Genomic DNA, 70,994 nt, shown 5'->3' on the forward strand with positions numbered 1-70,994 from the left:
CTCACTTAGTTTTATTAAAAAATCCAAATCTTTCAATATGACAATACTTTGGCTGACAGATTTTTGCAGAAAATTCAATTTCATGAGAATGTATTGCAGAATACATAGAGGTTTTGCATGAATAATCCAGGCTTTGATGTGATTACCTCCTAAAATTCTACCCTAAGTATTTTTCTTTGTGAAGGACAATGATTAACTCAGTTATTATAGGTAGGAAAGCAATCTTGTCATACATTGTCCTAAATCATAAAATGCTTCATCATAGTTTTCTCCTTAGTCATTAGTTGACACTTGGGACACTTTGATTCAAGGCTGAGTTGACATTAGTAACACTTGCATAGAGCCCATTCATTTTACGAAGTTCTCCTGTGGCATCTCTAAGATATTCCATCACCCTAAATTTACAACACACACAGGTGTGGCCAAAGCACTGTAAGGAATCCCCATGTTCTCCACACCTCATTTCAATGCTTATGAATTCAGAGCAAATCTGCTTCAGCTATAGCAGGGCATCTCCAGGGCAGTCCTATGGACAGTATTGCTGGATAATTCTCTAATATATGGACAGTCCTGTGCCTTATAGGATGTGTGACAGCTTGCCTGGACTCTCCCTGCTTAATGTCACCAGCACTTCCCTCACCAGCCAGCTTGGACCTCAGCCAATGGCTCAATACATTACCCAGTGTCCTCTGGGGTAATAACACCCCTGGCTGGGAACCAGCCATCTATTCCTCTTCCACACCACAGGCTTGAGATGTGCTATGTCAGTTTCCCTAAGCCTTGGACCCACCCTCTTGAATACTGTCATTTTATATCAAGGCCCAGGATCAAGCTCTTGATGAGCAGGAGAGGGATCATTGCCTTGTGACAATGTCATGCAGGTGAGAGCTCTGTGAATTCTGGTTGAATTTAATTTGTTCCCATTTCCCAATTATCTTTTTCCTACTTGGCTTGTGCAGGTCCTGCTTCCCCTGAGACCTTCTACCTGATTAGGAAGGAGAAAGGGTACAGATCCCTGGAGACCTCGGCTCACCTGATCATGCCTTCCCCCCAGGTGTCCCATAAGCAGCTGACTTAGGGCTGAGCTGCCAGGGTTCTTAGTTCTCTGTGGAGCACCTGGAGGCAAGTCTACTTGGTTTTTAAGTTCAGGTGGATCTGGGACCCTGGTGACTCAGCCTCTCACTTTCACAAGTCTAAAGCTGCAAGGGGAGCACATCACCCTGTCTTAAGATTCGTGGCGAGCAGGTGTTCTGGTCCTAGATTGGCCTAAGGCTTCTCCACTGGCTAACTGGCAGCTTCCAAGAGCTCAGAGCTGTTCCCAGAGAGAAATTTGCATCTCTGACTTCAGAACAGAAAAGGTCACTGTGGTGAGCTCAGCAAAGGATAGAAACACTGTATCAGTTATGTTGTGTGAACATGGGCTTCTTCAGTATGTGATGGTTGATTTCCCCCTTAAAGCACAGGAATGGGGTCCCTGAGGCATATGATGTTTTACAAAGTTTTCTTGTGTGAGTGTTGAAGGTAGCTTCGGGAACGGAGAAGATATGGTCTTGGTCCTCGGAGCCCTTTGTTCTTTCAAGATCTACTGGAAAACTATGATATAGCAAATACTGTGCTTAGAAGGCCATGCAGGACACCCATCCACGGTCACTCAACCCCTGGCACTCACTGAGTGCTATCAGTTAGTGGTCACAGAAGTAAGCACCTGGTGGAGATGGCATGGTGAGAAGATGCAGTCTCTCCCTTAGGAGGCCCGCACTGCAGTAGGTAGGTGGCCTCGCAAACAATATAATCCAGTGTGAAGCCCTTTGATCCAAGGCAGCACAGAGGAAGGGAAAATAACTTAACTGGGATGGACCAGGGAGAGGGAGTCATGATGTCTCTCTCTGAAGTAGGTAAGATCTGCATGTTAGTTGAGCCTTGAGCAGGGAAGAGGTTAAATAACTCTCTAGGTGGATGCAGTGGTGCTAGCCTGAATCTCAATCAGGAGGATCCCTAGTTGTACATCTCTCTAGGAAATATAGGGAGATCAGGTCTCAAAATAAAAAATAAAAGACTGAGGGTATAGGTCAGTGTTAGAATCCTTACCTGGCATGTGCCGAGCCCTTAGTTCAATCCCACATAGGAGAGGAAGGGAGGGTGGACAAAGGAACTAAGGAAGGGAGGACAGGAGGAAGGGAGAATGTCTTCCCCCTAGGTGTTCATTTTAAACAGCATGAAATTAAGGCTGAGATGCAGGGTTCTTAGTTCTCTGTAGAACACCTGAGAAGTTAGTCTAGGAAGGAAAGAAGAGAATAGCTTTCAAGATATCACATAGATACTATCAGAAAAACACATGCATATGACCCCAGGAGACCAGACTGTTAGCAGACATCAGCTATCTCCCATGAATGGCTTGGTAGAATAGCCCAGGGATCTAAGAACTTACTATGAACCTTGCCTTCTGTTTGTTTCTGTGTTGTAAGTTCTCTCTGTGAGTTTCTTCTGGATCCTGATGGTGCTTAACCACCTCAGCCTGTCTCCATCACTGGAGAAAGGAAGATTTGTGCCAGGAGGGTAAGTCCTCGGGCTCCCTGTCTCAGGTGCTCTGGACTCTCATTATGTGAGAACACAGTTCATAGATGTTGACCTCAGCTATCTCAGACACAGTCCAGAAAGGAGCAGGACTACCTGCATAGCAGTCAGTGGAGAATCTCGGTGATGACAAGGTGTTGGGGGAATAGGAGGTAGAGAGGGATAAGTCAGAAATTGAGTGGGCCCTGGGGAAGGGTGTAGAAATTTTGGTGGCATTGGATACATAATGGTTGGAGGAAATGAAAAGTGCCCTTGAAGAGAATCATGCATGGATTGAATGGATCCTTAGAAAGCAATAAGGTCACACAGAGACATGTTTAGAAGCTAAGAAATAGGATGGGGAATAGAAATAAGGATTCAGACAAAGCTTTGTGGTCCTCTTCGGGGCACTGAGTCCAGGGACATCTCTTCTGAAGACTCTGAAGGGCATGTGGACAGGGTGAAAACAGTGTTTTGGAAACCCGTTTTACAAAGCAGGTAAATATAAGTGTAATGCAAGAAAGCTGCAGTGACAGGTAATACAATTATCCAAGGCAATAGAAAGATGTACTACAGAGACCCAGCCACACTGTCCTGTGTGCCCACATTGTCCAATCAGGAGATATGCTGTATTTTTACTAGGTTGCCCCTCCTCTGCTCTGTTTCCACTAGTCCAACTTCTGCATACAAAATGATTTTATTTTCCACTTGACAAATGTTCTTCATGACTTTTTATTTTCTGCAGAATAAATCCCAAAATTTGTAACAGACCCTCTTACACTAGCACCAGCCTCTTTGAACAGTTTGATTTGCTGTTGTCATTTTAATCCAGCCACACATAATGCGTCTACAGTTTCTCTCTCCATTCTTGGAATGCTCTTCCCTTCTTCTATACAGAGGACTTATCTTTCAATATCTAGTTCATAAGATCTCAGACAGGCAAGTGTCTATGTAACTCACCCAGTTCATGAAGAAGTCTTTTGTTTTCTATCATTTCAGGTCACAAGACCCAAATAGCTGCCTGTTGGTGGTGACCTCATGGCCAATACATACAATGTGACTGAATTCATTTTTCTGGGACTGTCTCCTAATCAGGATGTGCAAAGAGTTTGCTTTGTGATTTTTCTGCTCTTGTACTTGGCGATTATCCTGGGGAATTCCCTCATTGTGCTCACTGTCGTGACCAGCAGAAGTCTGGGATCCCCCATGTACTTCTTCCTCAGCTACCTGTCCTTCGTGGAGATCTGCTACTCCTCCACTATAGTCCCAAAACTCCTCTCAGATCTGCTGACTGTTAGGAAAACCATACCTCTGTGGGGCTGCTTGGCACAATTTTTCTTCATGCACTTCTTTGCAGGCACTGAGATTTTCCTGCTCACTGTGATGGCCTATGACCGCTATGTGGCCATCTGCAAGCCCCTCAACTACACCACCATCATAAATTGGCAGGTGTGCATGGTCCTGGTGGGAATGTTATGGGTGGGAGCATTTCTGCATTCCCTTTCCCAGATCCTCCTTGTATTCCAGCTGCCCTTCTGTGGCCCCAATGTGATTGACCACTATTTCTGTGATGTGCTCCCCTTGCTCCAACTGGCCTGCTCAGACACTCTCCTCATTGGTCTGCTAATTGTTGCTAATGGGGGGACCCTGTCTGTGGTCAGCTTTGTGGTCCTCTTGGTGTCCTATGCGGTCATCCTGCTTCATCTGAGGACTCGGAGCTCTGAGGGGAGGCGCAAAGCCCTCTCCACCTGTGGGTCCCACATCACCGTGGTCATGTTGTTCTTTGTACCCTGTGTCTTCATCTATCTGAGGCCTTCGACCACTCTGCCTGCAGACAAGATGGTAGCCGTGTTCTACACAGTGGTGACCCCACTCCTCAACCCTGTCATCTACTCCCTGAGGAATGCTGAGGTGAAGAAGGCTATGAAGAGGCTGTGGACCAGGACAATGAAACTAGATGATAAATAGAGGCTGAGCCTTGGTACTAGCCTTGTATTTTAATGATGCTAGTCCTAACTCAAGGGGCAAAATGAGTAGAAGGAGATTAATTCTAGAGTTACCTTATCTGGTGTCTGCCTATAAAAATGTCCTTTTAGTCACTTGTAAAGTGTTTCCTCTTAGGGATGTACTGAATATACCTTACCATTTTCAGTTGCTTCTAATTTTTAGTACTATAAGTAATACTCCTTTAAATATCTTTGAATAGAAATCTTATACTAACTTATGATTTTTGGACTCATTTTCTATGGTGAATTTACTCTCCTAAAGAGTAACTCTACTCTGACTATTCAAAACTATTGAAAAGAAGGGAACTCTTTAGATTCCTTCTCCAAGACCAGCATCACCCTTATATCAAATCCAGACAACGAGTCAATAGAAAAGGAAAACTACTGACCGATATTCCTGACAAGCACACATTCAAAAACTTTTCATAGAGACCAGAGACATAGCTCAGGGATAGAGTTAGGTCTTTCCTGACCTACATGAGACCTTGGGTTTGGTCCTTGGTACTGCAAGAAAGAAATAAAGAAAGGGAGGGAGGGAGGGAGGGAAAAGAAAGAATGAGAGAGAGAGAGAGAGAGAGAGAGAGAGAGAGAGACTTCAACAGAGTGAGGGTTTTTTTAGTTATATATATAGCATTAGGATTTATGTTAACATAATTATGAAAGCATGAAATATAATTCACTCTAATTTTGTCCCAGAAATCTTGCTATCCCTCCTCTCTTCCCTCCCCCTATTTCCTTTCTTCTACTCTACTGATCTCTTGGCTACTTATAGTTTTTGTCTCGTGGATGTACATGATGGTGAGATTCACTGTAGTATATTCATATGTGCACACAGGAGAGTTAGGTCAGATTCCTTCCACTGTTCTTCCTTTTCCCCAGTAAGTTTTTGATTGACTTCTTCATTAGCCATATAAGAAAAATTTTAAAACATGATGAGGTAAATAAACTACATTTAATTTAGGGTTGGGGATATAGCTTGGTGGTAAAGTATCAGAGGGACAATGGCCAGCATCTCATTAAGGGGTCTTTCTTCCTGCCTGGATAATCCAAGCCACCTTAAGCCTTATCATCTCAAATAATTAGTAAATAACAAAGCACAAACACTCAGAAGTGTTTACAGAAAATGAAGCCCCTGTTAGATCTAGTCCACATGGGTCCTGGAACTAGACAAAGACAAAAAGTTTCTGGTGGTTTACTTAAGGGGGTCCATCAAAGGCAGGGATAAGGTTTCTAGGGCAGAGTCTTGCTTCATGATTTCTTGCAGTCAGCAGGTTGATGGACATCTTGGCAGTCACACCCATCTCAGGTGCTGTGTGGAATCTTCCACAGAGGTTGACGGGGAAGTTCACCTGCATCAGGTGGTCAATCCCTGTGAGGGGTACCACAGGGAGTTCCCAATGCCAGCCTTATGCCCTCAGGAGGCTACTATGTGCAACAGTTCAAATATAGCCCACGGACAGCTTGTGACAGTGAGCACTTGCTTTAACATATGTAAGGTCCCCAATTCAATCTCCGGTATTACCAAAAAAAATTTTTTCAACAAAATAGCAGCAAACTGAATTCAACAACACATAAACATTTGATATAGGGAAAAACAGAAGGGAGAAAAAGAGGAAGGAAGGATAAGTGATTTCAATTTACAAAACATTTATCAAAAAGTCCTCTGTAAAGGGATGCCAGTAGACAGTACTTTGGGATAGCATAGTGGAATAACTATGGGTGATGGTAATTAATTAATATTTCATAATAATTTGCGGAGAGAATTTTGAATGTTCCCAACACAAACACATGATAACTGTATTAGGTGATTGATATGTGATCTGATCTGATCATTACCCATTTCCTACATGTATTAAACATCACATTGTGCCCTCATAAACATATAAATTACTTCAGAGGGAGGAAGAAAGTGAGGAAGTGATTTTAACCTACAAGACATTTGTAGAATTCTCCACTTTGCATTTGCCTTGGTTTGAGCCTTCCAATTATCCAAACCCATTATATTATTGGATATCATGGAGCCAACCATGTTCCATAAGATTCAGGAAGAATTCCTCACCTCTACTCCTCAAATGTTACACCAGGGTATCCTGGTAACCAAGGAGAATCAAAGCTGTAGTAACATTAATTCGGATATTTGTTACTGCCATTCTAAAATACCCCACTAAAAATGCATTTTAAACACATAATAATCAGGCACACATCTTTCTATTGTGTTCCCATCCCTGGGTTCTCCTTTCTGGCCCACAGCTTCCTCATGGTGATTTTCACCTCTGCATTTCTGAGTGTGTAGATGATGGGGTTCAGCATGGGGGTGATGACCATGTAGAACACGGCCACCAGTTTGTCCTCAGTGAAGGTGGACGAGGGCCGCATGAAGATGGCAGGTCCAAAAACAAAGATGACCACCATGATGTGAGAGGCGCAGGTGGACGGGGCTTTGTGCCTCCCCTCTGCAGAGCGGTCCTCAGGGTGAACAGGATGACAATGTAGGATGACACTAAGATGGTGAGGGAGAAGATGGAGATTAATCCACTGTTGGCAACACAATAAACCCCTCCACAAAGGTGTCCTTGCAGGCTAGCTTGAAAAAGGGGTGGAGGTCACAGAAGGGCAGTGGGATAGTGATGGGAACTTGCATCATGGAGTGGATGAAGCCCCCCAGCCAGGAACCAGCCACCAGCATGTGACGCAGTTGACAATCATAATGTTCATGTAATGAAGAGGCTTGCAGATGGCCACGTAGCTGTCATAAGCCATCACCACAAGCAAGGTGATCTCAGTAATTGCAAAGAAGTGGAAGAAGAAGATCTGGGCCAGACAGACCTTCAGAGAGATGTAATAACAACCTCAGGCGGGTGCTGGCAAGCCACGAGTACATCCCCATGGTGGCAAAAGACGGGGACAAATGGGCAGGGAGGAAACTGTCAGGGCAGCCGCAGCTATCTACTATGGCACGTCAACCATCCCAGCAGGTGAGGCTGCCTGAGTGCTCACTGCTGAATGAGAGTGGGCCCTACCACAGGGGCTGATCCTGGCTGGGATTGGCTGGTCTCACCATCACCATCCTGAGATGGAATTTGCCACAGGTTAATGTCAAGCAGGAGCAGGGGTTGGAGACACTGTGGCCGCCTCTGCAGGTTGACTTGGGAAGATGATGGCCACATTGAGGTACTAGAGAGGCTGGGCCAGCTTGACTGCCCTTCTGAGAGTCCTACTAGGGGTCTAAGGGACTGTTTTCTTCACTCTCTTGACAAAGGCATCTAAAACCACATTTTTATACAATCACCCACTCCTTCTACCTAACACTACAGGCAAAGGCAAACCAAGCCTGTGCCATTCCCCTGTCCCTAAGCCCCACAGGCAACCCTGTCATGAGATTAGTAGACAGCCTTCCAACACCATTTGTGTGCTCAGCTGTGTCCGTCAGTGACAGCACTGAGCTTTTAATACATTACCAATATCACGCTATGTACATTATTCTGCAAGTTATCTTCACTGTTAGTCTAGCCTGCAAGCCACAGAACTGCACACTTTAAAATGGTGGGTTTTAGCTGGGCACAGTGTTGCACACCTGTAATCCCAGCAACTCAGGAAGCTGAGACAGGAGGATCCTGAGTTCAAAGCCAGCCTCAGCAACTTGGCAAGACCCTATCTCAATAACAACAGAAGAAAAGGATGTAGCTAGTGTTAGAGCACCCTGGGTTCAATCCCTAGTACTGAAAAAATGCTCAGTTTTATGTTCTGCATATTTTATCACAATAAAGCGGGGGGGGGGGGAGCTGAAAATCATGAAAGAGGAAGACTGGGAAAGTTGTAGAATCTCCCACTTAAGTGGAGAACAGCTGTTATAGTTAAAGCTTCGTCCTGGGGTTTCATAAACTGACTTCCAGACCACTCACGTGTAATGGAATCAAGCCTTTATTGAAGCACACCGGTGGCAGCTGACCAGAACATAAAGCTGTTCCCCTGATTAGCCTGGAACAATTGCAAGGGTGCTCCTTATAAGCCTGAAAACCGAAAAAGGGATGTTCGGGGATCCAGCCAATGCAAGCAAGCCAGGTTACAGAAGTGGGAGAGTGCAGTCAAGCAGAGGGAAGCCTAACCAATCACAGTTAGCCCAGTCACCCCAGTTACAGAAACAGAGCCCCGTTACCCTAGTTACAGAAACAATGCCCCATTAGGTAGTCCCGTGTTCTTAAAGGTTTCTATAGCAAAAGGAAGAGAACATCTTGCCCCAGTCATGACCCTTCTACTTGGCATGGTTGTTTTACAGGATGAAGTCATAAAACAAAATGCAGTCACATTTGCTTCTACTACCACACAGCAAGGACTCCCCCTTCCCACCACTGCCAGGGTGACAGGTGACAGGATATAAGAGCAGCTGGACCACTAGGAAGGAACGTGTTCTCCCAGCTCCCTTCACTGATCCTGGAGTGCCTGTTCCTACCCTGGGCACATTAACACATCTGCACCAACAGGCCCTTCCCCAGGTGGAGGTTGGGGGGAAAGCCGGAGGACAGTGCTGACGAGGGAGCATCAGAAGTGCACCCTGCCATCAGCGAATCCCAGGAGGATGGAGTGATGGAGACTGTCACCACAGGAGCTGTGTCCACAAGTGCCTGCCACACTCAGGGCATAGTATGTGATTTAATTCCTGCAAAATCTGAGGTTGTAAAGAGAATATGGTTTGGTGATGAGAAGATCAGCTTACCAGGCACAGGGGACTGGTGCCAAGCTCAAGAGCTGTGGCTCTTGTGGGTGCCCCCCTGGACATCTCTTGCCCAGCCCAGCTCTTCCGTTATTACTGGAATTCCACCTCTAGGTCTGTAACCAGAACGCTGCCCAGCAAATTTTAAAAAGGCAAAAAAATTGAATAACCGAAAATACAGCATTTATTCAAAAGATAGCAATCCTATCAAAGTTCAATGGCATTTTTCGTAGAAATAGGAAAAAAAATCCTATAATTCATAGGGGAACAGCCAAAGCCCTCCTGAGGAGAAGGAAGGAAGCCGAGACAGCCCGTAACTGGCCTCAGAGCACCGCAAAGCAGTGGTAGTCAAAGGACCAGACCCGAGGACGGATGGAACAGAAGAGAGGCCCCAGAGCCACAGTGCACAGCCAGGTCTCAAAGAAGTCGAGAACAGAGTGGGGCAGGGGCAGCGTCTTCAAGAAACGCGCTGGGGAAACAACAACAACAAAAAAAACAAGAACGAGACCCTCAATTCACACCTTGTAGAGAAATCAGCTCAGTGTGGACGAAAGACAAAAGTGTAAGGCCCAAAGCAAAATGCAGGAGGAAGTGCTGTGACATTTGTCTAGGCAAAAAGCAGGCACTAAATAGACCCTCGGAAGGAAATGTCGTCTCCCAGGGTGATATTCCCCCTGCTCCCCAGGAGACTCAGTTCTCCCAGCTCAGTGCAGCCCAGCAGCTTCGGCACCACCCTCCCCTATTTGGCATTGAGTTACGGACATGTTGGCAGGTAAAGGGGTTCCCATGTCCACAGTGCGTAGAGCTGGACAGCCAGGATCAACTCTCATTGGTGCAGAGCATGTCAAGGTGCAGGTGGTATCCACCAGGCTCTTGAGGTGACACAGAAGCATGGATCAATAAAGGCTTTCTGTGGACTTGAGGAGTGACCCAAGGAGCCTGCAGGGCACAGGAGCTCAGGGTCCCTAGCACAGCAGTGCAAGAGCTCTGGAGGAAGGGACTCTGGGGAATCTTGGCCCAGAGGCTGCAGCTCCTGCAGAGAGGAGGTAGGGTGGGCAGCAAACTCCTGATCCTGGTGTAGATTCCTGCAGGACCCCAGCCAGCAGAGGGTTGCCAGAGCACATGACACCTCTCCCGCTGCCAGAGAGATCTCACACCCCAGGACAGGAGGCCGGGAAGAACACAGGCCACTTAAGTGACCACTTCTGCAGGAGAACACCAGTGAAGCCGCCCATCACAGACACTGGGCGTCATGAACCAGACACCACCGTCCCACCCGCTCCTGCTCCACACCCAGAGGAGGCAGCAGAGATTGTTAGCAATGGTAAGCAGCAACTTCATGTTTAAGTAATGACTTTAAATTGGCAATCAGAAAGCCAGTAGAGAAAGGCATAAGAACTGGAAAGAAACAGGTAGAACTGCAATCACAGATGATTTGATTACAGATTTGGAAAACCCAAAAGACTCCATAGAAAAGCCACTACTGACAAAAAGAGAATTGGGTAACAACACAGCAGGTGATCAGCCAAGCACGCAAAAATCAACAGACTTCAAAATAATCAACAGACTTCAAAATGAAAATGAGAATAAACAATGGAAAAGACCCCTTACTACAGCAAAAAGAAAATGCCTACTTTAAGCTTCACAATAATCAAAACTTAAATGAGAAAAACCCCAAAGTACATTCTCATAAGACCTAAAAGTAGACTTACCCCTTAAGGAAAGACAGTCACACACCTGCTTGGAAGACTGAGCACAAGGTGGGTCACTTCTCTCCAGCACAAACCCTGGAGCTGGAGATGCATGTTATAGAAGGCAACTTGACAAATAAACATGAATATCCAGGAAAATCCTGGGAAAGAAGAGGAAGGAGGAGGGAAAACCTCCAGACATCAGGGTACTCCATAAAACTTCATCCTTACAACAGAGTATGACAGATGCACAGACTGAGCAAACGCACAGACTAGGCGCCCAGACGCAGGATTAAATCCCATGCAAGTCTGACAAAGAGGGCGTTTCTGTCAGATGGTGGAATGGATTTTTAATAAGTGACGTGACACGCAGGTCTGTTCTCACACCACCCCACAGAACAATTTCCAAATGGATCAGAGACTGGAATGAATAAATGAGCAGTAAACCATGGAATCACTAGAAGAAAACAGCTCAGTGTCTCTACAACCCGTCACTGGAGAAAACATCCTTAACAAAGATTCTAAGTTCAAAAGCAATTAGAGAAAAGATAAATTATGAAAGTTTTTTAAAGCATTTGTATTTTTTTAAAAAATACATTAGGCAAAATAAAAAGGACAAATGACAAGCTGAAAAGTGTACTTCAATGACTAATTTATAAGGAGCTTCTAAATGTTGAGGAAATACTGAAATGGAATAGAGAAATTAATGAATGAATGAAATAGAGTAGGGGGAGTAGCCGCTCTCTTGGCTCCTTCTTTCTTTTCCTTGCAAAGAAATGCCATGGCCCTCAACCTTCAAAGAAGCTGGAGCTCCTTGAAATGCAAATTAAAAATTCACAGAGGTCCCATCTCTTAATTATAAGATAGAGGAGGAAACGGCTATTGGTGGGTCTTAGAGGAAACACACACTGTCAGATGTGGCTACTGTGGATACACAATGGCTGGTCCCTGTAGGGAAATACCTAGAAAGATACAGGACCCTTTTATCCTCCCACCTGAAAGTCCTTTCTCTAGAAATCCACCCTGACAAGAACACACAGGCAATTTATTTGATGTAGGATGAATTGTGGTACATCTACAAAGTCAATATGAAATAAAAGACTACCCTTTGCATTTATTCAGCAATCAGTTTGTCTAAATATGTTAAAAGGTTAATATCAGGGTGATGAAGTTATAAGTGTATTTCTTTCTACCTTCTCCAACTTCTTCTACAATGAGCATAAAATCCTTTTCTATTTTTAATTTTGATAAAACACACAACACAAAATTCACCATCTTATCTGCTTTTAAGTGTTTATGTGAGTAGTGTGAACTGTATTCATCTTGTGTGGAATCCATTTGTAGAACTTTTTCATGGTGCAAAACTGAAACTCTGTCCCCATTAAACACCATCTCTGCTTTCCCCTCCCCTCAACCCCAGGCAACCACTTTCCTGAATTCTGTCTCTACAAAATCAGTTTGTCTGAGAGACAGCTGCAATCCAAGGTCCACAATAGCACTATCCACAACAGCCAAGATACAGAAATAACCTAAGTGTCCATCATGGAGGAATGCATAGAGAAGTGTGAGATAGATATATAGACAGATAGAAAGATACATAGATAGACAGGCAGACAGACACACATACGTACATAATGGAATAGTATTTAGCCTTCAAAAAGAAGGAAATCCTGCTATTTGCAGCAACAGGGATGAATTGGAAGACATTACCTAAATGAAATAAGCCAGGCCTAAAAAAAAGGTTGGTCATGGTCACACCTACACAGCATCTCTCAGTTGAGCCCACAGCAGCAGAGAGCAGAAGGGTAGGGTTACCTGAGGCCACAGGGTGGGGAAAAAAGGAAAGGGATCTTCAGATACAGATCTGCACAACAGAGACCTGCGATGACCATAGGTAATAATAATGTACCGCGCATTCCAAAATTGCCGTGTCTGTCAGCACAAACAATAAGCACTGGAGGTGCCCAATATATGAATTATCTTGATTCAATCATTCCACAATGAATATATATAACCTCACATCAGACCCTATACATTATGACTACACTTAATTTTTTTATAATAATTTTTTTTTAAATACCCAAGTGCCCTGATCCCAGAGGTGAACTGTCCAGTCAGTGCTTTCTCCTCTGTTCCCACCCCTTTCTCCATCACTGCTGAAAGCCAAGCGCAGGTTCCAGGTTGTGGAAATAAGGACATCCAACACACGTGCACCTGCCCATGCGCTCCGCCCGCCCCCGTGGTGCTGAGCAGGTGAAGCAGATGAGCCAGATGAACCAAAGCTCCCCACCAGCAGGAGGTGCAGGAAGCAGCCCCTTTCCTCTGGGCTGGCCATTTGAGCACGTGCAGCCAATGAGCAGCGAGGCATGCAGAGAAGGACCCCCCGCGTGGGCGTGGCTTCGCCTTTTTCCTCCAGGCTTGCCTGCCAGAGAGTTGGCCCTGATCCCCCGAGGTGAGCTGTCGGTGAGTGCCTTCTCCATCACTGCTGAGAGCCTGCTTTATGGCTTGAAGCCTGCCCTAGTTCTCTCCAGGATACCCAGGCCCTAAGACCCCGTGGAGAGCAGAGTAGACACCCGGGTTTCTGCACAGTCCTCTTTAGATGTGTATTTAAGGCACTTGGGCGGGTCCCCTCCCAGGTTTGAGTCCTAAAGTGAAGGTAGGGCAAGGCATTGACCCGCTAGTGACAGGTCACCTGGACCCCTGGAGGTGGAAAAGTCATTTATTGCTGGGGGCTGGTCTATGATAAGCTGCAGGCAGGTGAGCGCTCCCCTGGGTCACAGGTTGCAAGTGTTCAAGGCTGGGACTGCGGGCATCAAGCCCCATCGTCTCCACTGGTTCTATAAGCAAAGCTGGGCCGCAGGGCGGCTGAGCTCTGGGAGGCCTCCTGCGGGCAGCTGACCTTGTTCTGTCCCTCCCACCTGCAGATCTGTGGGGACTGGAATGGCGTCCTCCCTGCTCCCCAGGCCCTCCAGGCTGAGGGCTTCAGGGAGAAAAGGGCTCTGAGGCCTCCGGTGGGTTCTGAGCCCTGGTGGCAGCCTCTCCTCTCCGGGTTTAAGGGAGCACACTCCCATACCCTGGAGGGATGGAGCATCTTGATCAGGTGTGGCATGAAATCTTCCTGAGCGCTACCTGAGCTTTGGCACTGGCAGTGAGAACAATAACACTCCATGTTGATGAACTTCCCTAGGGCTCATGGAGATGTCTGAATCCCCTATGAAAGGCCATGGGAAGATGAAGTGCCCTGTTCTGTGTGCTTCCCTCCCTGGGCTCTGCCTGGGAACTTCATCTCTCCCTGATGTTGACCCCGGGCACTGATGCCCTCCGCTGAGGTTCAGTGCTGGGTCCCTTCAGCCCTGAACTTGGGGCATGTGCCGCAGCTCCGGAGCCTGAACATGGAAGTGTTTAGGAGAACTGAAGCCCAGTCTCAAGCAGCCTTCCTTCCTAGCTTAGCCGCTCAACCCAGCAGTTGAGAGCGTTTTGTTTTCCAACACCCAGGCCTCAGGGGGTTCTCACATTGAATGAGAGGGAGGGGGGAAACTTGGGAATTTTGATCTACAGTTATGATGTGACCTTTTTAACTGATAAATACATACTTCTCCTCTACCGCACCACAGTGGACCTTTGCTGCCTTCCCCAAGGAAGGCGCCAATATGCTGGTTCCCTGCTGGCTTCTGTTCTGAGCCATCCAGGGCTTGACCTTGGCTGGTCTCTGACGTCCTTCTACAGCTGTTTTCTCTTGTAGTTGGCAATGGTGAAGTGGTCCTGGTTGTCTGGGTGAGCTGGCCTCTGGGCCTCCACTATCGTGATGTCTAAGCAGGGGTACCCCTCATTGCTCACTGAGAGGGCAGCTGTCTCTCCCGTCCCCCCACCCCCATGAGGTGTCGTCTTGCCCTGATCCTCTGCACCTGTGTGGGTGCCAGCCTCACTGAGGCCTGTGCTGATGGCAGGGTGCATCCTTGAGCCAGCCCACCTGCTGCTGATGGGCTCCAGGCTGCCTCCAGTTCTGCTGTTTGAGCAAGGCTGTGTCTGATGATGCCAGGGTTTAAGGAAGGTGGTATCCCTCAGCAGATGTCGCTTGTTTGCTCTTGCACCAGTGGGAAGCGAGCTCAGTCAGGCATGCAGGACAGGTCAGCTGGGCACAACAAGCACAGCACATCACAGTGGTCCTTGGTTAACACATTGTCACTGGTGGTCTCGTGCATCAAAAGCCATAGACCAGCTGCACACCCTGGAGCACACCAGTCATCCCAACCGCTCCAGAGGCTGAGGCAGAAGGATCACAAGTTCAAAGCCAGCCTCAGCAGCTTAGTGAGACTGCAAGCAACACAGCAAGACCCTGTCTCTAAATAAGATATTAAAAAGGGCTTGGGATGTGGCTCAGAGGTTAAGGCCCCTGGGTTCAATCCCCAGTACCCCCCCCCAAAAAAAAAAGGCCAGACCAGGAATTTGGACCTGCTCAAATTCTTTGCTCATTTCAATGCTTTGAGCTGTTGATCCTCTCCATGGATCAGAAGAGAGATTTATATAAACTATTCTTCATATATTTCAAATGTATTTTCACCAGTTTGCTTTTTCAGAAAAGATGTAAATATTGATATGCTACTTTTGTTTTTATGGATTAGGAAGGGGACTGAGTCAAATGAATTTCTATCTGGCTTTTCTACTATTGGATTGAAATGTTCTGTTCCATCTACAGATTATTTGGTGATTAAATATAAAGTAGAAATTCATGAACACAAATATTTCATAACTTGAGTATATCTTCTTTTTCTTTTAATGCTGGGAATTGGGGAATTGACCCCAGGGGTACTCTACCAATGAGCCACAGTCTTTTTTTTTAAAAAAAAAAAAAAAAAAAAAAAAAACCTAGGTTTCACTGTTGCCCCAGGCTGGCCTTGAACTTGTGACCCTCCTGCCTCAGCATCCCAAGTCCCTGGGATTACCCATTAATCTATTACTAACTGAATTCAATGACTTCATGATTTATAGAAGTTTTTCAAGGACTTTCCAGGGTGAACATACCCACCTATGAATGTCAGTTTTTACCTTTGTCGTTTACACCCCACATTTCTCCATCTGCTTTGATACCAAAGGTAATGTAAACCATGGAATTATAAAACAGTGGGACCCAGAGGACGTGCAGGTGGAGAGGACAAAACTGGTCAGCAATGTCCGTTGCTACCATCCCATCTGATTCCCCCTGGGTCAACAGATCGGCTTGTGGGGCAAGCGTTATTCACCACTAGGTCTGTCTGTCTGCCTGCAGCTTTTACACTAGAAAACCTTGCTGGATGCATTGAAGGCTCTTCCTGTGGGCACTGCCAGTGTGTCCACTAGACCCTGCAATCTGACCTTACTGCTCTGTGAGTGTCACCACAACTGACTTAGTACTCATGTTGGCGTAAACTCTCAGGTTCCTGACTATTCCTGGTTAAGTGCTCTGAGACCCAGGTGCACACTGTGCTCTGCCTGGGAGGTCAGTCGGGGGCGTCCCTGGGGATCCACCTGCTGACGGCCATGTGAACTCACTAGGCCTCACATAGGCCTGGGGAAGTGGGTGCTCGAGTCCCACAGGACAGGGACAGTGGCTGCTTGCCTGGGGATGCCTGGGACAGCTGCAGAGCAGGGCTTGAGCATGGAGTCTGTCCTGGGCGCCCAGCCTCTCCCCTACAGTCTTGGGCCTCCTGCGTCTGAGTCTCCTGTGGGTTACCAAGCTGGCTGACGCCAATCCGCTGTTGCAGAGCGCCCTCAGGAACGTGAGGGAACAAGGGAGGCACCAGCCTCTGCCGGCAGCACTGCCCTGTGACCCTCATCTGGGAAAGAGCCTTGCCCTGCTGGTATACCACACCCCAGGAGGGTCCCATTGCTGACCCGTCCCTGAACCCCAGGGAAGCCCCCAGGAGCAGCGTTGGAAAGGAGCCTTTGAGGAGGTCTTTCTTCATGGGTCTCCAGGCCTTGTGCTGGTTTTCTTCCATGTGTTTCATAATCTTTGTTTTCTTCATTTTCTGAGTCCATTTTCTGCTGTTATAACAGACCAAGTAACCTACAAGGGACAGTTATTTGGCTCACATTCCAGAGGCTGTGAAGCACAGAACCTCCCATGGTGGTAAGGGAGGCTGAGATGCTAGCTGCCCCTCCTTGAGGCCACATCGGGCCACTCAGGAGGGAGGGAAGGGCCCTCATGGCTGCCCTTTCCCAGCACAGCTACATGGGGTCTGTTTCCAGTGAGCTCTGAGGGACACACCAGTACCACAGCATCCTCCAGCCCTCCTGTGAAGGTGACCTTGGCAAACCCCTCCTGAGCCTCCCTAGTTGGAGGATGGCAGGCAGGACTGAGAGCACTAACCCCCAGGAGGAAGCTGGTCTACTGGATCAGGGAGCCACAGCAGACGGCCAGTCTGTGGAAGCAAGTGGAGACAGCGTGGCTGCAGGCTGGTGGCACCTCCCGGGCTGGCATGTTCTCTCCAGGACCCTAGCATATCAGCAAGTCAAGGCAGAGAGAGCTGTGTAGGCACAGGTAGCAAGCAAGGATGACATACCCCACCCCTCACGGTGGCCCTCAGAAAAGGCCCACCTGCTGTAGTCTAGGGGTACTGTGTTGCTTCCCATGGATTAAGCAACTTTCTAAAACTACTTTCTACCACCAGGTAGAAAACCAGACGAGCCCTAAACCACCACCCCATCCTGCTCTCCCTTTTCAGAGGTTGCAACATAGCAAGAGGAGGGGTCAGCAGCATTGAGAATGGCTCCCAGGCGCCACTAACACTGCAAAGTGTCTGTCAGGACCAGCACTTCAGGGATGGCAAGGCAGCATGCGGCAGAGATCATGCCCATACCTGTCACAAGTCCAGGGGACCCTGGGGAGTCTAGCCTGAGGACCACTGCTCAGCCCTCTGTACCACCTCCTGGGGAAGTGCCTTCCCAGGTCCTTGGCTCACTTCAGATTGCCTCTTTGAACTTTTATATTACCCAGGTATAAGTCTATTATCTGTAAGATTTTTCAGATATTTCAGTAATTCTTCTACTAGGACTATTTCCCGCATTTGTGAGACTCCTGCTAAGCACACAATGGCCCTCGGCTGATTGGACACCACCATGGGGTAGGCTGGTGGCAACTGCTGGGAACCCAACTGCTCTTCCTTGAGCCAGGAGCCTCAGATGGGCATCTTGAGCTTTATCTGTGCCAGATGCACTTTTGAGGGACTGAGGAGTCGGCAACACACTACCCCAGAACTCCTGATGACAGGATGGACAGTGGCCATTGATGCTGGCTTTTTTTTTCCCCCCCCAGACAGGGTCTCCCTGGGTTGCTTACAGTCTTGCTAAATTGCTGAGGCTGGCTTTGACTCTGCAGTCCTCCTGCCTTAGCCTCTCAAGCCCCTGGGATGACAGGCATGTGCCAACATTCCCAGCTGCAATCCTGGCTCTTTGAAGAGTTGTCATCTGTGTGTTGTGTGTCTCTAATATTTCCCAAGAGGGATGGAGACCCTTGCCCACCCCCAAGGCACCTGAGTCAGTGCTGTGGGCTGAGCCTGGACCTCTCCCCCCAGGTCCCACTTGCTCTGCATAACAGGAAAGTCCACCTTCCCCGAAGGCCATGGCCCAGGCCTCCGCAGCATTGGAAACGGACCAGTTGTACACCTTGACCAACTACGGGCTGCAGTGGTGCCTCAAGGAGTTGGATAAGGAAGAGTTCCACACCTTCAAGAAACTGCTGAAGGAGAAGTACTCAGAGGTGACCAAGAACCCCATCCCTTGGGCAGAGGTGGATGCCGCCGGCCCTGAGGGTCTGGCCGCCCTCCTGCTTGAGTACCATGTGGGGCACCTAGCCTGGACTGTCTGCATTAGCATCTTTCGAGAGATGAGCCTCTTCACGCTCGCAGAGAAAGCGCGGGAGGAGGAGAGGAAAGGTGAGACGGGGGCAGGTTCAGGATGGGGACGGGGCCATCGTCATCCAGGTCCACTCTGCCATGGGAATCTGAATGGTGAGAAGCCACTGTGTCCTCAGCGGCTGGAACTTGGCACAGGGAGAAGCAGTGGACAGTGTCTCCACCCAGGCAGAAGTTGGCTGAGTTTAAGAGGATTCAAGTGATAAGTGTGTTAGGTTACACTTCTTACTGGTGCAAGCTTGCGTGGGTCTCTGCTATTCTACCCTTGGATTCCGCGTCTGGGAATTGCAGCTCCTAGCGATAGAATGTGTGTGTGATTGCAAAGGCTTCACGTGATGATGCACATCAAATGTCTAATGTCCGTGTCTGCCCCAGCCCCAGGCAGAAGGACGGGGCTAATGGTGCTGACTGAGGGGTTGGCCTCTCCTAGATGGTTGCACTGGAGTCTCGGCAGGAGACTCGGATCAGACGTGTGACTCTACCTTAGCAGTGGACTTCGATCAGAAGTTATTTGGGGGTCTTTAGGAGAAAGATCATTTTAAAACGTTGTTCTCCTTTATCAGAAGAAAGTCTCTTGAACTGTAGACTGAGAATGTATTGTAAAAAGCTCCAGGACTGGGCAGCCGAAGCAGCCTTGCTGACTGTGAGAATCTTGGGTCTGCTTGTCATCAGTCACTCACCCACACACGACTCAGCCTGTTGCCTCTGAGCAGTGGAGAAGCCTGTGTGGGAGACACACTGGGCTCTTTGCAGGAAGCTAGGGTAGCTGATTCTACTGAGTCACTGCAGTAGGTCACAGTCACATGGAAATGTCTGTGGGCCCTGAGGCTGGTCCTCGAGCCCTCCCCGCAAAATGGGCTCCCCCAGCAGAAGCTGAAGCAGAGCTGCTTTCAAGTCCTGCAACCTGGCTGCTCTGGGGAGCCCACCAGTGACTTTAGGTAACACTTGTTTAGCATATATTTAAATTGTCCTCTGTCCACCACCAAGGACTTAGCTTTCAGCATGGCAGAGACACATGGGCCTTAATCTTAAAAAATGGATGGTATAGCAAAATTGAGAGGTTCCTACAGCAGACCAGAGGGACATGAAGTCTAGGATCACTTCTAGAAGAAGAAAGCTTTGGAGGAAGAGGAATAGGGCATGGTACAGAAGGTTCTGAGCCAGAGGCAGCAGTGGTAGGAAGCCTTGGTGGAGAGAGGGCTCGGGGCTGGATGTGGAGAAAGGGCTGGTGAGGTCACAGCGTCTCCAAAATGCTGGCAAGCCTGAGCAGTGTCCCAGGGGTGGGGCTGGGACAGCAGTGCTGCTGCTGAAGTGCTGAGACCCAAAGGAGCTGTGGGAAGGCCAAGGCTGTTCTAAGGAAGCCAGGAGAGACTTGGAGGCCGCCTGGACAAGGTAGTAGAGAAGGATGCAGAAGCACAACTGGGAGATGATCTGAAGCAGGCAGAATCATATAAGGACTTGAGAGAAGATGGTGTCAGGATGGTACCTGGGTTTCTGGAGGGAGACACCAGGTGGGTGGAGCACTGGGGTAAGGCAAGGGTCTGTCTTGTCTGCCTTGGACCCACCTTGGACCACATAGCTTGAGGATGTCCCATTTGTGTAACTCAAGGCCTCAGGCGGGTGATCGACTGGGTCGGAAGTGAGAGGGTTGGAGGATGGCTCCCGAACGTGAGCATTTAGTGACCACAGTGTACCACCCCAGCACACCACCTACCAGGGCCACACGGCAGGCAGGTGAGCCACAGAGCATCCTTTCCTGTTAGTTGCCACCTCACTGTGCTCCAGGCATAGGAGGACTGACCCCATGTGTCCACCACGGGCTCCACATGGGATAAACTGATCTCCTGGGCTCCTCTAGGTCCTTCAGTAACGTGGGCAGGCCTGAGCTTGCCCCTGGCTTGGGTGGTTGCTACAGCTTACACCATTTTCTCTTCTCTGTTCTAGCATGTTCAATGTCTGAGATCTCAAAGTCTGAGCCACTAAAGACTACCCAAGGACCCAGTGGAGAAGAAGCACCAGGTTTGTGGGGGAGGTGGGGGTGGGAGGTGGAAGGATGGATGCACTTGTTCCATATGGTAAATGTCAGTCAGTCCCCAGATCATGTTGAGAATCTTTTCACATGCTCGTTGGCTATCTCCATATTCGGAGAAATGTACATTCAAAGCCTTCATCCATTTAACTGTCATTGGGCTATAATGTCTCTCTGTTTTTTGGATACGAGGTCCTAAACAATACATGATGGGCAAATATTTTCTCATTGTTTGGATTTTCTTTTCACTCTTAAAAATTTAAACCTTTTGTTTTGAAGGACACTATTATGAAGGCAAATTTTCTTGAGCTTTTAGTGTCCAATCTAAAATCTATTCCCTAGCCCAAGATCATGGTTTATGTCAGTATTTTCTTAAGAGTTTTATAGTCATAGCTCTTAAGAGAGCAATTAGTTCAAGCAGGGGATGTAGCTCAGCACTAGAACACTAGCTTGACGTGAGCAAGTTGTATTTTGAGTTGATTGTATGAGGTGTAGGGATCTATCTTCATCCCTTGGCTGGGGAATTCCAATTCCAGTAACAATTGTTGAAGTCTGTTCTTAAAAACTCAACTGTCAAGTGCTCTTTCTAATGAATTGAACAGAGGCAGGGGTTTGCTTTTGGACGGTCCTATTCAATGGATCTGTGTCTCTTTTTTGTGGCAATCCACATAGACCCAGCCTCTGTTGATTCTTGGTAAGCTTTGACATCAGGAGGTATGATTCTCCAATTTGTCCTCAAGATTTCTGAGCCATTCGGTGCCCCTTGGATCTCCATATGAATTTTAGGACCAGCTTGACAATTTGGTAAAAGAAGCCATCTTCTGGGATTTTGACATGCATGGCATGAAATTACATAGATCAATACTGGGAGTATTATCTACGAACGAGGCGTCTTCAACCATGAACACAGGGTGGTCTTACCATTGCTTTGAGGCCTCTTTCAATTGTTTTGTGGCTTTCGGTAAACAGGCCTTACACTTCTCTTGCAGAAACTTCGCAAACTATGCAGCAAGACGGTGAGACAGCTGCAGAGACACGCAGACCAGGTGAGGGAAGCCCCAGTTCCTTTGGCAGCTGGAGGCAGCTGGGTGGAGGAGGGGGCTGTGGAGCCCACCTGGGTAGTTCACTGGGCTAATTCATCAGATTTTACACTTCCCCTCTCAAGCCCCAGGCCATGATACTCACTCCCGGTGGCCTCTGCCACCAGGCCCTGGGCTATGGCCAGGAACACACCCACCCACCCCACCCCCAGGCCCACACTTTATGTAAATGAAGAATGTGGACTTGGTGGTGGGCTTCCTTGACCTTGAGCCATCAGGGTTCATCCAGGTTGTCGGGGGTCAGCCTCTGGTTGGCTTTGGTGCCTGACAGCTGGGCCTTCCACATTGTCTCCATCTGTTCCCCGCCGGCTGGTGGGAACCTGGGTTGTGCTCACTTTGGGCTGTGGTAAAAGATGCTGTGAACACCTGTGCTCAGAGGCAGTGATGGCGATTGGTGACCTGGATCATGACATTCGGGTGGCAGAACCTGATGTCTAGCCGCCTCAGAAAACAGGAATGATAGCCGCCCACACTTGCTGTTAGGAGAGGCCATTGGGCGGTGATGAGGGAGTCATGACTACAGTCCCAGACTCTGAAGTCCTGTCAAGCTGGGTTCTTATTCCACGGGTACAGCATAACGCGCCGACTGTGTGTTACTAACCTTCCATTCCACCAATATAAGAAAAAGTACTGGTTGCCGGAATTGTTGACTTCCAATGCGCCCTTGACGACTTGACTATGACACTCACCCAGGGCCAGGTGGTGATCTCCATGTTTGATCATCAACGTCGCCCTTGTCCCAACTTCACAGGGAGGTACTGGTGTCCCCACTGTGTCCCTGAGCAGTCTGTCATGGAGGATGGAAGAGGCCAGAAATACATTCATGTCCAGAACAAGGAGATCCATATCTATTTCCAGTTACCTTGCAGTATAAGCCTTATTCTGATTATGGCTTACAGGAAACTAAGAGAAGGAATGAGTTGGGGGCTGGAGGTAAACGATGATGTGGGTTTTCATGCTTTGAGGTCCCTGGGTTTCCTGAGGCTGATGAATTGGATTCAGGGGCTTGGGCTCTAGGGAGGTCTTAGAAGTTTTCCACTCTTGACAATTAGACCCATGGAAGAAAAGAGGTGGCTGAGGAGGAAGCAAAGAAGCCTGGGTCTACTGTAGTGTCTTCCTGCCTCTGGCACCCCTAACTCCACTGGCACAGCCAGTCCTGTGAGGAGGACCTGGTCCAGGCTCCTCAAGCACAGGCTCCAAGCTCCAGGTCTCCTTCCGACAGCTGCAATGTGGATCTGTTAGCGGCTTTTCCTCGTATTGCCGTGAAGTAGAAGTTTGAAGAGTTCTGCCTAGGTTTTTGTATTTTAGTAATTGCATAACGTTGGTACAGAGAATCTTGCTATGAGGGTTTTTTTTGTTTTGTTTTTGTTTTTGGCAGCATAATGGTAGGACCAGGAAATTGAAGGTCCCAAGATACAGATATTTGGTATTTATCAGCTACCTGCTGGGTACTTGAACAGACAGCTGAAGGCATTGGACAGGCCCAGGTGAAGGGCAAAGCACTATTCTTGTAGAGTGTGCAAAATGCAAGGAAAAATGAATTTGAGCTTGGAGATAAAAGTCAGCAGGGTAACGACCGTATGGTTCATGGGCACCACCTGGCACGCTCGGCCGGCCTGAGCTAGTGAAGGTTGAGTACTCCTTCTTAAATCTCTCACCAAACCACAGGAGGACTTCGGAGGTGGGGAACTGGAGCCCAGAGTACGAGATCCATGTCTCAGATCACATGGACACTGCAGTGGAGCTGGGACTCCACTCAGGCACCAACTCCAAGGGACATGCCCCCTTTTCTGTAGACCCCCTAGGGGTCTCCACAGTAGCTGAGGCTGCACTTCTCTTGCACATGTAGATGTTAATGCCATGGTGCAAGACCCTCAGCTCCCCCAGGCTCCTTTCAGAGTCTACAGAAATTACTCAACGGGCCCCAGGCACTGTTAGAAATGCTGAAGACCCCCATGAGTAGGAAAGTCCACAAGCAGAATGGATGGGTAGAGATAGTAAGCAAACGTAGCACAGCATATCTTGAGGTCTGAGAGATGTCGGGACGAGCAGAGTTTTTGGAGCTTCTGAGGGAGCCACAGTTTCAGGGGAGAAGGGGCAGAGCCCATCAACAGCATATTGCGAGGAAGGAGCAAAAGACCCAGCACTTGAGCCATCTGCACCAGGATCCACTGATTCTGGCCCAGGAACGTTTTGTGCATGTTATTGTGCTCATACGTGTGGAGGTACAGTGTGTTTGGATCCGTGTATGCATTGGGGGGTAACTAGTGTAGCCATCATTATAAACTCTCATTTCTTTATGGTAAGTACATTCAGATTCTTTGAGATAGAAAATAACCCTATTGCCAATTACATTCTCCCTGCTGGTGTTTCACTTGTACTAAAAACCACTTGGTTCCAATTTTGTCTTTCTGCCACTCTCTCCTGTCTGCCTCATGCCCAGGTGCCTTGCAGGACTACAAGGACCGGGTGATAACCAGATTCACCGCAGAGTTAAACAGACACCCCCGCTTGCAGAGTACTGCCGGCTGGACAGAAATACAAACACTGGTTGACGCTTTTCACGCAGACCAGCGGGGCTTCCGGGCACGCACCGTGGTCCTGCATGGCAAGTCAGGCACAGGGAAGTCGGCTTTGGCCCGAAGGCTCATGCTGAGCTGGGCGCAGGGCACATTCCACCAGGACACCTTCTCCTACGCCTTCTTTCTCCAGGCCAGGGAGATCCGATGGATGGAGGAGAGCAGTTTTGCAAAGTTGATCACCAGAGAGTGGCCAGACTCCCAGGCTCCAGTGGCAGAGATTATGTCCCAGCCTGAGAAGCTCTTGTTTGTGGTGGACAACTTTGATGACCTGGACACCAGGCTCGGGGAGGATGATGAGCAGCTCTGTGGAGACTGGGCCGAAGAGCAGCCGGCCTCAGTCCTGATGCGCAGTCTGCTGAGGAAGGTGCTGCTGCCGGAGTCCTCACTGCTGGTCACTGTCACAGACGTGGGCGTGGAGAAGCTCAAGTCACTGGTCCAGTGCCCCCTTTACCTGATGGTGGGGGGCATGTCGGTGGAGAGGAGAACTCGGCTGCTCCTTGAGCACATCACGGATGACCCTTCCCGGACACAGCTCTTGCGCTCAGTAGTGGACAGTCACCGGCTCCTGGACCAATGCCAGGTGTCCACAGTGTGCCTGATGCTCAGCATGGCCCTGCGGCTGAGGAGCAGCTCGGCCCCCGTCTGCCGGACCCTCACGGGCCTGTATGCCGCCTTCCTGTTCCACCAGCTCAGGCCCCGAGATGTACCACTGCGCTGCCTCAACCAGGGGGAGAGGGTGACCCTGAAGAGCTTATGCCGGATGGCAGCCGAGGGCGTGTGGACCACGCGCTCCGTGTTCTACAAGGACAACCTGCGGGTGCACGGGCTGAAGGTGGACGCGCTGTCCTCCCTGTTCCACATGGACGTCCTCCTCAAGGAGGACCGCGGGGAGAGCACTTATACCTTCCTGCACCCCAGCCTGCAGGACTTCTGTGCCGCCCTGTACTACCTCCTGGAAGGGCGGGAGAGGGAGCAGGACCGCTGCCTCCTGTTAATCGAGAACATGCCGCAGCTGAAGGAGCTTCAGCAGATGGCCTTGGGCTCTCACCTGCTCGGCCTGAAGCGGTTCTTATTCGGGCTCATGAACAAGGACATACTAAAGGCGCTAGAGGACCTGCTGGGCTGCCAGGTGTTCCTGGGGGTGAAGCAGAGACTCCTGCGCTGGGTGTCTCTGCTGGCCCCACGGGCCACCACGGCCACCCCCCGGGATGTGCTGGACTCCTTCCACTGCCTCTTTGAGACTCAAGATGAAGAGTTTGTCCTTTCTGCGTTGAGCAGCTTTCAGGAAATTCGGCTTCCCATCAACCAGAGGGAGGACCTCGTGGCCTCCTCCTTCTGCCTCCAGCGCTGCCAGCAATTGCAGAAGATTCGGGTGGACGTCAGAGACATCTTCGTGAGGAGCGAGCTTGCTGGAATGTGCCCTGTGGCTCCCCCAAGGTGAGCGCCTCCCGCAGTTCAGTTCTGGGGTTTGACGTGGTTCCAGATCCTTGTAGGACAAATCATCTAGATCCCCAAGCTAAGTGACAGGACCCAAATCTAGCTCACTGTGGATAAGCTCTTGAAAAACACTGGGCCCACTGAAGACTGTTGAAGGAGAGGATCTGGGCCTGGAACCCAGGGGCATGTGGAATTTTTTCAAAGCTCTCTATCAATTTGATCCTTTTGACTCACACACTGCCCTCTAGTGTAGGGTCCAGAGCTGTGCTAATAGAAGTTTCTGCAGTGATGGAAGTGTTCCACAATACTTTATCCAATATGGCGCCCACTAGCCACATGTGCCTATTGTGCTCTTAAAATGCCTTGAGATTTCTCAAGGAAGTAAGTGGACCCTTAATCTTATTCCATTACAACTTGCTTATATTTACATGGTCACATGTGGATGGAGAGTTTACAGTGTGTCCTCAATGGTGAGGCGCCTGTCTATCCAATTGCCCATCCTCCCAGGACCCGCATAGAAACCCAGTCAAGAAGGTGGCTCTTGTTAAACCATGACACAAAGAAAAGACCACCGACTCCAATTTTAAATCAAATCAAAGCAAGCTTGTAATTCCGACTAGCTGGGTCTCTCTCTCCAAAAATCCGTGGGATAGAAGACAGTACTCCAACTCTCTAGGAACACAGTTTTATATCACAAAAAGTTGCAAAAGGGGAGTGTCTTGAGAACTTACAGATAACAGAATTTTGACAAGCAAATACAAAGGCAGGTAGTAGGTTAATGGTGTAAATGGTTCAGCACTTAGGGAGTAAATTTAGATCCCAACATCAGAATTTATGAGAGGGTTGTTATATGGTCAGGTAAAGCCAAAATTTATGAGGCGCCACTCAGGTTTCAGAGTGGGTTGTTATCTGGTCAGGGAAAGCCAGGCATGGGTGAGTTCAAGGCATGGGCAGGCATTCCAAGCAAGTTTAAAACATCAAAATATGGCCAGGCCAAATAGAAATCCTAATATTTTACAGAAAACAGAAATGAATCTTTTTATAACTTTTGACAAGATGGCTCCTGATCTTATGAGGGAATTAAGCTGTAGTAGGAAATAGTAGGTCATAGTACTTCCCAGAGTGTGACCTCAGGAAAGTTCACCAACTGCCTGAGCCTGTTTTCTCATCTGCAAAACAGACATAATGGCATTTACCAATCTAGCTCTATGAGATCATAGCTGAAGCACCTGGGAACTATGGCACTCGGTTAGCACACAGATGTTGGGTGGTAATACCATCACAGCTAATCAAGGGCGGGCGTAATTCAGCAAAGAACACTGGACAAACTTGGTTTTGAATTTTACCTCTTCCCTGAATAAGCTTTGTGTCATTGACAACATGGGGAAGTAGCTCCAACCTCTTGGACTTAGAACTACAGCAAATTCCCACACAGGGAGCTAGCACGGTGCTTGAAAAAACACCCAGGCCCTGGCAAGGCAGCCGCTAATGGTGGGGAATGATTAGGTCTGAAGCTTGCTCTGCTGGAGGAGCTTGCACTGGGGCAGAAGCAAGGGTGCCTGGCCTGTCACCTTGCTCGGCCTGTCACCTTGCTCTGCCTTTCCACAGCCAGGGGAGCATAGGCCCAGGCACCTTCCTGTTGAGAAGCTGGGAGTATGTTAAGGATGCCCTGAGCTGGCTCTGTTTACAAAGTCTTCACAATCGTGCCATAGTGTGATCCTCAGCACTGCCACACACTTCCCGTTCTGTTTTCAGTTGAGAGCTGCATGTTTAAGGGGTACAATGTGATGTGATGCAGGTTCTAAAAGCATTTAATCAAGCAGAGTAGCATACCCATCCTCTCCCCTGGGTACAATTCCTTGTAGTGAGGACATCTTAAAACTACCCTTTAAGCAATTTTAAGATAAATAGTAACTGTGGTCACCATGCTGTGCAAGTGATCACTGAAACCTGTTCCTCCTCACCAAACTGTCGTCCCTTGGCCAGTGTCTGCCCTGCCCCACCAGGCTCCAGCAGCCACTACCCAGCTCATGACGCTGGCTGGTTCAGATTCCTCGTGAGATCATTGCTCATCCCTCTGTGCCTGGGTTACTCATTTCCCATGCTGCCTTTCAGGTTTATCATTTGCTTTTTTTATTTATTCCTTGAGCACTCCAGTGAGATCAGTCAGCATCCTGGAAACGTCAGCCCAGTGGTGAGGTGGCCACCATGAACAGGTTTTACACATTTCACGTGTAAATCAATATCGCTAATGCTAGTTCTGCTGCGGGTCTCTGGGACCGAGTCTGGGATCCAGAGCTGTGACTCCATCGCCTTCCTTCAGAGGCCCTGGTGGCCCTGCTCTAGCTGACCCATCCTGGGTCCCTCACCTAAGTTGTCACACAGTAGTTGTCCTTCTGTGACCTGCTTGTTCCGCTCAGCTTAACATCCCCTGGATTCATCTGTTGTTGAAAATGGAAATTTTCTTTAAGGCAAAATAAAAATTCCATTGTGTGTAGAGACCACATCCACTGAGGGACATCAGGTTGCTCCCAGGTCCAGGCTGTGATGCCAATACCTCTTCAGATTTCAGGTCTTTGGGGGAGCTGCACAGAAGTGAGATTGCTGGGTCATGCCGTGGTGGTTGTTATTTCTTGTGGGATGGCCACAGTTTTCACAGTGGACACAGCATCTATCGGGGGACCTAGAACTCTAATGTGGCTTGAGAGCAGGTAGCGCCTACACACCCTCATGCCCCGCCCCAGGCATAGAATTCCAGGAGGCATCTAGGTAAGAGCCAGTCTGCAGTGCACAAAGGGGTCCTGATAGGGGCCCATCTTGCTGTACCTGGTCATCTCGCTCCTCATTGTCCCAGGGCTGCTGGCATCCAGGTGCATCTCTCACATCTGTGTCTCCAACAGGCTGCAGCAGAAGGCCCTCGTGGACGAGTGGTGGGAAAGCTTCTGCTCTGTCCTAGGCACCCACCCGAATCTGCAGCAGCTCCACCTGGGAAACAGCATCCTGAATAAATGGGCCATGAAGACACTCTGCCTCAAGCTAAGATGGCCGACCTGTAAAATACAGAATCTGATGTAAGGCTGCCCAGCCCCCTACTAGAGAGGCTCTCCCTGTCCTGAGAGGAGACCCGGCCGTAACCCCACAGATGTGCTGAGGGGATACGTGCTGTGGAAGGTGGTGGGGAGTGACTAGAAACCATGCTGTGTGACTAGATTGTTGAAGCAGGTTCCCTGACTCTGGGTTTTGAAGGGTGAGTAGGAGTTGGTTAGGAGGGGAGAACGTGAGGAGAGCTTATCCCGGGTGATGGTAGAGCTGGAGGCAACAGTGAGTACAAAACACGTGGTCCACAGACCCTGTGAAGCCTGTCCTCCGTGATGGGGACCGAGCATAGCACCAATCAGGAGGGCCCAATGAGCTCTAGGTGCAGCATGGAGCTGGGACACTGTTGTGGGCTCCTGGAGCAGGACCAAGCGCCAGGTCTACTTCAGAAGCTCTGCTGCCGACTTTGTGTCCAAGACCAAGTGACATTCATGCAACACCAGGATGAGGGTGTTCAAGTTTTTGGTTGCTAACCTCCCCCTCTACCCTGCCCCTCCCTCTGTGAGCAGTTTTCTTCAGCCAGCTGGACTGAGGAGTTTGGCTCCAGAATAAGGAGGAATCCCTCCTCCTCACACCCCATGACGACCTGGACTTCCCCAGGGCTGGCTGTCCCTCTAAGTGCTACTCCCTGGGAACCACCTCCACCCTACCCCACCCCTGTCCAGCAGCATGTCTGTGGGCATCACTGTACCCAGCAGTGGTGGAGATTCGGGCAGCGTCTCACTGGTCCCCTAGCTCACAGCTGTCCTCCTTAGCATTCCCTGAATGCTCCTGCCCTGACATCCTTTTTTATTATTTTTTATTTATTTATTTATTCTAATTAGGTCTATATGGCAGCAAAATGCATTTTGATTCATTGTACATGAATGGAGCATAACTTTTCATTTCTCTGGTTATACACGATGTAGCATCGCACCACTTGTGCAGTTATACATGTACCCAGGGTAATGATGTCTGTCTCATTCCACCATCTTTCCTGCCCCCATGCCCCTCCCCTCCCCTCCCCCACTTTGCCCAATCACAGTCCCTCCATTCTTCCCACGCACCCCCCACACACACTCCCATTATGGAATCCACATCCACTTACCAGAGAGAACATTCGGCCTTTGGTTTTTGGGGACTGGCTAACTTCACTTAGCATGATATTCTCCAGCTCCATCCATTTACCTGCAAATGCCATGATTTTATTCTTTTAAAGCTGAGTAATATTTCATTTTGTATATATACCACATTTTCTCTTTCCATTCATCTACTGAAGGGCATGTAAGTTGGTTCCACAGTTTAACTATTGTGAATTGGGCTGCTATAAACATTGATGTGGCTGCGTCCTTGTAGTATGCTGATTTTAAGTCCTTTGGGTATAGACCGAGGAGAGGGATAGCTGGGTCAAATGGTGGCTCTATTCCCAGTTTTCTAAGGAACCCCATACTGCTTTCCAATGCCGCCTCATCCCCCTGGCAAGCACCCACGCTGGCTTTCCCTGGACTGGGCTGCACGTCTTCAGCTCCACCCCGTTCTCAGCAGGCCGAGTCTGCCCCCAGCCAGCACTGTTGTGTCCTCTCTTCCTGTGCCCAGTGCTCTCTCTCCATGTTCCTGTATGTTGTTTTAAAAGTAAAACTCAAAAAGGGACTTGAGAGCTGACACAGGAGAAGGGTTAGGAGGCAAAGCCACGTTGGTGTCTGGCACCTCACGTCCCCTCTGCTCTGCAGATTTAAAGATGCGGAGGTCAAGCCCGGCCTGCAGTACCTCTGGATGACACTCATCATCAACCGGAACATACGACGGCTGGACCTGGGCAGCACGGCCCTGCGGGAGGAGGACGTGAAGGTGGCCTGTGAGGCCCTGCGGCACCCCAGCTGCCTGCTAGAAGCCCTGAGGTGAGCCTCGGGTCTGAGGACACTGGGATGGGTGGTGCTGAGGTTGTCTCCACCCAGGCAGGTGCTTGGTGCCATTGAATGGCACAGTTAAAAACGGCTAAGGCAACAAACTGTCTCAGACATCATGAAGACGGGCTTTGTTACCGCACAGCAGTAACAACCTCCAGAGTTTCACAAAGGTTAAAAACAGCTGTCACTGGAGGTCGCTGCACCCCCAGGCAGTCCACCCAGTGGTCACGTCCTACATGACCTCACCACAGCGTCAACAGCAGGAGGCCCTGGCATATGAGTGCCCCTCCTGAAACCTTTGCAGCACAAATCCATGCCCGTCCCTGTACCCAGGATGCCTTCTGGCACCACCCCTCCCTGGTCTCATTCCCCCCGCAGCCTCCCCACTGAGCCCTGTGGCCCCTGGTGTTCTCCCTCTAATTCAGCCACTTGAGGATGCCATAAGGTAGAATCATGGTGTCATTGCCTGAAACTGGCTCCTCCACCAGCCTGTGAGGTCCTTCCCTGCATGGGCCATTAGGTGGGCTCCTCTGTGGCCGAGTGCCAACAGGTGACGGGGCCATGCCACAGTCGGCTTAAGGCTCACCTGACCAGAGGTGTCTTGGTGTGTCCAGCTTCTGGCAGTGATGACCAGATGAGTCAGGAGAGCCTAGTCTAGCAAGGCCGTACTCATGGACTCCCCTACAGGCAACCTGGACCCTGCTTCAGGCTCCATCACTGATGCCCGGCAGCCAGGGAAGACCAGGGGCTGTGCCACTGCCACATGGGCTTGGGCCTGTGACTTGGGCCCTTTACCTTCACGGTGCAGCCACACAGCCAGCCAGAGACGTCCTGAGGGCGAGAAGGGCTGCCCAGTGTGTGGCTCACACATGAGAGACAGCTGCCAACTCTCCTTCCCGGCCCTCCTCTCCCCTCCTCCACCAGCCAGGGCTGGGGTTCAAAGGGGAAATAGGGGACGTTTCCAGACAGGAGGGGGACGGGACAGGCCATTCAGAGCCTGGAGTGGGGACAACAGCAATCCAAAGGCATACTGGGTTGGCTCCTGGTGGCTCAGGACAGCAGGGTACCTCGATTTCCCTCACCACCGTATCCCCAAGGCCTATGGACACCTGGCCTATGTCGTGTCCCAAGTGTTGGTGAAAGGGTGCAGGGTGGACTGGCTGGCTCCCTGGTCAGGACCTGACGTGGATAGTAGATGGGGCCACATTGTGAAGCTGACATCCTGTTTATAGGACTGGAACAGGTTCGTGCCCACAGGCTCATCGACCTGGAGATATTGGAAATGTTAAAGAAACTGTCCATGAGAACAGGCAGACCTTTATCCCATCACTGTTCCCAGGGAACACAGCATGGCAGCTTCCTGTGGCATTTGCCCCCTATTGGGTATTAAGTCTCCAGCAGATGAGGGCCCATGGGAGGGCTGCGTGCTCCTAAGCCAGGATTATGCCATTTTTGCATCTGGGGTATTTGGTACCCAGAGCCATGCAGACACCAACCCTCTATGGGCACTGAGGGGCTGCTGGAGGGGGTCAGAGGGTTCCCTCGCCACCTTAGCTGGCTCTCAGTCTTGTGAAAGGACCTGCATCAAGGCAGGCTGGGCAATGTGGTCCCCTCCACACGTGACAAGCAGGTGGGCATGGCTGGCATCTGCTGTGGCTGGATACAACCTGTGCATCTGTCAGACATCCCACGTGCTTGGCGTGGGGGCATCATCCCCATTTTCCAGAGGATAAACTGGGCGGTTCCAAGGACAGTAAGCTGCCTGCCGGGCAGGTGCTTGAGTGGCAGGTGGACTTGGAGTGGGATGGCCCGGCAACAGGCCAAATGTACATTCTGCCCTCCGACACAGCCAGAGGTCTCAGGTTGGGCCTTCTGGCAGATGCCAAGTGCTGTCTATGTGCCAGGCAGTCCTGTGGCTGCTGGAGTGCAGTGGGGAGCCAGGCAAGCCAGCCTCTACCTCACAGAGGTGACGTTCTAGGCAGGGAGGTAGACATGCAGGGACACCCCCAGGTATTCACCGCTATGGGAAACTCGGTGGGAAAGGTGGGCAGTATAAGGTAGTCCGTCCAGCTTACTCCAAAGATGTGAAACCCAGGACACTTGAGTGAGGAGCCAAACCCATGAGGACCTGGGGCCAGGCCTGTGCTCAGATGCTGCGGCAGGAGCAGCATCCAAGGACCAGGAAGGTGAGCAGAGGAACAGGCCTGCACGAGGGGAGACACCTTCATGCCGCCCGTCTCTGCAGGCTGGACTCCTGTGGGTTGACCCAAGCCTGCTACCCGGTGATCTCCCAGATGCTCGCTACAGCCACCAGCCTAAAATCCCTCAGCCTGGCAAGGAACGAGGTGACAGACAAGGGCCTGGAGCCGCTCTGTGGAGCCCTGAGGACCTCGCTGTGCACCCTGACAGAGCTGGTGTAAGTGGCTCCCCTTACCAGGGCTCAGGCCCTCAGCACAATGGGGTTGTCCCCCTACAACCTAAAGTGGGGACACATGGGAGGGTGGCGTTTTGGAGTGCCCCAGTGTCAGGAGGACCCAGTAAGTAATGTCTGCCTCCACTTCTGAGCCATGTGAGGGCAGCAGCAGGAAGCCACCCCAGAAAGCGACCACGTGTCCACTTGAAGCCTTTCAGAAGGAGGCGGTGCCCCCACAGATGGGGAGATTGGTCTCCGGTGACGGAAGGGCAGAACAGAGCACCCAGGTCCCAGCACAGACTGGGTCAGACGGGTCCCACAGAGCATCAGCCACAATCCCAGTGAGATTCCTCTGCCTGCTGCCCAAGGGCAGGGGAGGGACAGGTCCAGGCAGGGTCTAGCAGGCCTGGGGGGACATCCTGCCCTGCCCTAGTGGTGGGCAAGGTAGAGCTGCATGCCCACCAACTTTACCAGTCAGGGAAGCAGGGATTCGACCCCTGACCGGTCTCCAGGCTGTGGCCTGGCTGTCACTGGAGCACATCACCTTAGGTCCAGAGTCACAGCCAAGGTTGAGAACGGTAGCACAAATTACCCTCTTGAAGCCAGAGAAGGATGGAGGATCTCGATAGGAGCCAGGGGCACCCCCTCCACTGGCCAAGCCAGCCAGTCGGCCTCCTCACAGGAAGAGCTCTCGTAGTCCACCGAGGGCCTGTGTGCCAGGCACGTGGCATGCTGACCCTGTTAGTATAGCCACAGCCCTGGGAGAGCAGCTGTCGGGCTCTGGATTGCTCTGGTTTTCAGATGCAGAGCTTCCTTCAAACAGCTCCAACCAGGAGGCCCTGGGAGCCTAATGCCACACAAACAGGACTCCCCACAGGCTCACAGTGCTGGAAGGGAGGGGGACAGGAAAACCTCATGGGGACAAGGGAGGGCCTCTGGGGGAAAAACTCATTTCTTCCCGGGCTCACTTCTAAAGGCTGGACACCTGTGGCCTCACAGCCGCTGGCTGCCAAGATCTGGCCTCCATCCTCGTCCACAACCACAGCTTGACACACCTGTGCCTGTCCAACAACCAGCTGGGGAGCGAAGGGCTGAACCTGCTGTGCCGCTCCCTCCGGCTTCCCCACTGTGCCCTCCAGAGGCTGATGTGAGTCTGTCTGCCCCGCTGCCCGAGGGTGGCCACACAACCTTCTAACGTAGCCCCTGTGGTTCCCGAAGCACAGAACCGGGGCAGAACGTGGAGGGTGCTGCCACAAAGGGACCCGAGACAAGTGTCCCCAGGATCTGCAGGATGGGGCCTGGGACCCCCATAGATGTCTCAGAAACTTGGCGAGACACTGTGTCAGAGTATAAAAAAACCAACAACGGCTGGGGATGTGGCTCAGTGGTCTGCACCCCTGGGTTCAGCCCCTAATACACAGGCCAAGGAAGAACATGACCTTAAGCACAAGGTGCCTTCCAGGCCCGAGGGCTCCCAGGTGGATGGGGGATGCTGAACCCTGGAGGTGGAATGGCGCCCCCCACCAGCTGCCACACCTTATCCCTGGGGCCTGTGACCGTGCTGCCTTACATGGCAAAGGGACTCCATGGCTGAGACTGAGGATCTTGAGATGGGAGGCCCCTGGTAGGTTATGGGGATGGCCAGCGGTCATCACAGGGGCCCTTAAAAGAGGGGAGCAGAGAAGCAGGAGGTGGGCATCCAAGTGATGCTATCAACCAGCCATTGGAGGATGGCCCTGAAGTCTGGGAAGGGCAGGAGCAGCTCCTCCTGGAGCCTGTGGGGAACACGGCCCTATTCCCTGCTAGGCCCTGGCCCAGGAAGCCCATGCCGCATGGACTTCCATCATAAGATGGTAGGTTCGAGTCCTGGCTACTACGTCGTGGCCACTTGTGAATGGCAGCCACGGGAAGATAATCCTCAGGGTCGGAGGAGAGGTAAAGGGGAGGATCTGGCACCCCACGTGCCTAGTGCCACTACTCTGAGCCCCACAGCCCTCCTGATCAGACGTGGCTCTTCCTGAGGGGAGGGGGCTCAACCCTTCCTTGCCCTTGTGTCCCACAGACTAAACCAGTGCGACCTGGACGTGGTGGGCTGCGGCTTCCTGGCATTGGCCTTCATGAGCAACCCACATCTGGGGCTGACGCACCTGAGCCTCAACAGGAACCCTTTGAAGGACAAAGGGTTGAAGCTTCTGTGTGAGGTCCTGCAGGAACCCTGCTGCCACCTCCAGGACCTGGAGTGAGTACCACGGGGGTCGGGGGCAGCCTGCACTCTGCAGGCCTGGGGTGCCGGGGTCCACAGGAGCTCATGTTTCCTGTGGCAAGGTGAAGTGTGGGGTCACAGAGTGTGCAAGGGCAGATGCCCTGCGCTGGAAGTCCTGGGGGTGGGTACTTAATGCACTCCTCTATCCAACCTCAGAGGGTGCCACCGAGCCAGCAGGAACTAGAGTGTCAAAGATGGAAACCTCTGCTTTGTCCCATACTCTGCCCTTGATAGGGTATGCTACAGCATGACCCAGCACCCCACTCAATGGTGGATGTGACCTTTAAAATCCCCTAAAGGTGGGCACTTCCCTTAGGTCCAGTGTCTCGGTCATAAACATTTTTTTTTAGAGAGAATTTTAATATTTATTTTTTAGTTTTCGGCAGACACAACATCTTTGTATGTGGTGCTGAGGATCTAACCCGGGCCGCACACATGCCAGGCGAGCGCGCTACCGCTTAAGCCACATCCCCAGCCCCAACAGTCATGAACATTTAATAGCATTGTCGATCAGTTACAAAGGTGGAATTGGTAGACAAGAAAGTAGGGCCATTTGGAAATCTCTGCCCTCCCACTAGTAAGTGGAGTTGGATAGAGATTGTACTAACAAACCTCTGGGTGCCGCTCAATATGAATTCCTCACTGGTTTTAATTTCAAGCCCTACTTCTGGGTGGTATAGAACTTTACTCTTGGTCAAATGGAGACTCCCTTCCTTTGGGATTGCACTAAACTGCTGGGCGCTTGGGGGATCCTCAGTTTGTCATCGTTTGCCCGCTGTCCCTAAGACAATCTTGCCCCTGGCCCTCAGATGTGAGCCCTCATAGCTGAGTCCCTCCCTGTCTTGAGCCACATGCCTCACGAGGACTCTCTGACCCCAGGGTCACTCTACCTATGGTTTCCAAGCTGAAGATGCAAGTAGAATGTCCCTTGTCCAAAATGCTTGAGCCAGGAGTGTTCTGGACTTTGGATCTACCTCACAGTTTGGAATGTTTGTAGACAGAGACGTCAGGGAAGGACCCAAGTCTACACACAAATCACTCCTCTCACATGCACCATCCCCAGGGCCTGAAGGTGATTTTTGTGTAGTCTTCAGGCCCCTGAGTTGACCGACCTGGCACACGGGGACAGGTGTAGACGGGTGTTGCCATTTGTGGCTTCTCATCAGTACTGGGTTTGACTTTTGGAGCATTTGGTCATGGACCCCCTCGGTCATTGTCACTCAGATGAGCTCTGCAGCCATTCCTCAGCTGCTCCACCCCCACTGCCCATGTGGCCTTGGGCCCCTCCAGGAGAGGCTCGAGCTCTGACCTGCTCACTTTTCCCCAAGAGGGCCCTCTGGTGCCAGCAGCCTGCCCCCTTCCAAGCCACAGGGAGTGAACGAAACCCACAGGGGTCTCTGACATTGCCCCACTGTGGCACTGTCCCTGAATGTCGGCCGCCTCTGGTCTCTGCAGGTTGGTGAGTTGCCAGCTCACCGCGGACTGCTGCAAGAACCTGTCCTGCATGATCGCCAGGAACAAGCACCTCCAGAGCTTGGACCTTGCCGCCAATGCCCTGGGGGACAGTGGAGTGACAGCGCTGTGCGAGGGACTGCGGCAGCCTGACAGCTCGCTGAGGAGACTCGGGTAAGCTCCTGGGATGGCCTTGGAGGGTAGAGCTGGGAGGAGGCCTGAGGGCCCCCATGTGGAGGAGGAAGGCCCGCTGAGGCCAGCAGCCCTGCCAGGTTGGACGGGCACAGCTAACACAGGCCTGGGCTTCAATTCCAGCCCCCTACTGTGGATGAGATGAGGGGCAGCAGGGCATAGGCACAGGGTCTGCAGGAGAAAGCCCTGGGCACCCCCAAGCAGCCCGTGGTGCTGGGAAATGGGGTGGGGGGCCTGGTGTGGCCATTTAGCGGAAGGACGGCACTTGAGCAGTCACCCCAGTGGCTCCCAGCTCCAGTGGGCGTCAGTCACTGGGGCTCTTTAGGACACTCCTGGATCATGCTTGGAACATGGCTCAGCCGTGTTGGTACCTGCCACAGCACTTGCGAACCTTGGAAACACACTGTGTGAAAGGGACCAGATACACAAGGTCACGTGTGTTGATTCCATTGATGGGGAGAAAAGCAGGACAGTCAGCCCCATAGACGGGCTGGGAGGGGGAGGCACGGCGCCTGCCCCCGTGTTGAGGAGGAAGCTAGGGAGCTAGGTGGAGGTGTGGCCACCCAGCTCCACCAGGGGGTCCACTGGGGGCTCCGCTGCACTCACTGGACACCACCCAGGCGCCGGCATCATGTTCTGTATGGCCCCCTCCAGGGCCACCCACCCCACGTGGCCTTCTTTAGAGCCATCTGGGTCTCCATGTCCTGTCATGTGGGTGCTGTGGCCTCCACCTGAAATGCTCCCCACACCCCAGCCTGCCCTCAGGACCTGGGAACCACAGGCTCTGAAGTGACAGGCACAGGCGGGCTGGGGACAGGGGCACTTGAGGATCATGGACATCACTTCCTACCTTCCCAGCATCAGTTTTCCAGCTGATCTTTCTTCCCTTCCCAGTGACATTTATTTCAAACCAACTCCATGCCCATAAACCTCTGGGCCTACCTGTTCTTCCTGGGGCTTAAATGACACCACCCCCCCTCCAGACACCGCGCAACCCGCGTGAGGAAAGCGTGGGATGAGCTTCCAGGGAGCCCTCGGGGTCTCAGCCACTGCCTCCCTAATGCAGAGTCAACATCGCCAGCAGCAGAGACCCCAGGTCCTGCCTGCACAGCGCCTAGTGCTGCTGTCCCCTGACCCCCATGCCCTGTCCTTGGCCTCCCTAATGGGCGTTTTCTGTCTTTAACTGCTCCAGAACCAAAACCAAGACATGACCCTGTGCCCAGCCCCACACTCTATCATGTGAGTTTAGAACCTCAAAATCCACAATGAACATAAATCCCTCCACCACCTCCTGCAATCCTGGGGCGTCACTGCCCTGTCTGTCCCTGTTGCAGCAAGCCAGGGGGCTCCGTGTTCTGCCTCTGGACACCTAGGCGGCTCCACGTCCTCACTGGGCCTTACTCTAGGGCTTTCCGCTATCGTGTGGTAAACCCTCAAAGCCTGGCCCTCGCCCCTGCCTGTGGCTGAGCTGTAGCCATGTGCTCTCCAGCGTGCCCCCCACAAGGGTGGGGTCCTGCAGACACCGCCGGCACCTCTGCTGCTCTCCTTCAGCTCTCGGCCTTCATCCTTCTTCCCACAACTTGATCTGGGTCACCCAGCAGCCCTCAAAGGGAGCTCAGGGGCAGTAGCATCGCTTGGGAATGTGTCTGAATGGAAACCTTTGAGTCTTTCCTGGAACTGCCCAGCCAGAGATGGGGTGCAACCCCCACTTTTTCTTTGACATTGAGATTAAATCCATGGGTTGGTGCAGGACACGGCACTGATCCTGGGTTTTCTTGGGCCCCCGCTGCTGCAGGCTGGAGGCTTGCAGACTGACCACTGATTGCTGCGAGGTGCTGTCCTCCGCCCTGTCCTGCAACCACTACCTGACCAGCCTGAACCTGCTGTGCAACAACTTCGACCCCTCAGGGATGACCCTGCTGTGCTCCGCCTTCTCCCGGCCCACGTGCAACCTAAGAATAATCGGGTGAGTCCCTGGCGAGTGTTCTGGGGCACAGGCCTACTTCTCAGGCAGGCAGGCTAGCTAGTGAGAAGCAGCCAGCTCTGTACCCAGCTGTGGGTACTGGCTGGGCCGCAGGCTCCATGCTGGACGCCAGGAGCATATGGAGTTGGAGGTGGAGGTTCAGCATCTCAGGAACTTGCTTTCAGGTGGGCTGGGGAGGGGGAGGAGGGAATCTACTGATATTCAAGCCCAGAAATCAACAGAATGGTTCTACTCAGCAGCTAAAAGCAAGACCTGAGTCACTGGCACCCCTGCCGCAGCAGCAGCACCCAGTGGTAGCCAAGAGGCAGGTGATGGGTGAGCAGTGCCATCCACGTAGGCAGTGGAACATGGTGCCTTGAAGGGCAGTTCTGACCTGGCCCCGCAGGGGAGCCTGGAGGACACGACACTGAGTGGGCCAGGACAGTGGTGTGCTCTCCCATGAAGTGCATAGCCTGGTCTCAGGGTGCGAGGGGAAGTGGCTGGGGACTGGGCAGCTGGGGACGACACACAAGTTCTACAGGAGTGTCCAACAACACAAGTGTATTTACTGTCCCGGACTGCACCTAGAAGAGAGTAAGCAGTCATTTTTAAGTGTATTAAAGGTTAAATTAAAATATAAGGTTCGGGGTCACTGCAGATGGTCAATGCCAAGGAGGGAGTGAGATATAAGAGCCGTATACCTGAGGAGGCACTCGCAGGTCACGGTGCTCCCCAGCAGCAGGCACTTGATCTGAGCCCTCAGGGCACACGGTGAGGTGGGAGCATTCCTGGCTGAGAGTCGAGGGAAGGTAATGAGAAGAGGGAGCAGTGGTAAAACCTGGGGTTGACGGGATGGTGGATGATAAGCCCGTGGTCAGGGAGAGCCTCAGTCCAGATTTTTAAAATCTGATCTTTAGGATCCAGGAAGGCCTCCAGCAGCTCTGTATCTAAGGTGTGGTGGCATGTGACACAGGAGCTTGGGCAAGATCCAGAACAGGACAAAAGAGGTGGCCCAGCCCCAGAGGGCGGCACTAGTGAGAGCCAGGCTGAAGAGTCTGCCCCACACTGCTGTGCTGCATGGATGGAGCCACTTGAGGGAGTTCCCAGGGGCCAAGGGTCCCATCCTTTAAGAACAAGATCTCTTTCCCATGAAGGCCACAGCACAGAGACAGTTTCCCTGCCAAACACGGAAACTATCAGTAGAAGCTAAAGCCTTCATCCTGATGGTGAGCGGGGCTATGATTTGACGCTGGAGAAAGGAGCCTGCGGAATCAAGGACCCCCCCCTCAACACACAAAGGGGGGCAGTGGTGTCCTGGCAGCAGAGGGTTTACCGAGGCTTGGCATGTGTGTGACCAGCTGTGGCCCAGGCGTGACGCAGGTTGGCCAGTGGGCTTGGGCATCTTGAGAGTCGACAAGCTTCTCCAGGGCCAGCTGCTTGACCCAATGCTGGAACCGCAGGCACAGGGCTGGAATCGCAGGCCCAAGGACACCCTCATGAACCAGGACCTCCCTGGACCCACCTCCCAAGGGTCCTTCCACCTCCCACCACTCTGGGGACATTCTAAGTCCAGCAGTCTTTGGGGATCGTGTGACTGTGGACGTGGTGGAGAAGCGGACGTGGTTTCTGCTGATTGACCTATTCTGAGCCCATTTTCCCTTCTACAAAATCTACTTAAATACCTGTTTCTCCGCTCAGATGAGTGGAGTGAAGTTGGGGACTGCTCTGTCCATCGCTGTTCCTCCAGACCTCATGATAAGGCCTAGCACAGAGATCCTGGGGAAGGGCTGGTGACAGTGAACAGGAGGGGAGCCCAGGGTGGCCTCTGACATATCCAGGGGTTCCTTTGCCTGAAGGGACTGACCCATGTTCTGTGGGGAGCGTACTGTCCCCCTCAGGCATGCGGGGGGAAGGCTGGATCCTTTTCCAGGATCCCAGGAGGCTGGAGGAAGTGGGGAGTCAAGGTCTCGGCGTAACAGGTGCCCTCTCTGCCCACAGCCTGTGGAAGGAGCAGTATCCCGTGCAGATAAGATGGCTGCTGGAGGATGTGCAGCGGCTCAGGCCCCACGTGGTGATCGACAGCAGCTGGTACTCCTTTGACGAGGACAACCGGTACTGGTGGAAAAGCTAAAGATGGGAGACCTCCATCTGCAGCCATCTGGACCTTGAGGAGTGGCTCCTCAGGGCTGCAGGGATGATCTGGCTCTCTGTCCCCTCCCCATGGTGGTGGTGATTCTCTTCCCGCACAACTTGGTTGCTGCATTTGAAGGTGGGGACCTTCAAGTCACAGGACCTTGGCATCTGTGTCGGTCCCACACTGAGCACAGAGGGAGTAAAATAAACACAGCATTTGGAAATGTCCCCGAGTGGGCGTCTCCACCAGCTGGGGGTGAGGGTGTAGGGGCAGGGTGGGAGGACCTGGGTCCTGAGAGGTGACCCCACAGGCATCACACTGTTGCTGGCTCTGAAGCTCTGGCTGGTCATCTGGGTAGTGACCTGCCACTCTGACCTCCAAACAAAGCTGGAGCCCTTGCCTGGGGTGACGAGAGCAGGTCTGCCGTGGTCTCTGCAGGCGGGGGTTCCAGGACTGGGTGCTCCAGTGTGGGCTGGCTCATAGCACGCAGTGTGTCATCAAGAAGCCCCAGAAACAAAGGGCAGCCACTGTGTGGCTCGTGGAAGGCACTTTCCCTGGAAAGTCGCTGGATGGGTTGGGCAGGCCAAGAGCTCTTGGGTGGCCCCTATTGGGTGTCAGGCTGCAGAATGGCTCTTCTGTCCTAAAGAGTGGTATTGGTCAGCTCGCCACCCCAAAGCACACCCAGGGCAACTGGCTCACAAAGGGCAGAGGCTGCTTGGGCCCACGGCTTTGGAGGCTTCAGTCCACATGTGGCCCAGACGCTGGAGAAAGGAACCTCCAGCATCAAGGAATCAAGGACCCCCCCCCCACACACACACACACACAAGGGGGCGGTGGTGTCCTGGCAGCAGAGGGTTTACCAAGGCTTGGCATGTGTGTGACCAGCTGTGGCCCAGGCATGACGCAGGTTGGCCAGTGGGCTTGGGCATCTTGAGAGTCGACAAGCTTCTCTGGGGCCCGCTGCTTGACCCAAGGTAGTGAGGCAGCTGGTCATGGGGGGAGCTCAGGCAGAGCAAGACCTGCTCACCTCAGAATAGGGTGAGAAAGAGAGGTAGGGACCTTGGTACCCCTTGAGGAGACTCATGACTACAGGAGAAAGGACCAGGGTCCCCCTCAGGGACACCCTCATGAACCAGGACCTCCCTGGGCCAACCTCCCAAGAGTCCCTCCACCTCCCACCACTCTGGGGACATCTTAGGTCCAGCTGCAGCCTTGGCCTCGTCTTATGCTGCTGGTGTCCTATGGTGGACGATGAGCGGTTTACCAGGTCCTGACTGTGGGCCCAGCTCTGTTCTTAGCATCTGCACACTAACTCCACTTCCAGCTCATCTCTTGGACGAGGACTTGGGCACAAGGGGCCTATGAAGGCGGAGCCAGTGAGCAGTAGCGCCCACTCAAGCCAGAGACGCCCTTCTCCCGCAGGCCACGAACCACCTGCTTAAAAAAGCACCTCTCCCACCTGGATTATTTCCAGGTTGGTCTTGAGAGAGCAGCTCAGGGGGTCCAACTGCCCCTCTGCCATGCAGCTGAGGAATAGCTGAGCAGCAGGGACACCTACCCAGTCTGCTTGCTCTTAGCGATTTCCTCAGCCAGCAGCTTTGCAGGAATACTTGATCCTCTTCGTGGGAGAGTCAGTCCAACTGTGGGTGCTGAGAGTGAGGCTAGCATGGGGCAGGACATGGGTGGACCAGGGAGATAGGGAGGGGGACACAAAGTAGTATTCCAAGCTAGAGATGCCTCCACCTCCTGCAGAACATGGGCTCCTGCCAGGACCACCCCACTTGCTGGCCAGGTGGGCGGTGGCCATTGAATGAACTCGGTGCCTCACTCATGCTAGGCAAGCATACCACCTCTGAGCTACATGCCCAGCAAACTTCTGAGCCTGCCATCTTCCACTAACTATAGCTGTCCTCTGCAGTCTCTGAGGACAAACTGGTGGCTGTGCTCTTCATGGTTATCACCCTTAAGCTGAATCCCATCATCTGCACATGGAGAAACGGGAGGGTGAAAACTGCCACAAGGAGCTCCAGGGGCTAGAGGTGAACTCAAGGATGGAATGAAAATGAAAACATGAGCCAGGAACACGAGGAGCAGGAGACTCAAAGTGCAATCTGAGTTCAGTCAACTGTGAAGGACCAGAGCTCACCTGCCTCTGTTTTCCTGCAGGTTAAATGGGCCACTTTAACCTCATGCTGGGACTTCAAGCCCTGTCCTAGTGGTCAGTGGTTTCCAGTGTGGTCACATTGGGACACCTTCTCCCTCTTCTGCAGTAATCAGCACTGCACAGTGTTTAGAATGGAGGATGGATCCCATGAAATGCAATTCCACCCAGTCACCTCTCAGCAGTGTGACCTTGGCTGTATTCACTGCACCTCTGGGGGTAGCATGCAGTGATAGATAGAAGAATCGTGGCACTTGGAGTCAAAGGTCCATGCTGTGGCCAGTTCTCCTTACCAGAATGATCTTGGGAGACCACAGAACAGATTCTCTCCTTCCTTGGGTGCCTTCCTCCCATTAGCCTGGTTCTGTTGTCTGAAATTCAATAGTAGAAGTCTTATTTAATGACCAAGATGGGAGTTTATTAGAAGGCACATGTCTCAAAGCAGGGGTGACAAAATACAAGATGGCCATTATTAAACATTATCATCTACATCTGAACAATTTCCAAAGACTCTTCTCTTTCTATACAGTGGTTATCTGGGGTCTCAGGGAAAGAAGTAATGTAGCTAGGACTGTGTTTGCTTCAATCTGGTGAAGAGTGGCTTCAGTCAAACCAATCTCACTGCTTGTTCCTGTGTGCACTATGACCTAAGAAAGGCTCTTAAATTTTTTAATGGTTGAGGAAAAATAATCAAAAAAGAAGTTTTGGTGACACACATTAGCATGAAATTCAAATGTTTATGTTCATAATACAGTTTTATTGGATGACAGCCAGGCCCATATTTTGCGTGTTCTCTGTGTCTGTTTCCACACTATAAGAGCAGAATGGGACAGAGACTGCGTAGTCCATAAAGCCCTCAATATTTATTCTCTTATTTTACGGGAAAAGACTGTTTGGCCTTGGTTGGAGTCACAGAATCATGTATTGCTGATTCGAGAAGAAGTTTGGAGGTCAATGTTCCCAGGATGATTTTTAATTCTGTGACGATGGCAGACTGGATTGGCATTGCTTGGCTCCCTAGGCTGTTGTAAGGGTTGCAAGATGCAGTACAGCAGCTGCTCCAAGCATCATATCTTCATATGTAGGATGGTAAAGTCCCAGCTCACATTTTGAGAAATAATTATGAGAAATCTCCTGCAGGATTTCTTTTTCTTTTTTCATTCTTATTGGCCAGAACTAAGTCAGGGGTCCACCCCTATATGCAAATAAGGTGGGAGAGTGAGCATTGGCAAAAGACAATGGGATTACGTGAGGTGCTAAGATGTGAAGAGGGAGAGTTCACCACCAGGGTTTTGGTGAGGTGCACCTGGGCACAGTGAGGTAGGTGAGCATTTGACTCTGATGCCTCACTGACTGAACAAAATCCAAATCTACCACCTAACATTGTGAAACCTCACAAACAACTGAAATTCTGTGATTCCATGGAATGTCAAGACCTTGAGTCCAATAAATTTTCACATTCCAATAAATTCAATAATTTTTGACAAAATTATACACTGTGGAGCCAACACCCCAAACTAAAAGGAAATATTTCTATCACCCCAGAAACTACTCATGACTCCTCCCAGGTAATCTCTAAACCTGACTGCCAATTGGCACCTGCTCATCTAATTTCTATCATCATGGAATTCTTTAGCTTCTTCCTAGTCTCCTATGAATGCAAGCATGAAGCACGTACACTCTTCTATCCGGCTCCATTCTCTCAATGTAATGTTTTAGAGAGTCATCTGTGTTGTGGCCTCCAAGAGGTTGTTCTTTGTATTTAATAAGTAGTTTTCCATTTCATAAATGGAAAACACACCACAATAAAAAAAGAGATTCTCTTATAGGAAGACATGGCATTGATTTCAGTAACTGACTGTAGTAAACAAGCTCTGCTACAATGGGTACTTAACATTTCCATTTGTTAAGAGAAAAGCATGAACTGATAGCCATTCATTTATTGAACACACCAAATAACTTTTCACAAAGAAGGTTGTGAATAAATATATTCCTATTTCTGAAAGGAAAAGGATTGGGATCTAATTGAAATGAAAAAAAATAAGACCATACTCAATGGGTTAATAATATTTACCAGAATAAGAAATAAAATCAACCTCTGAAGCCAAAAAGTATAATTTTAAGTAAGCAGGCACAGTCTAACAACACAAATAAGTTTAACAATGTAGTTTCCCTGTAACACTCAAAGATTCATATTAAAATAAATCTAACTCAGGTTTATTAAAAAGCTGAAACTTCCAATATGACAATACTTTCACAGATTTGACAAAAATTCAATTTCATGAGGATGTATTGTGGAATACATAGAGGTTTTGCATGAATACTTCAGGCTTTGATGTAAGTACCTGCTAACCTTCTTTCCTAGGTTTCTTTCTCTGTGGATGACAATGGTTATCCCAGGTGGAAAAGCAATCTTGTCAAACATTGTGCTAAATCATAAAATGTCTCTTCATAGTTTTCTCCTTGGTCATTAGTTTACACTTGAGACACTTTGATTTCAGGCTGAGTTGACATTAGTGAATGAGACTTGAAGAAATCCTCATTTTTCATATTACAAAATTCTCTCCTGGCATCTCTAAGACATTCCACCACACTAAATTTACAACACACACAGGTGTGGTCAAAGCCCTGTAAGGAATCCCCATGTTCTCCACACCTCATTTCAATGCTTATGAATTCAGAGTAAATCTGCTTCAGCTATAGCAGGGCATCTCCAGGGCAGGCCTATAGACACTGGGCTGGGTACTCTTCTATATGGACAGTCTTGGTCTGTAGGATGTCACAGCCTCCCTGGGCTCTCCCTGCTTCCTGTCAGCAGCCCCTCCCTCACCAGGCAGCTTGGACAAGAGCCAATGGCTCCACACATTACCCAGTGTCCTCTGGGGTAAATCACCCCTGGCTGGGAACCACCCATCTATACCCCTTCTACACCACAGGCTTTGAGATGTGCTATTTCAGTTTCCCTAAGCCTTGGACCCACACATTGAGTACTGTCATTTTATATCAAGCCCCAGGATCAAGCTCCTGATGAGCAGGAGAGGGATCATTGCCTTGTGAACAGTGTGATGTAGGTGAGAGCTCTGTGAATTCTGGGTGAATTTAATTTGTTCACATTTCCCAATTATTTTTTTCCTACTAGGCTTGTGCAGGTCCTGCTTCCCCTGAGAGATTCTGCCTGATTAGGAAGGGGAAAGGGTACAGATCCCTGGAGACCTCGGCTCACCTGATCATGCCTTCCCCCCAGGTGTCCCATAAGCAGCTGACTTAGGGCTGAGCTGCCAGGGTTCTTAGTTCTCTGTGGAGCACCTGGGAGGTGAGTCTACCTGGATCTTGTTTTTAAATTCAGGAACCTATGAGACCCTGTGCCTGAGTCTCCCACTTTCCTAAGTCTAAAGCTGCAAGTAGAACAGATCCCCCGTCTTAAGATTCCTGGCGAGCAGGTGTTCTGGTCCTAGATTGGTCTAAGGCTTCCCCACCGGCTAACTGGCAGCTTCCCAGAGCCCAGAGCTGTGCCCAAGGAGGAATTTGCATCTCTGACTTCAGAACAGAAAAGGTCACTGTGGTGAGCTCAGCAAAGGACAGAAACACTGGTTTCACTTTTGTTTTGTGAACATGGGCTCCTTTGGTATGTGATGATTGATTTCTCCCCTTAAAACACAGGACTGGGGTCCTGAGGCATGTGGGGTTTCACAAAGTTTTCTTGTGTGGGTGTCGGGGGCATTCTGTGCCAGGCTCTGGGATTGAGGAATGAAGAAGATATGCTCTTGGTCCTTGAGGACCTTTGTTCTTTCAAATTTACTGGAAACCTATGATATCGCAAATACTGTGCTTAGAAGGCCAGGGGAGACATACACCCACAGTCACTCAACTGAGTGCTATGATTTGGTGGTCACAGAAGTAAGCATGTGGCAGAGATGGCGTGGTGAGAAGATGCAGTCTCTCCCTTAGGAGGCCCATGCTGCAGGAGGTAGGTGGCCACATAAAACAATATAATCCAGTGTGAAGCCCTGTGATTCCAAAATATCCAAGGGAAAGGGGGCCACTGGCTGTGAGAGACTCTGGCCTGACAATATGGATTTCCTAACTGAGAAATATCCAAGGCAGCACAGAGGACAGGAACAGAACTTACCCTGGGACAGACCTGGGAGTGGGAGTCACGACGTCTATCTCTGAGGTAGCTATGATCAGCATATTAGTTGGGCCCTGAGTGAGGAAGAGGTTAAATTACTCTCTAGGTAGACACAGTGGTGCTAGCCTGAATATGAATCAGAAGAATCCCCAGCTGGAGGTCTCGCTAGGAAATATAGGGAGATCCTGTCTAAAAATAAAAAATAAAAGCCTGAGTGTGAAGGTCAGTTTTAGAATGCTTAGCTAGCATGTGCCAGGCCCTGAGTTCAATCCCTAGTACAGGACAGAGAGAAATAATTTGCAATATCACATAGACACTATCTGAAAAACACATGCATATGACCCCAGACTGTTAGCAGACATAAGCTGTCTTCCATGAATGGCTTGGTAGAATAGCCCAGGGATCTAAGAACTTACTATGAACCTTGCCTTCTCTTTGTATGTATAACTGTAAGTTCTCTCTATGAGTTTCCTCTGGGTCCTGATGGTGCTTAACCACCTCAGCCTGTCTCCATCACTGGAGAAAGGAAGCTTTGTGGTATGAGGGTTAGTCGTCTGGCTCCAGTATCAGGTGCTCTAGAGTCTCATTATGTGAGACCACAGCTCATGTACATTGACCTCAGCTAGCTCAGACACAGTCCAGAAAGGAGCAGGACTACCTGCATATCAGCCAGTGGAGAATGTTGGTGATGACAATGTTGAGAGACTAGGAGGTAGAGAGGGATGAGTCAGAGGTTGAGTGGCCACTGATGAAATGAAAAGTGCCCATGAGGAGAATCATGCATGAATTGAATAGATCCTTAGAAAGCAATAAGGTCACACAGAGACCATGTTTAGAGGTCAAGAAATAGGAGGAGAAGTAGAAATAAAGACTCAGACAAAACTTTGTGGTCTTCTTGGGGGTGCTGAGTGCAGGTGCACCACAGGACATCTCTTCTGAAGACTCTGAAGGGCATGTGGACAGGGTGAAAACACTGTTTTGGAAACCAGATTTAGACAACAAGCAAATGTAAGTGAAATACAGGAAAGCTGCAGTGAAAGATAGTTCAGAATATACAAAGGCAAAAGAGAGACACATTACATAGACAGAGAAACACTGTCCTATCTGCCCCACATTGTCCAATGAGGGGACTTGTTGAGTTTTTAAAAGGTTGCCCCTCCTCTGCTCTGTTTCCACGAGTCCAACCTCTGCATACAAAATTATTTCCCTTTCCACTTTGCAAACATTCTGATGACTTTTTCTACATTTGACATTTTCTATAGAAGAAAACTCAAAATCTGTAACAGTCCTTCTTACACTGGTTCTAGACTCTCTAAACTGCTTTATTTGTTGTTATAGTCACCTTAATCCAGCAACCCACTATACATCTGCAGTTGCTGCCTCCATTCTTGGAATGTTCTTCCCTTCTTCTATAAAGAAGACTTATCTTCCAATATCTAGTTCCAAGCATCTCAGGCAAGTGTCTCTATGTGGCTGATACAGTATGAAAAAATCTTTTGTTTTCTATCATTTCAGGTCACACCACCCAAATAGCTGCTTCTTGGTGGTGACCTCATGGCCAATACACACAATGTGACAGAATTCATTTTCCTGGGACTATCTCCCAACCCGGAGGTGCAGAGGATTTGCTTTCTAATATTTCTGCTCTTGTACGTGGCGATTGTCCTGGGGAATTCCCTCATTGTGCTCACTGTCCTGACCAGCAGAAGTCTGGGATCCCCCATGTACTTCTTCCTCAGCTACCTGTCCTTCGTGGAGATCTGCTACTCCTCTACTACAGCCCCCAAACTCCTCTCAGATCTGCTGGCTGAGAGGAAAACCATACCTTGGTGGGGCTGCTTGGTACAATTTTTCTTCCTGCACTTCTTTGCAGGTACTGAGATTTTCCTGCTCACTGTGATGGCCTATGACCGCTATGTGGCCATCTGCAAGCCCCTCAACTACACCACCATCATGAACCAGCAGGTGTGCATGGTCCTGGTGGGAATGGCATGGGTAGGGGGCTTTGTGCATTCCCTTTCCCAGATCCTTCTCATCTTCCAGCTGCCCTTCTGTGGCCCCAATGTGATTGACCACTATTTCTGTGATGTGCTCCCCTATGTGGTCATCCTACTTCATCTGAGGACTCGGAGCTCTGAGGGGAGGCGCAAAGCCTTCTCCACCTGTGGGTCCCACATCACCGTGGTCATGTTGTTCTTTGTGCCCTGTGTCTTCATCTACATGAGGCCTTCGACCACTCTGCCTGCAGACAAGATGGTAGCCGTGTTCTACACAGTGGTGACCCCACTCCTCAACCCTGTCATCTACTCCCTGAGGAATGCTGAGGTGAAGAAGGCCATGAAGAGGCTGTGGACCAGGGCAATGAAACTAGATGGGACATAGAGGCTGAGTCTTGGTACTGGTCCTGGTTTGGGAACGATGCTGTGTTCAAACACAGGGGCACAATGGATAGAAGGAGGTTAATCCTAGAGTTACTCTATCTGGAGTTTTTATTTAAAAATGTCCTTTTAATCACCTGTAAAATATTTCATCTTATGGATGTACTGACTATACCTGGCCATTTTCAGTTGTGCCTCTAATTTTTAGTACAATAATTAAGTCTTTTAAATATTCTTCATAGAAATCTTTAACTTTTGATTTTTGGATTCATTTCCTATGATGAGTTTAGTCTCTTAAAAAGTAACTTTACTCAGACTATTCAAAAATATTGAAAACAAGGGAACTTTTTAGAATTCTTTCTACTAGGCCAGCATCACCCTTATATCAAATCCAGACAAGGAGTCAATAGAAAAGTAAAACTAGAAACCAATATTCCTGACCAACACATTCAAAAATTTTTCAAAAAGGCTTGAGATATAGCTCAGAGGTAGAGTTAGTTCTTGCCTAGCCTACATGAGGCCTTAGTTTTGGCCCTTACTACTAAAAAAAAGGGGGGAGAGAGGGGGGGCTTCAACACAGTTTTTCTTTTATTGTTTTGTGGGTTTTTTTAGTTATATATAACATTAGGATTCATTTGACATGATTATGGAAGCATGGAATATAATTTGCTCTAATTCAGTCCCCAGAACGCCCCCTCCCCTCCCCCTATTTCCTTTCCTCTACACTACTGATCTTTTTGCTACTTAGACTTTTGTCTTGTGTACATTATGGTGAGATTCACTGTGACAATTCATATATATGCACATGGGAAAGTTAGGTCAGATTTATACCACTGTTCTTCCTTATCCCCAGTAAGTTTTTGATTGACTCATTTGTGAGCCATACAAGAAAAAAAATTTAATAGGTGATGAGGTAAATAACCTACATTTAATTAAGAGTTGAGGATATAGCTCGGTGGCAGAGAAATTGCTTAACATATGGAAAGCCCTGGGTTTAATCTCCAGTATTGCAAAAAAAAAAATTCAACAAAATAATAGCAAACTGAATTCAACAATACATCAAAATATGATATAGGGAAATAAGAAAGAAAGAAAATGAATAAGAAAGAAAGGTTAAGGGATTTCAATCTACAAAACATTTATAAAAATGTCCTCTGTAGTGGTTGGGGCTGTGGCTCAGCAGTAGCACACTTGCCTGGCATGAATGAGGCATATTCACGCAATTCTCAGCACCACATATAAATAAATAAAGGACACTCAACAACTTAAAAAATATTTTTAAAAAATCTCCTCTGTAAAAGGATAGAAGTAAACATAATTTAGGATAGCATAGTAAAAAACTATCAGTGAAGTAATATTTTATAATTATTGGTGGAGAGAATTTTGAATGTTCCCAACACAAAGACATGATAATTAGGTGATAGATATGTGATCTGATCTGATCATTACACATTTCCCACATGTATTGAAACATCACATTGTACCCCTATAAACATATAAATTACTACAGAGGGAGAAAGAAAGTGAGGAAATGATTTTAACCAACAAAACATTTATAAAATTCTCCACTTTGCATTTACACTTGGTGACAAAGGAAATATAGCCATAGGACATGAGCCTTCCAATTACCCAAACCCATTATATTGTTGGATATCATGAAGCCAATCATGTTCCATAAGATTCAGGGAGAATTCCTCACCTCTATCCCTCAAACATCACAGCAGGGTATTCAGGTTACACAGGAGAATTATAGCAGCAGTAACATTAAGTCCTATGTTTGTGGCTGCCATTATGAAATACTCCACTAAAAATCCATTTCATAAAAGTTCATTTCAAACACACAATAATCAGACGTACATCTTTCTATCATGTTCCCATCCCTGGGCTCCTCCTGGCCCACAGCTTCCTCATGGCAGCTTTCACCTCTGCGTTTCTGAGTGTGTGGATTATGGGGTTCAGCATGGGGGTGATGACCGTGTAGAACACAGCCACCAGTTGTCCTCAGTGTAGGTGGATGAGGGCCACATGTAGAGGAAGATGGCAGGTCCAAAAAACAAGGTGACCACTGTGATGTGAGAGGCACAGGTGGACAGGGCTTTGCGCCTCCCCTCTGCAGAGCAGTTCCTCAGGTTGAACAGGATGACGATGTAGAAGGACACCAAGATGGTGAAGGAGAAGATGGAGATTAATCCACTGTTGGCCAACACAATAACCCCCTCCACAATGCTGTCCGTGCAGGCTAGCTTGAATAAAGGCTGCAGGTCACAGAAATAGTGGTCCATCACATTGGAACCACAGAAGGGCAGTGGGATGGTGATTATAACCTGAATTATAGAGTGAATGAAGCCCCCCAGCCAGGAACCAGCTACCAGAATGTGACACAGTTGACGATCATAATGTTCATGTAATGAAGAGGCTTGCAGATGGCCACGTAGTGGTCATAAGCCATCACCACAAGCAGGAGGATTTCAGTAATTGCAAAGAAGTGGAAGAAGAAGATCTGGGCCAGACAGCCCCTCAGGGAGATGGTTTTAACCTTGGCAAGTAAGTCAGTGATGAATTTAGGGACCACAGTAGAGGAGTAACAGATCTCCACCAGGGACAGGTAGCCAAGGAAGAAGTACATGGGGAGCGCAGACTCTTACTGACACTGACCGTCACAACAATGAGGCCATTGCCCACCACAGTGGCCAGGTACACGGGGAGAAACAACACAAAGCACACTCTCTGCACCTCGGGATCCCAGAAAAGGCCAGTGATAATTAACTCAGTCACATTGTTTGAATTTGTCATGAATTGGATTTGGAGAAGATTGATCTCAAAGAAGAGCCCTGTGACACAGAAAATATAGCCGTAAGGACATAAGCCTCTGGATTCTATCAAGTCCTGTAGTTTTGCCCAATTCAACAGCTTCATGAAATAGTAATATATTTGAAAATTTTGACACCTGAGCACTAAGTAGACAATAAGATATGGTTCACTATCAAACAGCAGTTCAAATATAATATATGCACATTCACTACTTTGAATGTGTCCAAGTTTGACCCCCTGATACACTTTCTTGTGAACAGCAGGTGAGGAATTTTTTTAGTACAATTTCTCTGAACCAAAGGTTGTGTTAAGCAACTGTCATGTACCTAGACAACTCAGGACATAGGAAAAGAGAAGGAAATGAGGTTCCACCCTCAGGAAGCTTGCAACTTCATATGATTAAAAGGTATATTGATAAAACGAAGCAGAGAAAACCCTTCAGATTTTCTCTGCTCTTAAAACTACTTTGATTGCAGATATAATGACAATGTGATATGTATATCTAAAGAAAATGTGATTGATATATATATATTATATATAATATATATATATGATATTAATTATGGCATTTGCTCGTAGGATGGAACTGGAGAACATCATGCTAAATGAAATAAGCCAGACTCAGAAAGTCAAAGGTTGAAAGTTTTCTCTGATAGGCAGAAGCTAGTCCAAAATAAAGGGGAAAAGAAAAAGAAAGAGAAAATCCATCCATATAGAAGAAAGACCAGTGGAACAGATGCAGGGAATCCAGTGGTGAGAGAAGGAGGGTCAGGATAAGAGAAGAAAAGTGAGCCTAACTTTCCTATGTACATGTGAGAATACCACAGTGAATCTCACATCATGCAAATCCACAGATATTAACTAAAACTTTTTTTAAAAAAGTAAATGGTAGAAAGATGAGTAGCAGATAGAAGGGAACAGGGGGAGGTAGGAGAGGAGGGAAGGATAAATATTGGGAACTGAGTGACAGCAAAAGGTATTCAGTGCATTTATAGTTATATGAAAATGAATCCTAATGTTGTGGAACACTAAAAAGAACCAATAAACATTATTGAAATTTTTTGAAACATTTTAAAAAACTACTTTGAAGTATCTTACATGAATTACATGTGCTTCTATCCTAAAAAAAATATATATTACATATGCACCCCACTCAGTTTCTCCCATAGTGAAAATCTGAAGAAAAATACAAGGTGAAAGCCTGCTGAGAGGGCTGGTGTTGTGGCTCAGTGGTAGAGCACTTGCCTAGCACTCATTAGGCACAGGGTTTGATCCTCAGAAACACATATTTTTAAATAAATAAAATAAAGGTATTGTGTCCATCTAAACCTAAGAAAAAGAAAGACCACTGGGCAAAGCCTTAATATGCTTTCTGGCTAGAACTAGAGAAGACACAAGGATTCCTCAGAATAAAAGGAGGGGACCCAGGAAGAACAACTTCATGGGAGACAGGGGGCAAGATGGTGCTTGCCTATTGTACCAGAGGGACAGGAATAACAAGGCACGGAACAGCCCCAGAAGGCTACAATGCAGACTGGTGGCCTGAAGGAAACTAGGACATCTGTGTGCCTGATGGTCACCATTTTCATTGTCATCCCATCACCCACAGGCTACTGTGGGAGGCCATCCGCGCACGTGATTTGAGTTACCTCCCTGGCTGGGTGAGAGGCGCTTAGACACATCCTTGTGTCCAAAGCTTTCCCCACCCTTCTCAGGTCAGAGGGCCTGTCCGTGTGGAGGTGTTTCTGGCCACTACCCCGAAGACCCAATCGTCACATCTGACCTTGGGACACTGCCCCCATTAATCTTCACTGGATGGAATTTTCCCCCAGAATTTTTTGTTTCCCAATAAAAGTCCACTCCCTGGCGTGTTGTCCCCCCCCCCCCTCTCTCTCTCTCTCTCTCTCTCTCTCTCTCTCTCTCTCTCTCTCTCTCGCTGGCCTCTTCAGTAAACCTCACTACCATAATAGGTGGCTAGAGGCTGGAGCAAGGAGGAGCCGTCCTGGAGCTGGTTTAAAGGTAATTAGAGCCTGTCTCTTTAATTCAAACTCCCTTGGGATCTCTCACGTAGCTGAAGCTTCATTAATGAAGCCTGTGCTGGCCACGGGCTAAAAGCGACCACTAGGGCCCAGGGTCTACTGTGCGCTGTACTGTAAGCACTTCCCCACCACATCCTCACTTCATTCCTCCTTATCCCTTTAAGGTAGCTAATTGACAAGTGGGGAAAGGGAGACTCACACAGGTTTAGCATCTTGCCCAAAGAAACACACCTGGTGAGTGAGTGAGCCCAGGCCACACCCAGGCTATCTAGAAGAAAAGGAAGGAAGCACCACACCTCAGATACAGGACACAGGGGTGAGCCACTCCAGGGCCTTAGAAAATGGCGCCAAGACCCATGGCCAATGCAAAGCTTTCCCAAATCCACTTATGAGTCCCTCCCTGGGACTAGTACAAGCATTGTAAAACCTCCAAGTTATTGGTAGTGTTTCAGTTCCACCTTCTCTGGTCATCAGAGACCAGGAAGCTCTATGGGTTCTTCAACACAGTGTGAGATTAGGGATCTGCCTTCCTTCCTCCAGCCCATGGCCAGCACTGGGACAGGGGTCCCAGCTGCAGCTGGCAGACTAAGCCATGGAATCTGTTGCTCCTCCCAGCAGAGGTGACCAGACAGATCCCCTCCTGCACTGGGTCTCATAGCAGTTTGACATTGTTTTATTATGTGTCTAGCTTATTCCTTAGTTATTTTAAAATGCTTTTGTAAAGTATTAGCATTGACATGGAACCTTTTATGAAAATTTGTAACTTCTTCTAGTGTAGAGAAAATATGTATGTCATGTGTAGTTTTATCTGCTAAATTGTTGCCCAAACTAAGGGCTCCAGGCAATCCTGTATGTGCTCTGATATGTCCTATAAAGAATGGATCTTTTCTGTCCCAGATCAAACTTTGTATAGTGGAAAACAAAGAGAAAACAGTAGAGGAAGTGGAAATCCTACCAGCATCTTCAAGGGATACTACAGCATTAACTATATACTGACTATCAGAAAATAAATTAAATACAGAATCTTTAAACATCACAAAAGCTTGTAAAACTGCATTAAGCTCTACCTTTTGAGCTGATTGTTTGGGTACTAAAAATGTAAAAGTTTGATCAGGTGTAACTATTGCTGCTGTACCATTATTTGACCCATCAGTGAATATATTTGGAGCATTCGTGATAGGTGTTTTTCTTGTTATTTTTGGAAAAATTACAGGATTCGATAACCAAAAAGACAATAAAGGATTAGATGGTAAGTGGTTATCAAATGAAACATTAGATTTGCACATGATTATTGCCCAAGTATTTAACTCATTAGCTAACTCATCAATTTGATTCATAGTATATGGACTAATAATTTTATTGGGAGAAATTCCAAACACTCCCTTTGCTGCTTTTATTCCTTTGAGTATTAATTGTCCTACAGCCTCAGGATACCTAGTAAGAATAGTGTTAGGAGAATAAGATAAATGTATCCATAATAATGGACCTTCTTGCCAAAATACTCCTGTAGGAATATTTTCTGTTGGTAGTACAATAAATAATAAAGGCAAACTTATATCAATTCTATCCAAATGCATATTTTCCATATATGTTTCAATGATTTTTAATGGCTTTCTTGCTTCAGGTGTTAACATTTGGGGTGAATTTGGATCTGATGGACCTTTTAGGATATCAAATAAAGGTCCCAACTCTCCTGTTGGTATACCTAGATAAGGCCTTATCCAATTTATGTATCCTAATAACTTTTGAAAGTCGTTAAGTGATTTGAGTTGATCTTTTTGAGTTGATCTTTTTGAGTTGAATTTTTGGTGGACGGACCATGGTTGAGGATAATAGAACTCCTAAATAATTAATTGGAAAATTTAATTATACTTTATCTATTGCTATCTCTAGATTATAATTTTTTAATAAGTTTGTAAGTGTGGCATAACATTCTAGCAATGTGTTTTTATCTTTGTGTGCTAATAATACATCATCCGTATAGTGAAATATTTGTAGTTCAGGATTTTGATTTCTAAGTGGCTGGATTACTTTGTTAACATAAATTTGCCACATTGTTGGGCTGTTAGCCATCCCTTGAGGGAGTACTTTCCATTCATATCTCTGATCAGGACCTTCATGATTCAGTGCAGGGATAGTAAATGCAAAATGTGGACTATCATCAGGATGAATTGGAATTGAAAAAAAAAACAATCTTTAATATCTATAACTAATAAGTCCCCCAATGAGTAGCTCCATGGTCTGAAAGGGCGGGGAAACAGCCCAATGAGCATCACCACAGAGGAGCCAATCAGTTGGCAGCTAGAAGTTTGCTGAGGCCACTGTGAGCCAATCATCAGCAGGTAGCTGGAAGTTTGCTGGCAGCTGGAAGTTTGCTGGGGCCCCTTCAGCTGTGGCTCTCAACATCTCCCCCTCTCTTTTTAAACAACAAGCATGTGGCTTAGGGACCGTGCCTGCCTTAGGTTGTCCAATACTACATATGGTTTTTACCCGTCATGGGATGAGCTGACCTCAAGGCATCAACCTCCTGTCTTAGGTTGGTACCATTGCAATTGGATCTTACCTGTCATTGACTACTGGTCCAGCATACAGCCACACCTGTGGAGAGGTCTTTGTACCAGCGGGAGGGTGAGGTTCTTTGAGTTCTCTCAGGCCCTTCCACCAAAGCCCCAAGGTCACCTCCACCTCATGCCCACCTCCCCCTCTATATTTACACAGTGCCACATCCAATGATCTCACCAGTCCCTGTGTCTGTCTTCCTGCAGCCATCTCCCAGCAGGACAGGAGCCCGTGTGAGGATGACTGCAGACCATCACATGCTCCATCTGTCCCCAAGTGTCCATGGTGTTCACCCCCAATCTGCTCTTTATACTGAAGTTAGAAAGTCTCTCTGAGTCTCCCTTGGCTCACACGCTCAGCAATGCTCACTGTCTCCCTGTTGCCTGGCACTCAGACCCAATTTCCTCCACCTGGCTTTTGGAATCCTCTCCAGTACTTTACCTGTCCCTTCCACTTCTCTCTTGAAAGGCCAAAACCCTTACAGACACTCAGGTCATTTCTGAGTCCTCATATAGACTAGGTTCAGTCAACTGTGAAGGAGCAGAGTTCACCTGCCTCTGTTTTCCTGCAGGTTAAATGGGCCACTTTAACCTCATGCTAGGACTTCAAGTCCTGTCCCACTTGTGAGTAGTTTCCAGTGTGGTCACATTGGGACACCTTCTCCCTCTTCTGCAGTAATCAGCACTGCACAGTGTTTAGAATGGAGGATGGATCCCAAGAAATGCAATTCCACCCAGTCACCTCTCAGCAGTGTGACCTTGGCTGTATTCACTGCACCTCTGGGGGTAGCATGTAGTGACAGAAGAATTGTGGCACTTGGAGTCAAAGGTCCATGCTGTGGCCAGTTCTCCTTACCAGAATGATCTTGGGAGACCCCAGGACAGATTGTCTCCATCCTTGGGTGCCTTCCTCCCATTAGCCTGGTTCTCTTGCCTGAAATTCAGTAGTAGAAGTCTTATTTAATGACCAAGATGGGAGTTTATTAGAAGGCACATATCTCACGGGCAGGGGTGACAAAATACAAGATAGCCATCATGAACCATTATCAACTATATCTGAACAATTTCCAAAAACTTTTCTCTTTCTATACAGTGGTTATCTGGGGTCTCAGGGAAGGAAGTGGTGTATCCAGGACTGTGTTTGCTTCAACCTGGTGAAGAGTGGCTTCATTCAAACCAATCTCACTGCTTATTCCTGTGTGCACTATGACCTAAGAAAGGCTCTTCCATTTTTTAATGGTTGAGAAAAAAATAATCAAAAGAAGATTTTTGGGACACACACAAGTTAGGATGAAATTCAAATTTTAATTTTCATGGTATACTTTTATTGGATGATGGGCTTGCTTGCATTTTGCATGTTCTCTGTGTCTGTTTCCATGCCACATGGGCAGAATCCAGCAGCTGCGACAGAGACTGAATAGTCTGCAAGGCCCAAAATATTTACTCTCTAATGTTATAGGAAAAGATCATCCAGACTTGGTTGGAGCCACAGAATCATGTATTGCTGATTTGAGAAGAAGTTTGGAGGTCAGTGGCTCAGGATGATTTTTAATTCTGTGACGATGGCAGAAAGGATTGACACTTGCTTAGCTCCCTAGGCCGTCGTAACAGTTGCAAGATGCAGTACAGCAGTGTGTCTTCATCCAAGCATAGTGTCTTCATACGTAGAGTGTTAAAGTCCCAGGTCACATTTTGAGAAATTATTATGAAAAAATCTCCAGCAGGATTTCTGCCGCAGGCCGGCTGCAGCAAAATAACCGGGGGGTGACGAATAACTTGTGTACGTTGATACAGCAGGAATGGGAGCCGTTTATTGTAGGACAACAGAGCTATTTATACATTTTGCACAGCTTATCCTAATTAGCATAAACTAGATACATCAGTCAACCAATAAGGAATCTCCACACTTTTTTTTTTTATTGGTCGTTCATAACATTACATAGTTCTTAATACATCATATTACACGGTTTGATTCACGTGGATTATGAACTCCCCCTTTTACCCCGTATACAAATTGCTGTATCACATCAGTTTCCCTTCCATTGATTGACATATTGCCTTTCTAGTGTCTGATGTATTCTGATGTCTGTCCTATTCTCTACTATCCCCCCTCCCCTCCCCTCCCCTCCCCTCCCCTCCCCTTTTCTCTCTCTACCCCTTCTACTGTAAATCATTTCTTCCATTTGTATTATCTTGTCTTACCCCTCCTTTCCTCTTGTATGACATTTTGTAAATCCCTGAGGATCGCCTTCCATTTCCATGCAATTTCCCTTCTCACTCCCTTTCCCTCCCACCTCTCATCCCTGTTTAATGTAAATCTTCTTCTCAAGCTCTTCGTCCCTACCCTGTCCTTGTTTACTCCCCTTATATCAAAGGAGTCATTTGGTATTTGTTTTTTAAAGATTGACTAGCTTCACTTAGCATAATCTGCTCTAATGCCATCCATTTCCCTCCAAATTCTATGATTTTGTCATTTTTTAATGCAGAATAATACTCCATAGTATATAAATGCCACATTTTTTTTATCCATTCATCTATTGAAGGGCATCTAGGCTGGTTCCACAGTCTTGCTATCGTGAATTGAGCTGCTATGAACATCGATGTAGCAGTGTCCCTGTAGCATGCTCTTGTTAGGGCTTTAGGGAATAGACCCAGAAGGGGAATAGCTGGGTCGAATGGTGGTTCCATTCCCAGCTTTCCGAGAAATCTCCATACTGCTTTCCAAATTGGCTGCACCAATTTGCAGTCCCACCAGCAATGAACAAGAGTGCCCTTTTCCCCGCATCCTCTCCAGCACTTATTGTTGTTTGACTTCCTAATGGCTGCCAGTCTTACTGGAGTGAGATGGTATCTTAGGGTAGTTTTGATTTGCATTTCTCTGACTGCTAGCGATGGTGAGCATTTTTTCATGTACGTGTTGATTGATTGTATGTCCTCCTCTGAGAAGTGTCTGTTCAGGTCCTTGGCCCATTTATTGATTGGGTTATTTGTTATCTTATTGTCTAATTTTTTGAGTTCTTTGTATATTCTGGTTATTAGGGCTCTATCTGAAGTGTGTGGAGTAAAGATTTGTTCCCAGGATGTAGGCTCCCTGTTTATCTCTCTTATTGTTTCTTTTGCTGAGAAAAAACTTTTTAGTTTGAGTAAGTCCCATTTGTTGATTCTAGTTGTTAACTCTAGCGCTATGGGTGTCCTATTGAGGAATTTGGAGCCCGATCCCACAGCGTGTAGATCATAACCAACTTTTTCTTCTATCAGATGCCATGTCTCTGATTTAATATCAAGCTCCTTGATCCATTTTGAGTTAACTTTTGTGCACGGCGAGAGATAGGGATTCAGATTCATTTTGGTGCAGATGGATTTCCAGTTTTCCCAGCACCATTTGTTGAAGATGCTATCCTTCCTCCATTGCATGCTTTTAGCCCCTTTATCAAAAATAAGATAGTTGTAGTTTTGTGGATTGGTTACTGTGTCCTCTATTCTGTACCATTGGTCCACCCGCCTGTTTTGGTACCAGTACCATGCTGTTTTTGTTACTATTGCTCTGTAGTATAGTTTGAAGTCTGGTATCGCTATACCGCCTGATTCACACTTCCTGCTTAGTATTGTTTTTGCTATTCTGGGTCTTTTATTATTCCATATGAATTTCATGATTCTTTTATCGATTTCTATAAGATATGCTGTTGGGATTTTGATTGGCGAATCTCCACACTTAATGGCTCGCTTTTGTTACTTCTCAAACCACTCCCTCTGGCATTTTGCCAGGCACCATCCAGACTTGTTTACGAACTCTAATATTTCTCTGGCAAAATACCAGGTGTTATTTTTGACTTATTTACAGACCTTAACAGATTTCTTTTTCCTTTATCATTATTATTTGCCAGAACTGGATAGGGGTCTACCCCTATATGCAAAGAAGGTTGGAGAGTGAGCACTGGCAAAAGAGAATGGGATTACATGAGATGCTTAGATGTGAAGAGATACAGTCTACCACAAGAGGCTTTAGTTTGGTGGTTTCATGGAGGATGGTGCATCTGAGCACAGTGAGATAGGAGAGCATTTGACTCTGATGTCCCCCTGACTGAACAAAATCCAAATCTACCACCTAACATTGTGAAACCTCACAAACAATCGAAATTCTGTGATTCCATGAAATGTCAAGACCTTGAGTCCAATAAATTTTTACATTCCAATAAATTCAATAATTTTTGACAAATTTATAAACTGTGGAGCCAACATCCTAAACTAAAAGGAAATATTTCTATCATCCCAGAACTACTCATGACTCCTCCCAGGTAATCCTAACCCTGTCTGGCCAACTGGCACCTGCTCATTTAATTTCTATTATCATGGAATTCTTTAGCTTCTTCCTAGCCTCCTATGAATGCAAGCATGAAGCATGAACACTCTTCTATGTGACTCCATTCTCTTGATCTAACATTTTTGAGAGTCATCTGTTTTGTGGCTTCCAAGAGATTGTTCTTTGCATTTAGTAAGTAATATTCCATTTCATGAAAACGCAACAGTAAAAAAATTCTCTGGTTGGAAGACATGGCATTGATTTCAGTAACCAATGTGGTCAATAAGCTCTGCTACAATGGGTTTTTAACATTCCCACTTGTTAAAGAAAGGATGAACTGATAGCCATCCACTTATTATATGCCCAATAACATTTCACAAAGAAGGGTGTGAATAAATATATTCCTATTTCTGGAAGGAGAAAAGACTGGGATCTATTGGAAATAAAAAATCTAAGGTCACAAATCAATGGGTTAATAATCTTTATCAGAATAGAATATAAATTCCACCTCTGAAGCTAAAAACTATTTATAATTTTAAGTAAGCAGGCACAGTCTAACAGCAAAAATAAGTTTTAAAATGTAGTTTTTCTCTAACAAACATTCAAAGATTCATATTAAAACTGATCTAGTTTTATGAGACAATACTTCTTTCAATGAGACAATACTCTGGCTCACAGATTTTGACAGAAACTCAATCTCATGAGGACATATTGTGGAATACATAGAGGTTTCGCATGAATACTTCTAGCTTTGATGTAATTACCTGATAATTTTCTTCCCTAGGTTTCTTCCTCTGTTAAGGACAATGGTTAACTCAGTTATTACAGGTAGAAAAATGATTCTGTCAAACATTGTCCTAATCATAAATGTCACTTCATAGTTTTCTCCTTAGTCACTAGTTTACACTTGAGACACTTTGATTTAAGGCGGAGTTGACATTAGTGAATGAGGCTTGAAGAAATCCTGTTCATATTACAAAGTTCTCTTATGGCATCTCTGAGACATCCCACCACACTAAATTTACAACACACACACAGGTGTGGTCAAAGCCCTGTAAGGAATCCCCATGTTCTCCACACCTCATTTCAATGCTTATGAATTCGGAGCAAATCTGCTTCAGCTAAAGCAGGGCATCTCCAGGGCAGTCCTATGGACACTGGGCTGGTAATTCTCTGCAGTCCTGCAGACAGTCCTGGGCCTTGTAGGATGTGTCACAGCCTCCCTGGGCTCTCCCTGCTTCCTGTCAGCAGCCCCTCCCTCACCAGGCAGCTTGGACAAGAGCCAATGGCTCCACACATTACCCAGTGTCCTCTGGGGTAAATCACCCCTGGCTGGGAACCACCCATCTATTCCTCTTCCACACCACAGGCTTTGAGATGTGCTATGTCAGTTTCCCTAAGTCTCAGTACTGTCATTTTATGTGAAGCCCTGAGGAGCAGGAGAGGGATCATTGCCTGTGAACAGCACCATGCAAGTGAGTGTCTGTGAATTCTGGGTGAATTTAATTTGTTCACATTTCACAATTTTTTTCCTACTAGGCTTGTGCAGGTCCTGCTTCCCCTGAGATATTCTGCCTGATTAGGAAGGGGAAAGGGTACTGATCCCTGCAGACCTCCTCTCACCTGATCATGCCATCCCCTATGTGTCCCTTTTAAACAGCTTGATTTAAGGCTAATTCGCTAGGGTTTTAGTTCTCTGTGGAACACCTGGGAGGCAAGTCTACATGGCTCTTGTCTTTAAGTTCAGATGGATCTGAGAAACTGGTACCTCAGTCTCCCACGTTCTCAAGTCTAAAGCTGTAAGTAGAACAGATCCCTCATCTTGAGACACCAGGCAAACAAAAATTCTGGTCCTAGATTGGCCTGATGCATCTCCGCTGGCTAACTGGCAGCATGCCTGCGTCCAGGGCTGTTCTCAGGGAGGAATTTACATCTCTTATCTTCAGAACAGAAAGGTCACTGTGGTGAGTTCAGCAAAGGCACAGAAACACTGTTGTCAGTTTTTTTTTATGAACATGGGCTTCTTTGTTATGTGATGATTGATTCACTCTTAAAGCACAGGGAATGGGTCCCTAACGCGTATGGTGTTTTACAAAGTTTTCTTATGTGAGTGTGGAGGGCAGCAATGTGCCAGCATCTGGGATGCAGGAATGGAGAAGATATGGTCTTGGTCCTTGGGGACCTTTGTTCTTTCAAGATTTACTGAACACCTATAGTATAGCAAATACTGTGCTTAGAAGGCCAGGGAAGACACACATACCCAGGGTCATTAAAACCCTGACACTCACTGAGTGCAATCAGGTGGTGGTCACAGGAGTAAGCAGTGGAGATGGCATGGTGAGAAGATGCAGTCTCTCCCTTCAGAGGCCCATGCTGCAGGAGGCAGGTGGCCACATAAAACAATATAATCCAGTGTGAAGCCCTGTGATTCCAAAATATCCAAGGGAAAGGGGGCCACCAGCTGTGAGGGACTCTGGTCTGACAAAACGGATTTCCTAACTGAGAAATATCCAAGGCAGCACAGAGGACAGGAACAGAACTTAGCCTGGGATGGACCTGGGAGTGGAAGTCATGCATCTCTGAGGTAGGTAAGACCTGCATGTTACTTGAGCTGTGAGTGGGGAAGAGGTTAAATAACTCTCTAGGTGGATGCAATGGTGCTAGCCTGAATCTCAATCAGAAGATGCAGGTCTCCCTCAAGAATGTAGGGAGATCCTGTCTCAAAATAAAAAATAAATGATTCAGGGTGCAGGTCAGTGTTAGAATGCTTAACTAGTGGGGTTGGGGGAGAAATAGCTTTCAATATTACATAGATACAATCTGAAAACATGCATTTTAATCCAGGAAACCAGACTATTACCACACTTAAGCCTTCTTCCATGAATGGCTTGGTAGATTTGCCCAGGGACCTAAGAACTTACTATGAACCTTGCCTTCTCTTTGTTTCTGTAAAAATAAATTCTCTCCTTGAGTTACCTCTGGGTCCTGATGGTGCTCAACCACCTCAGCCTGTCTCCATCACTGGAGAAAGGAAGCTTTGTGGTATGAGGGTTGGTCGTCTGGCTCCAGTATCAGGTGCTCTAGAGTCTCAGGATGTGAGACCACAGCTCATGTACATTGACCTCAGCCAGCTCAGACACAGACTAGAATGGAGCAGGACTACCTGCATATCAGGCAGTGGGGAATCTTGGTGATGACAAGGCGTTGAGAGACTAGGAGTAGATAGGGATGGGTCAGAGATTGAGTGGGCCCTGGGGAGGGATGTGGGAACTTTGTTGGCCCTGGATGCATAATGCTTGGAGGAAATGAAAAGTGCCTGTGATGAGAATTGTGCATGGATTGAAGGGATCCTTAGAAAGCAATGAGGCCACAAGAAGACCAAGTTCAGAGGACAAGAAATAAGAGGGGAAGTAGAAATAAGGACTCAGACAAAGCCTTGTGGCCCCTTGGGGGTTCCAAGTCCAGGGAGGTGCACCACAGGACATCTCTTCTAAGACTCTGAAGTGTTGTGGACAGGATGAGGACACTGTTTTGGAAACCATTTTTAGGAAACAAGCAAATATAAGTGTAATGCAAGAAAGCTGCAGTGACAGGTAATACAATTAGCCAAGGCAATAGAAAGATGTACTACGGAGACCCAGCCACACTGTCCTGTGTGCCCACGTTGTCCAATGAGAGGACGTGCTGTCATTTATCTGGTTGCCCCTCTGCTCTGCTTCCACTACTCTAACCTCTCCATACAATATCATTTCACTTTCCAAATGACAAACATCTTTGGTGACTTTGATTTTCTACAGAATAAACCCCAAAATCTGTAAGAGTACTTCCATACACAGGTACCAAACTCTCTGGACAGCCTTACTTGTTATTATTGTCACCTTACTCCAGCCACACGCAGTGTGTCCCTAGTTGCTGTCTCCATTCTTGCAATGCTCTTCCCTTCTTCTATAAAGAAGACTTATCTTTCAATATCTAGCTCACAAGCACCTCAGAGAGGCACGTTTGTATGTATCTCATCCCAGTTCATGAAGAAGTCGTTATGTTCTATCATTTCAGATCACACCATTCAAATAGCTGCCTGTTAGTGGTGACCTCATGGCCAATACATACAACGTGACTGAATTCATTTTCCTGGGACTGTCTCCCAATCAGGAGGTGCAGAAAGTTTGCTTTGTGATTTTTCTGCTCTTGTACGTGGCAATTGTCCTGGGGAATTCCCTCATTGTGCTCACTGTCCTGACCAGCAGAAGTCTGGGGTCCCCCATGTACTTCTTCCTCAGCTACCTGTCCTTCGTGGAGATCTGCTACTCCTCTTCTACAGCCCCCAAACTCATCTCAGATCTGCTGGCCGAGAGGAAAACCATATCCTGGTGGGGCTGCATGACACAGATTTTCTTCGTGCACTTCTTCGGGGGCATCGAAATGTTCATTCTCACAGTGATGGCCTATGACCGCTATGTGGCCATCTGCAAGCCCCTCAACTACACCACCATCATGAACCAGCAGGTGTGCATGGTCCTGGTGGGAATGGCATGGGTGGGGGGCTTTGTGCATTCCCTTTCCCAGATCCTTCTCGTCTTCCACCTGCCCTTCTGTGGCCCCAATGTGATTGACCACTATTTCTGTGATGTGCTCCCCTTGCTCCAACTGGCCTGCTCAGACACTCTCCTCATTGGTCTGCTGATTGTTGCTAATGGGGGGACCCTGTCTGTGATCAGCTTTGTGGTCCTCTTGGTGTCCTATGTGGTCATCCTGCTTCATCTGAGGACTCGGAGCTCTGAGGGGAGGCACAAAGCCCTCTCCACCTGTGGGTCCCACATCACCGTGGTCATGTTGTTCTTTGTGCCCTGTGTCTTCATCTACATGAGGCCTTCGACCACTCTGCCTGCAGACAAGATGGTAGCCGTGTTCTACACAGTGGTGACCCCACTCCTCAACCCTGTCATCTACTCCCTGAGGAATGCTGAGGTGAAGAAGGCCATGAAGAGGCTGTGGACCAGGACAATGAAACTAGGTGGGACATAGAGGCTGAGTCTTGGTACTGGTCCTTGGTTTTGGAACGATACTGGGTACAAACTTAAGGGGAATAATGGATAGAAGGAGATTAATTCTAGAGTTACTCTATCTGGTGTTTATATTTTAAAAATTTCCTTTTAATCACCTGTAAAATATTTCCTCTTATTGATGTATTGAATATACCTAGCCATTTTCTGTTGCTTCTAGTTTTTAGTACTATAAATAACACTCTTTTAAATATTCTTGAATAGAAATCTCTAACAAACTTTTTATTTTGAACTCATTGCTATGGTGAGTTTAACTCTCTTTAAGAGTAAATTTGCTCAGACTATTCAAAAATATTGAAAAGAAGGGAACTCTTTAAAATTCTTTCTATAAGGTCAGCATGACCCTCATATCAAGCGTATACAAAGAGTCAACAGAAAAGAAAAACTGCAGACCAATATTCTTTATCAAAAAAAAAACATTCAAAAAATTTTGAACTAGGCTAGAGATGTAGCTCAGGGGTAGAATTCATTCTTGCCTGGCCTACATGAGACCTTGGGTTTGGTCCTCAGTACTGAAAATAAAAAGAAAGATAGAAAGAAAAGAAAAAGAGACAAAGACAGATACAGAGATAGGGAGAGAGAGAGAATCTTCCACAGAGTAAGTTTGCTTTTACAGTTCTTTTTAGTTGTATATAACATTAGAATTTTGACATAATTATGAAAGCATGGAATATAATTTGATCTAATTCAGTCCCCAGAACACCAATATCCCTCCCCTCTTCCCTCCCCCTATTTCCTTTCTTCTACTCTACTGCTCTTTTTGCTATTTACAGTATTTGTCTTGTGGATATACATGATAGTGAGATTCTCTGTGGTATAATCAATCATATATGCACATAGGAAAGTTAGGTCCTGATTTATCCCACTGTTCTTCCTTATCCCCAATAAGGTTTTGATTGCCTCATTTGTTAGCCATATAAGAAAAAAAATTAAAACATGAAGAGGTAAATAAACTACATTTAATTTAGGATTGGGGATGTAGCTTGGTGGCAGAGCACTTGCTTAACATATGGAAGGCCCTGAGCTCACTCTCCAATATTGCAAAAAAAAAATTCAACAAAGTAATAGCAAACTGAATTCAACAACACATCGAAATATACAGGGAAGGAAGGAAGAAAAGGAGGAGGAAGGAAGGAAAGTGATTTCAATCTATAAAACGTCTATTAAATCATCCTCTGTCCAGGGATGCAAGTAGACAGAACATTAGGATAGCATAGTGGAATAACCATGGGTGACAGTAATTAATTAATATTTCATAATAATTGGTGGAGAGGATTTTGAATGTTCCCAACACAAAGACATAATAACTGTGTTAAGTGATAGATATGTGATCTGATCTGATCATTACACATTTCACACATGTATTGAAACATCACATTGTACCCCATAAACATATAAATTACTATGGAGTGAAGAATAAAGCAAGGAAGTGATTTTTTATTTTTTATTTGTTATACTTAGTGATACATGATAGCAGAATGCATTCCAATTCCTTGTACACAATAAAGCACAACATTTCAATTCTCTGGTTGTGCATGATGTAGAGTCACACCATTTATGCAATCGTATATGTGCCTACAGTAATGATGTCCATCTCATTCTACCATCTTTCCCACCCCATGCTTTCTCCCCTCCCCACCCTCCCCTTGGCCCATCCCAAAGTTCCTCCATTATTCTCATGTCCCCCTCTCCCCACTATGGATCAGCATCCACTAATCAGAGAAAACATTTAGCCTTTGTTTTGCAGGGATTGGCTTCCTTCACATAGCATGATACTCTCCAACTCCATCCATTTACCAGCAAGTGCGGTAATTTTGTTCTTTTTTAATGCTAAGTAATATTCATTGTGTGTGTGTGTGTGTGTGTGTGTGTGTATCCAGTTTCTTTATCCATTCATCTATTGATGGGCACCTGAGGTTGTTTCCACAGTTTAACTATTACGAATTGAGCTGCTATTGATGTGACTGTGTCACAATAATATGCTGATTTTACATCCTTTGGGTATAGACTGAGGAGTGGGATAGCTGGATCAAATGGTGGTTCCATTCCAGGTTTTCTAAGGAATCTCCTCAAAAGTGTTGTACCAATTTGCAGTCCCACCAGCAATGTATGAGTGTACCTTTTCCCCCACATCCTTGCCCACACTTATTATTGCTTGTATTCTTGATGACTGCCTTTCTTAACTGGAGTGAGATGAAATCTTAAAGTAATTTTGATCTGCATTTTTCTAATTCCTAGAGATGTTGAACATTTTTTCATAAGTATGCTGATCACTTGTATATCTTCTTCTGAGAAGCGTCTGTTCAGTTCCTTGGCTCATTTATTGATTGAGTTGTTTGGTTTTTTGGTGTTGTACATTGCAATGCACTCTCTAAAGTGCTATAAGTGGGGTCAGGTGGTGTTTGAATCACTATTTTACAACATGCTTCTCAATGCCTGGCTTCTAACACATTTGAACTAAATCTGAGACCAACACAAATGTGACAGAGGTAATTATCACTGGCCTTTCCTGGATCCAGACGGGTAGAGAGTGTGTTTGTGGTGCTCCTTCCCATGTACCTGGCCACAGTGTGGACAATGACCTCCTAATTCTGAAAGTGACCTGGCTATTTCAGACATTCTTCTTCAACGTCTTGAGGGTGAGGCGTTCCTCCTGTTCACAGGGATGAATTATGACCACTGGGATATGTGCAAGACTCTTTAATATAAAAAAACTATAATCCTACCTGTCTGTTACTGTTTGATGGATGACTTCTCAACAGGGCATAATTCCTTCTATGGTTCAGATCCTTTCTCTGTCCAGTTACCCTGCTCTGTTCCCAACATCATTGCCCAGTGCTTCTGTGGTGTCCATCCTGTCCTCAAGATCGCCTGGGCTGAGAGCTTTCCCCACGAGGTGACTGTGTTCCCCAACACTGAATTGATCTCTCTTTCCTCCATCCTCCTCCGGCTGTCTTGCTATACTGTCATCCTGGACATCTTGAGGAAGCCTTCTGAAGAGGAGGGATGAACACCTCTCCCCACCTGTGCCTGTCCATCACAGTGGTTATGGCTAAAGTTTAGAGCAGAAATGTGGCCAAAGACCTATGTGTGAAAGGGTTGGCCCATGGTCTTTGGCAATATTAAAAGATAATGGAATCTTCAGGAAGTCAGGCCTCATGGTTGGAAGTTAAATCACTGACTCAAACCCACAAAGTGGGCATTGGGATCCTGGAACCTTTCTGTCTCTCTTTGTTTCTCTTTTACCATGGGGTGAGCAGGCTTCCTCCATCACGCACACCTGCCATGATGTATCATGATACCACAGGCCAAAGCAACATGTCCAAATGACTATGGACTGAAACCCATGAAACCATGAGTGAAAATAAACTTTGCTCCCTAGAAGCTCTTCACATTAGAAACTTTTTCATAGCGATGGATGCCTCCAACTGAATAGTATCTAAATCTATGCTTAACATCCCTGAAAACTCATAAACAACTGATTGTAAAATCTTGAGTCCAATAATATTTCACAGTTCAATAAATCCAATAATCTTTGACAAATTCACGCACTATGTAACTAATATCCCAAACAAAAAGGGAACTATTTCTATCATTCCAGAAACTTCTAATGATTCCTCCCAGGTAATCTCCAACCCCAACTGGCAACACTCATCTAATCTCTATCAGGATGGATTAGGTAAACCCTTCCTAGACTCCTATGAATGCAAGCATGAGGCATGTACATTCTCCTAACTAGCTTAATTCTCTCAATGTAATGTCTTTGAGACTCATCTTTATTTTGGCTTCCAAGAGATTATTCTTTGTATTTAGTAAATAGTATTGCATTTCATGAATACATAATAATAAAAAATTCTCTTGTTGTAGACCTTACATTCATTTCAGCATTTGACTATGGTAAATAAAAATTGGTACGATCTTTTTTTTTTCTATTTTACTTTTCCATTTGTTTAAATAAAAGCATTAACTGATAGCCATTGATTTATTTCACATTCCAAATAACTTTTCCCAAAAAGTTGGTGTGAATTTCTTCTATGATTGAGAAGAAAAAAATTGGTGGAGTATAATTGGAACTGAAAAAAAAAAAGTCTTAGTCAATGGGTTAAATCAATCCCAGAATAGAAAATAAAATCAACTTCAAAAGTCAAACACACTTCA

The 70,994-nt window shown here is 47.8% G+C and overlaps 4 protein-coding genes and 2 pseudogenes across 4 annotated transcripts; 4 read left to right on the top strand and 2 right to left on the bottom strand.

The window, feature by feature from the left end:
• The first annotated feature begins 3,591 nt into the window (after positions 1-3,591).
• LOC144254383 (olfactory receptor 4X2-like) lies at positions 3,592-4,521 on the top strand. Its single transcript, XM_077797512.1, has one exon. The coding sequence runs from the start codon at positions 3,592-3,594 to the stop codon at positions 4,519-4,521; it is 930 nt and encodes a 309-aa protein (XP_077653638.1).
• Positions 4,522-6,767: 2,246 nt separating this feature from the next.
• On the bottom strand, positions 6,768-13,441 carry LOC113175058 (olfactory receptor 4B1-like; annotated as a pseudogene).
• A 5,117-nt stretch (positions 13,442-18,558) lies between these two features.
• Nlrp5 (NLR family pyrin domain containing 5) lies at positions 18,559-41,394 on the top strand. Its single transcript, XM_077797245.1, has 12 exons — positions 18,559-18,871; positions 20,795-20,869; positions 21,869-21,925; positions 24,423-25,998; positions 28,899-29,069; positions 30,804-30,971; positions 33,226-33,396; positions 34,370-34,540; positions 35,456-35,632; positions 37,112-37,282; positions 39,096-39,266; positions 41,262-41,394. Exons 1-12 carry the CDS (start codon positions 18,559-18,561, stop codon positions 41,392-41,394), a joined length of 3,354 nt encoding a protein of 1,117 aa, XP_077653371.1.
• A 7,847-nt stretch (positions 41,395-49,241) lies between these two features.
• LOC144254232 (olfactory receptor 4X2-like) lies at positions 49,242-50,069 on the top strand. Its single transcript, XM_077797246.1, has one exon. It carries the CDS (start codon positions 49,242-49,244, stop codon positions 50,067-50,069), a length of 828 nt encoding a protein of 275 aa, XP_077653372.1.
• Positions 50,070-51,931: 1,862 nt separating this feature from the next.
• On the bottom strand, positions 51,932-52,858 carry LOC113175060 (olfactory receptor 4B1-like; annotated as a pseudogene).
• A 13,010-nt stretch (positions 52,859-65,868) lies between these two features.
• Positions 65,869-66,798, top strand: LOC113175061 (olfactory receptor 4X2-like). Its single transcript, XM_026379225.2, has one exon. The coding sequence runs from the start codon at positions 65,869-65,871 to the stop codon at positions 66,796-66,798; it is 930 nt and encodes a 309-aa protein (XP_026235010.2).
• Positions 66,799-70,994: the final 4,196 nt, after the last annotated feature.

Source organism: Urocitellus parryii, chromosome 4 (assembly GCF_045843805.1).
Source record: "Urocitellus parryii isolate mUroPar1 chromosome 4, mUroPar1.hap1, whole genome shotgun sequence".
Taxonomy (NCBI): Eukaryota; Metazoa; Chordata; class Mammalia; order Rodentia; family Sciuridae; genus Urocitellus; species Urocitellus parryii.

Bases quoted from the DNA above. Each gene is read 5' to 3' on its own strand.
- LOC113175061 (XM_026379225.2), top strand. From the start codon at position 65,869: ATGGCCAATACATACAACGTGACTGAATTCATTTTCCTGGGACTGTCT.
- Nlrp5 (XM_077797245.1), top strand. From the start codon at position 18,559: ATGGCCCAGGCCTCCGCAGCATTGGAAACGGACCAGTTGTACACCTTG. The intron at 29,070-30,803 runs GTAAGGCTGCCC...TCTGCTCTGCAG, and splicing joins TGTAAAATACAGAATCTGAT to ATTTAAAGATGCGGAGGTCA. The intron at 34,541-35,455 runs GTGAGTCTGTCT...TGTGTCCCACAG, and splicing joins TGTGCCCTCCAGAGGCTGAT to ACTAAACCAGTGCGACCTGG.
- LOC144254232 (XM_077797246.1), top strand. From the start codon at position 49,242: ATGGCCAATACACACAATGTGACAGAATTCATTTTCCTGGGACTATCT.
- LOC144254383 (XM_077797512.1), top strand. From the start codon at position 3,592: ATGGCCAATACATACAATGTGACTGAATTCATTTTTCTGGGACTGTCT.